Raw genomic sequence first — 72,089 nt, 5'->3', positions numbered from 1 at the left:
ACATTTACAGTAGCCATAGTGTCTGAATCCTATCTTCCCTCTGCTGTCTTTTACCAAAATCACAGAATATTCTGTGTTGGAAGGGACCCAAAAGAATTATCAAGTCCAACTCTTAAGTGAACGGCCCATACAGGGATACAACCAGGTGTTATTAGGTGTTATTAGCACCATGCTCTAACCAACTGAGCTAATCTCTAGCTAAGCTAACTCATTAAACTTTCAAAATACTTTAAAATAAGAAAAGGCTAAAAGGTGATTTAGTTAAAGATTAATCAATAATACTATTAATGTAATGGATTGTGAGTCAGCCAAGAAATCACTCATTTGGGTTGACCTTTCCTAGTAGTAGTGTGCTCTTCCACCTATCATCACTTCTTTGCTCTCTACTTAAATATGCCCTTAGAATAAAATAAGCCTCTGATTTATATTTCTAGACTTTTTTTTGGTCATGAGTTTAAGTTATTTCATAGTTTGGCTTTTTAAAGCACTTGCTAAATTTGCTTGTAATATGAAGCTACAGTAATCCACCATCCTCCCACACTGCAGTCTGTTCTAGCCTACACCACATAAAGACTCCTTTGCTGTCACGGGGTGGGAACTGTGCACTGAAGAACCTAAAATAGATTCAAGAGGAAAAGAAGAGCTACAAAGAAAAAGGGGAAGACACTCTGAGTGTTCTGTTCTGTACACAGCACAAACTGCATGTTCACATCACCATGTCTTTTGAAAAAATTGTTTCTTTTCAAGGAAATTCAGAATAATCTCATCATTTTGATTCAATTTTTGAAAGATATAACCTTATTAAAGATTAACTTCTAAACTCTGTTCAGTTCAAGAAGCATGGTATTACCACTGTGGAAAAAGGAATAACAGGTCTCAAACCAGAGATGCAGCCATTGTATTTAAAAAATCTGGCCTGTATGTATTACTTTCACAGTGGAAAGTACCAATCTCCACAACACAACTATTGCTAAAGACAGTATAATCACATAAAAAGCCCCATCTGCACACTTCCTCAGCTTCTGGTACTTCACTAAACATTTTAGCAAAATTACATTGTGACACCTGATTCACTCACACCATGATCCAAATGAAATCAATACATGACATGGTAATATAATTTTTCTTCTTTCACTTGGAAGCAATTTTTAAACTACACTAAAGACTTGCCAAAGAGATGTTTTTCTTAGATTTGCAAATAAAAGACACACCAGGAATGAACAGTAGGATTGTATCAGCGTTCTACCTTTCAGAAATATAATTTATGCAATTTTGTAAGAAGTACAGAAGCTCTCAGTTTAAGCTTTATAGGTAAATCAAGAACAAAGCCTGATCAGCTGGTCAGTTCAATGATGTATTGTAAATTAATTTCCCATTTCAAAAAGATTGCCACAAAATCAGAACACAAATCTGACCAGATGTCAAAAGAAACTTCAAACCATCCAAATTTAGAAAAAACATTAATTTAAAAAATCCCATAAGGTTATCAGTGATTATGTTTTGTTTTCAATGAAGTATTCAAATTTTAATTTGTCTAGCAATTACACAATATTTTAAAAATGGTACCAAAATTATATGAAAACCTCATTTTGAAAGGGGGGAAAAATATGGAGAACCATTTCTATTCTTTCTGTTGAACTCAATGCAGTGCAATATTGTATTTGCGGGGTTCCCAGACAAAGGAAGGAATGATGAATCTGACTCCATGTTCTTAGAAGGTGAATTTATTATTTTATGATATTATATTATATTAAAGAATACCAGACTAAACTATACTAAAGAATACAGAAAGGATACTTACAGAATGCGAGGATATAATAACAAAACTCATGACTCTTTCCAGAACCTTGACTCAGCCTGACCCTGATTGGCCATTGAGTCAAAACACTTCACATGAAACCAATGAAACAATCACCTGTTGGTAAACAACGTCCAAACACATTCCAAAGCAGCAAGACACAGAAGAAGCAAATCAGATAACATTGTTTTCCTTTTTCTCTGAGGCTTCTCATCTTCCCAGGAGAAGAATCCTAGGCGAAGGGATTTTTCCAGAAAGTATGACTGTGACAGTGAAGATACTTTCAAGAAATTATTGACTTCTGACAGAGCAGCAACCTTATTCAGAGGCATGTGATTGGTATTGGCTCTGATCTCCCTGCTCATGTCCCGTGTTTCTCACACACAGAAAATCTACTGTCAATGCACTGTTAGGGAAAGTCTTTGTGTGGACTCAGTGCAGTGATACACAAAATCCTTACCTACAAACTGCTGCCAATGGCTCCAGTGTTACATTTTTCTCAGTATTGGACTGACATAATCTCTGCAGCATGGCACTCTGCAGGATCTCTGGACACAGCAAACCCCTGCAGCTGTAGGTGCTTTTGGGCACTTGTACCATCTGGTGTTGCTGGCCCCCAGCTTAGCACATATAATTGTATTTTTGAAAGACTGAAGTATCAGGTCAGGCTTCTGAACTCCTTGGAAGGAAATTGAGGTATTCTTATGGACTATGGTCTGCAGAAGGCCATGATACGGATGTAGAAACCTCTTCTAACACCTTCTGTAAAATCGATTAATTGCATTAAGACCAGCAGTTCTCCAAGTATCCAATGTGGCAGTTTGGTGGTTTTCAGTAATAAGATGTGGAGGCAGAAGAATGTGTAACCTATGCTTTGTAACCTGTGATGTGGGAAGAGTATTGCATTTTTCCTGTGCATTTAACCATTTCCTTAACCACACTGAACCCTTGCTGCTGTTACTGGCGGTATTTATGGCTAGAAATTACACCCAGCTTGCAATTTGGTACTTGGCAAGTAGCTCAGTTCCACCTCAGAGAACGTAATGGCTCATGGCCTTGATGGTTTCACTCAGAGGACAGGGACAAACACTTGTGGTATTCTGGTTTCCCCAGCATTGGAAAGGAGGGTGATAAACTTTGTCCTGTTAAAGCTGACCTTTCTGTGTAGGTATCTGCACCAATTTTCTTCACTTGTGGAAAGCTAAGCAGACCTCTTCCCAAAAAACTCAGCTGCAGGTATCTTCCAGATACCTGCAAGGTGCTCACATGCTCTCCATCCTCACAGGAAACTTGGGGTGAAATCCTGACTCTGTGATTGGATAGAGATAGCAACCCCACCACAGGGAGAACTGAAACACCCTGGTCTACAAAAGGAGAATAGAAAAGAACTCTACAAATTTAAAATCATTTCTAGAAAAACAAAGCAAACTGCAATTTAATAAATGAAAAATTGTACACAAGAAAGCAATTGCCCAAGTACAGAGTAGGGGACAATGTTTAGCAGGTGCCCTGTAGAAAACAGTTGATCACAGCCTGAGAGCAAATTGAAAAATAATCATCATCCTAAGGAAAAAAAAAGAGGAATCTCATTCCAGAATGTAGAAAAGGGAGTATCTGTTACCTATAGTAATACATAATTCCTTTGTTTTACTCAGTACTGGTGAGACCTGACTGTAGAACCAATCCAGGTTTTGATACTTCAGGGAAGCAACTGATCAATGGAAGAATGTCAGCCAAAGAGCAACACTCAGGAATTACCAGCAGTCTAGAAAGCACAAGCTACAAAGAAAGTTGGAAGCCATGCAAGTTGTTTGTCCTAGATAGTAAAAGAAGCAGAAATGATCTGACACAAGTCATGCTCAGAGAAACGCAGTAATTTGCTCACTACACTCACTGCAGAGAAGGCAAGTAGTAAACTGTCTCAAGGAGACAAAAGATCAACATCAAAACATCAAAGGAGAATGGCAAAGCTCTGAAATTGATATGTTAATATTTCTCACTCATATCTGTGCCCTCATTTACAGGCACAGAAGGCCTCTGTTGAAATTTCTTCTGCAATATTTCTTCCCATCCATTCCACTAGCAGGTGCACTGAAAGATTGATCATGAAGCTAAAGGAAATGGTCATCTATTTCTGAAGAGTTAGTGCTGCCCTTCACTATGTTACAGAGTGAAACTTCATCACAGCAGAAAAAAACCTTACAGAAGATGTTCTTCTTACTGTGCACTGCCAGTGCAGATTTTGTTAAATGTGCATCCAAAGACCAAGCAGACACAGACACATATGGCACCTAACTGCTAATGTTGCCGCTCTTCTTAAAGGGGATTGCCAAAATCAAGTCAGTGAAGTGAATAAATTGGTTACTGAGTAAAGAAAATTTACACCTTTGGAGCCAAAGTCTGGAAAATGAGGGAACGCCTTCACTATTATACCTCTGAGGAAGAGACAGAAATCCATGTGGGCAGAAGTGTATGCTAGGTGAGAAAAGACATAGTAAGAGCATCTATTACCCTCTATTACCACTAAGAGGATTGTAATTGATAGCTACAATAAATACTTTGCTTCAGCCTCCTCCCCTTGTGACATGGCCAGTTTAAAATAAATTTTTTTTAAGAATATATAGAAATATGCATTTCAAAATGAGATTGTATACAACTGAAGCTGGTAGTTTAGTTACCCAAGGACTTGACATTAATCTGTTTTCTAGTGAAGCATTGGGATCTATCTTTTATTGTTCATGAAACAATTCATAATGGGTGAGCTGGATGTTACTATTCAGTGTAGCATACTTGATCTAAAGTACAGATTTCTTCTTGTGTTTCATCGAGTGTAAAACTCAAGCTGGTTTTTTAGAACAAAAGTCTTAAAAAATGGAAGGATTTTTCCTTTAAATGTCTATTGACATGGGTGGAAGTCTTTTGCACCTTCCATAGTATGCCCCTCAGCAGGTCTTCGCTTTCCTTTCTGCCAAACCTTCTAAGTAAGGTGTTTAATCCCAAAATATGGATCCAAAAATCCATTGTAGAACAGATTTTGAATGCAGATCTTTCATACAAACCATTAACAGACAGGGGTGATTGAATAGCAATCTTCACCCAGCAGCAGAAGCGTCAAAGCTGCAACAGAACTTGTGACCTCTGAACAAGTCATCACCGAATGATTAAACAAACATTTCCTTTCCTTCTATATTGGGAGCATTACCTCCTGATGGAATAATGATCCTAATTGTGATAGCAGCTGTGACAGTTACAGAAAATGGAGGTCACAATGCATCATTGCTAATTCTGCTGCAGTGTCTGTACTCTCAGTTGGAGGTTTCCCTTCATTTCAGAAGCTGAGCATCACCCAGTGAATAATTACAGCTTTACTACTATTCCCTGCACAGTGAAATTATTTAAACTGAAATCCCTGTGATCATTGTTTCATTTCATGGTTTTGAACAAATGCCATCTGAAAGGGCTAGGCAAAAATCCTGGTTACCAAAGGTAACATTTGAATGAAGAAAAATGTCATTGTATATACAGAGGAGTTCATTCAGACTGTCAGCTAACTACATTTTAAATAATGTCCTCAGAGCTCTTAGAGTCAAGCTGCTTTTTGAAAACTCCCTTTGCTATTCTATCAAATGAATTTTACATCTTGGAAATGAGTCAGGTTTCTACTTATCTGGAAATAATGTGGCAGAAGTCAACATACTTGAATTAACGTATAAGATTTCCACTTATTGCCTCTGACCTCTGAGGCACTTTTCAGTTCCTTTTGGTTCACCTGCCCAATCAGATTATTTTCAGTCACTGGGTTTTTGTCCAAGCATCAGCCTGGCTGGATCTGGGCTGTCCCTGCAGGTGTCTCTGTGGGCTTCTGGGAAGGGTCAGGCTGCTTGTTTTTTTCACAGCTGCACAGACTAATGCAGAACATGTTCCTTTGGCTCATGCAGTCTGTTGTAAGAGATTTTCAACCCTACTCTTCACCACCTAGATTTCTGCTGAGAAATACATGTTTCCTTTCTTCCATTCTCTGTGAGCACCACTATTTTTGGAAACACAGCTCTGGAGAAGAAGCTCAGATCTCCACGCTGTGTGCTGCAGCAGGGCAACACAGCCCACATGAAATAGTGTCGTTGTTGGGGGAAGGAAATGTCTGCCTCCAGAACACACCATTTTGATCTGTCATCTAATTGAATGCATTCTCAACCAAAGAGCATCAGACCTGAAAACGCTGGAAATCTTGAGGACTGTAGGATAATAAAATTCATTAGACACTTAGACATTAACTTGTACTTCAGTTAAATCCCTCTGGTCTTGACTCCTCTCTCTCTTACCACTGCATTTGTTTGGTTATCCAGCAATACATAAGATCTGATTATGGGGTCATTGTTCACACAACCAGCAACACAGATTTACTTGTGTCATACCTGGGGTCTTATCTCCTGAGCAGGACAAAAAATACCCCAATGAACCCTCAGTTGACTGGAGCTCAAAAGTGCAGCTCATGCTAATGTGACTCCACACATCCCTCTTCTTGCCTGTAAGATGTCTGTGAGTGACATCCTGGCTACAATGAGAGTAGCCCAAAAATCCTAACTGTACTTGAACAAGATGATGCCAGGAAATTCTTTTTTACCTAGAAAAATACAATCCAAGAGTCAGAAAAGGTTCTGTAGAATGTGAGAAGGCTCATGGTGGCTGCAGTCAGAAACAGGGACAGGAGATATTTCAGCTGATGCCAAGGGATGAAAACACGGTTTGTCTGGGCCGGGAATATAGGCTGCAGAGTGGGGAAGACTGGTGCTCTTGCTTGAAGAACCATCACATTGTGTGCCATGTAGATAGATATATCTGGTGCTGTTCTTGGATATGCCTCTAGGTTTTGGCCTTTTGGCACTGGGAAAAGAAAGTAGTCAACAACTGAGGAGGAGGGAAATGGATGGGAATGAGGAGTGTCTTTTTCACCATTTCCCCACTGCTGGTTTTGAGCTGTGCAAATGAATTAAGCTAGTGGTCTCCCACAGAAGTCCCTGGCCTTATCTATAGCAGAAATGTGTGTGCTGCAGATTTCAGGGCCTCTGGCTGAGCAAAAACTGTTTCACAGACATAAAGAGGAGAGCAGGCTGAAATACCTAAAGCTAAATGCACTGACATTTCTGTGAAGTGTGGTCTTGGAGTTATTGACCAGTCAATATAAAAAGGCTTTAAAATGTCACTAAAATTATACAGAAAAGCAAAACAGGATGTGTGTTGGGCATTTGCATTGCATAGAAGAAGTCTGGGTTCTCTTATCACAAGACTGACTGGTATCTCTAATTTAAATCAGAAAAACACTGAATCATAAAATAACTTAATTTGGAAGTAATTTATTCCTAATTTCCACTCAGAGAAAGGCTATCTTTAAAGCTAGAGCAGATATCTCAGGGTTGCAACCATCTGAGTTTCAGTACCTCTGAGGACCCACAGCCTCACTGACATCTGTCCCAGGGCCTGACCAAACTTGCAGTGAAACTTCTTTCTCCCTATGTTCAACAATAATTTTTCTTGTTGCAGCTTGTGTTGGTTGTCTCCTGTCTTTTCAGTGTGCACCTCCAAGAGGAGTATGGCTGTGAGGTTCCTAACACTGCCCATAAGGTGGCTCGGTGAATGACACAGCCCCCTCCAAAGCCATCTCTTCTCCTGGCTGAACAAGCCCAACTCTCTCAGCCTCACCTCCTATGTCACATGCTCATGTATTCCTGACCCAAACCAAAAACATACATTTTTGTTCCAAACCAAGAACCTGTATCAAGCTCACGTGTGAGAGCATCTCTCTGTGGTGTGAGCACAAAGGCAATGTCAAGAAGGTACTAACTAAACACATGGACAAAGGCAGAACAGAAAGAGAAGAATGGCTTCAGAGTGTTCATCCCTGTTAAGGACCCTGATCACTGCCACTACTCCTCTGCAGCAGTAGGGAACCCTTCAGTAGGTCAAGCCTGCTTCTTAAGTTTCTACTCACCTTATTTTGTACTATATGTGGCAATTCATATGTGAGCTTATATTTTCCTCCACATTTTGGTTAAGTAAATAATAATTTTAATTTTAATTTAATTCTGAAATACCTTTAGAAGCTTTACCAAGAGTAACACTCTATTTACCGAATATCAAATGCAACCATCTAATAAGAGTCCTTATTAAATTTACGGGTACTCCAAGCAGCTGCAGGACCTCAGTCTGCAGGATGGTTTTGTCTGTGTGCAAAAAGGAAAAAAATGCATTTGTTTCACATCAATACCTTACTAATAGCCATATCCACAGTCTACTGAAACCAAAAGCCTGAGGGTTGCTGGGTGTGGTGGTCTCTGTGGTGGATTGGGCCTCCAGCTACTGAAGTCTGAGCAATCTGTTGGAAGAGAGAACATCTGAGCCCTCTGAATGCTGCTTTAATCATGTCTTTTAATAATCAAACCATCAATACCACCACTTTCTACTTTCTACTTGACATCTGCACTTCTCATCACCATGACAACATAGCAATGTGACCTATCGTAGACCCTTCTAAAAATTTAGAGCAAAGTATTTTACCCGCTTGCTAATGATGATCTAAACCATTCTAAACAAAGGGAACAGCAAGGCTTCTGTTTGCTAAACGAAAGTGCAAATACACAGGTTTTCCAGGGATCCTGGCAACCAGAAGTCTGCAACATTTTCTGAAAAAAAAAAATATTAATCAATATTAACTACGCTGCTGTTCAGTGTAGAACATCAGAGAAGTGATGATGTTTCTTTTTCTTTCACTCTCAAAAATAATTTTAGTATTTGAGATTGGGGGGTTTGGTATAAAAAATATTATGAAACTACTACATTTTGCAAAATATCCATCATTTTAAAAGACAAGCTTGCAGTGAAATGATTAATGGATTTTAAATATGATTTAAGTAAAATTATGCAATATATAAAAACTGTTAAATAGATTTCTTCCCTGAGACCTTATATGCTATGTAGTATAATTTAAGAAAAATATTCTGTTTATTTATCTATTTATTTATATAATAAAGAGGATAAATTCCAAATAAGGAGACTGATTTTATGGATGTATTAACTGCCTGATAAAATGTATATGACCTTCAAAACCTTGATCACTGTAACCTTCCAAGCACCAGCCATTCCTGGGTTTTGACAGTCCCTCTAAAAATCTCCCTGGATTCCTGCCTCGGGAATCAAAGCCCCACAAATCCCCCTTCTCAGGCAGATCCCTTCCCTCCTTGCTCCTGCTGTGGCACCTGCTGGGGTTTGTATAATCACTCTGTCACATCTGGTGAACAAGAGCAATTGCACAGCTGGGATCCTGTCCTATTTCCTGCCTTAATCGCTTATTAGAAGTCTCACCTGAGACGGGAAGAACAAGATTATTCTCTTTGTTGTTTGCATCATGTTAGAGCCACATCTCCTCTGTAGTTGTGGATAACAGTCATGAGATACTCTGCTGTTTACAGAGAGCTCCTCAAGCCTTCTGGTTTGAACTGTACCATTTTGCATGGAGAAAGGAATTGCAAATATCACTCATTAGCTGTTTTACATCTTCCTTGCTGTATTTTCTTGAACTAGATCTTAGATATTCAATCAGCCCAGTGAATTCAATCAGGACTTTAATGGCCTAGAGAGAAACATGACTGAAAATTAGGTATTGCAATGTCTTGTTGTCCAGGAATATCGTAGATGCCAATTTCCACCTGGGTTCTTACATAGAGCTGTTCTTGAAAGCGTGATATTGCTTCTTTCCAAAAGGCCCCACGAGGGCCACGTGAACCTGAATGTTGGATCAGACATGAAAGCCTCAAAAACTTCAGGAAAGGTTAGACCTAAAACATTCCTTCAACACCCTTGAATCATCAGCCTTTGCAATACCAAGTTACGGATATTGCAGAGGGGAAGGGAAAAGTCCTTCCCTCAGAGGGAAGGGAAAAGTCTTAACATTTAATCTGGCACTAGACAGCATCACAGTAAAATTTAAGGTGGAGGTCACTTAATCCAGTCTCCTGCACTAAATTTAGCTACTTGTCATGTAACTGCAAGACTCGCACTGAGAACAAGATCCTAAGGCAAACGTATCCTATGCAGTGAAGCCTGGAGGTTTCCCAGTGCCTTCCACACTCACATGGACCAGGCATCCAGCTCAGCTGTGTGGGCCCAGAGCTGAAGCATCAAACAGATGCTTGGATGGTCTGTCATCCTAGCATCAGCAATGCTGGGCCCACCTGGGGAGTCTTCATGAAACTTATTTGCCATGTTTCTCTACTACCTTTGAAAACCAAGCCTACACAGGCCCTAAAAAGACCTCTGCCTGCACTCACTTGCAAATCTCCTTGAAATCAGTATTAAAGTATTAAACCTAGGTCAAATGTTGGACTTAATGATCTTGCATGTATTTTCCAACCTTAAATTCTATGATTCTGTAATAGTGAGTAAAAAAATGTATTTCTATTGAAGATAAATGAGGGAATAGTTGGGCTATCCAACCTTTTATTTTCAGCTGCTGTTTAGTAAAGAAATACAAAATAAAGAATGGGTTTCACAGTTGCAAGCCTCCATCTACACTTTTTTTTCTCTCATTTTTATTTTGTATTGTATCCTCAAATAATATTGTAATATCTCAGTGCTGAGATTTCAACACCTGGATTCCCATAATATGGTAGTCAATATACAGAGATTTTTTGCTTCTTAAATCTGGACCTAGTGCTGGGCTCAAATCCCACTTCTGTTCAGATAGGCCTTTCTGCAGATGTTAACCCTGTGTGCACAGGAGTGGGACACATTCCCACAGGTGGATGCAGGGTGAAAATGGCAGGCACAGCTTTTCTGTGCCTGTCTCAGTGGGTGCTGTGCTTTCCTGTAGGCAGAGCGAGGTATGCCAGCAACTAGATTAAAAGCCATGATTCCCTTAAAATAGCATTTTTGAGAGAGACAGGGTACCTGGTACAAACAGAGGAGAAAAGTGGGTAGAAATGAGTAATGTCACAGTCTGGCTACCCACAGCAAGGAACTCTGCCTGATATTAGGAAGCAGCGCAGGTCTGTAGGAGTCAAGTGCACTGTACTTCTTTAAGAGCCTATGAAGAAGAGAAGGCTCAAGGGACGTGTTCTGGCTGTCTGCCACTGCCTGGTTTGAGAACACAGAACACATGAGAAATTCCTGTTAGATATCAGTAAAACATTTTTTGGTGTGAGGGTGGTACAATACTAGAACAGGGCCCAGGGACATAAGAGAACCCCCATCCTTGGATGACCTGACTGGACACAACCCTTGGAAAAGGTAATCTGACTAGAACTCAAGAAGAAAGTCAGAGTAGAAGGGACCTTGGGAGACGCCTTTCCACCTAAATTGTTCTGTGATTTTTCTGAGTCTGTGTTTCAAGACACAGAGCCTGTCAGGGATAAACCTTCATTCTTCAGTCATGAATTGTTTTGATCCCTTTCTGAGTAACCTGGTCTAGTTGGTGTCCCTGTCCATGGCAGGGGAGTTGAAACAAGGTGATCTTCAAGGTCCTGTCCAACCCAAACCATTCCATGATTCTATGATTCCTTGATGTACTGAACACACGCCACCTTCAGTGTCCACACATACAAGTAGACGATCTAGACAAGGTCATGCTTTATTTTCTTTGAATATATTCAGTGGAATCAGTCAGAAAATATTTAATTTCTGAATTTCTGTGCAGTACTCCTGCAGATAATAGTGGAATGTTGATCCAGGCTTTTTGAAGTTTAAAAAAATAAAATTAGATTCCAAGTCCAGATTTCCAAGATGAGACTTGGAGCCTGATAGAGACCTCACTAATTCCAAAACATGAGTTTATCATAGTTTTCAATGGCTTTTTGACTGAGAAATTTGTGGAGGTAATTTCCACACAGATATACTAAATTTGTTGTTGGAACATTAGTATATTATAGATGAACTCCTCCAATGCCCATTGCCATTTACATGCAAAGGGGTAGGATTTTGCCTGTTTTGCATGTTATTTGTAGGTTCTAATTGGAAGCCTACAGAAAATAAATTATACTGAACATGATTAAACAGTCACACTTTTGAACTCTGCCCATTGTTCATACAGGCATGCTGCAAAAATCTGATACAGAAGTAGACATCCATTTACAGGAGGCTGATATTAATTTCTCCTACAGCCTGTACCATGAAGGAACCTTTGTCCCAAAAGCTTGTGGTTCCTGGTGGTCTCTCTTCAAGCTTATGAGCCATGCCTGAGCTGATGCAGACACACAAAGCTTCACATTCTCATCTGTTCCCATTCTAAATTAATAAAGCCTTAATTATACCAGCAGAGGAACAGAAACTATTTTTGAACAAATTAAAATACTCCATCATGTGCTCTGTGCTTTTTTCTAAGCAATTGGGGTTTTTTTCCCTCCTCATTAATGCTTTTCACTGACGATGCTAATGACTCACTCAGCAACAATGCCATTGCTTTTAGTTAATCAGTGAGTTAGCAGCCACTGCCGGTGTCAAAAGGAAACCAACCTCCCTGTCTCCCATTGAGAACAATTCACGCTGTGAATGTTAAGCAGTGGAAACACTCACAACAAAACGTGTGTTGTAAGGTACCTTTTACCAGATACTTTTTTGTTGCAACCGTCAAGCCAAACTCATTCTGAACTATTAATATTTATTCTCAGTAAGAATAAATTCCTCTGCATTTTCTTCTCATCTGTAGAGGTAAACATTTACACAAATAGAAAGGAGTCAACCCCTCTATAAAATGGACATAAAAAGTTTTCAGCTGAATAATTTCTCTAAAAATTATTTAATGCATGCAAGAAAACAGGCAACAGTAGAAACTTTTGAAAATTGTACATTCACATATTGGTATTGTCAAACTTTGACAGATGGAACTAAGGATAGAGAACTTCACAGAATCACAGAATCAAAGAATTAGTAGGTTGGAGGAGATCTTTAAGATCATCAAGTCCAACCCATGCCCCGGACTCTGCCCATCCATCTAACTGTTCCAGGTCTCTCTGCAGAGCCCTCCTACCTTCCAGCATATCAACACACGCAGCCAGCTTAGTGTCATCTGCAATTTTACTGATGAAAGACTCAATTCCCTCATCCATGTCATCAATAAAAATATTGAACAGAACTGGCCCCAGCACAGACCCCTGCGGGACACCACTGGTGACTGGCCCCAGCTGGCTGCAGCACCATTCACCACCACCCTCTAGGCCTGCCATGCAGCCAGTTCTGAACCCAGCACAGAGTGCTCCTGTCCAAGCCATGGGCTGCAGCTTTTCCAGGAGTGTGCTGTGGGAGACAGTGCCAAAGGCCTTGATGAAGTCCAGTTACACAGCATCAACAGCCTTTCCTGCTGTTGATCCAGCAGGCAGGTCACCTGGTCATAAAAGGAGATCAGGTTGGTCAAACACGACCTATCCCTCCTAAACCCATGCTATCTGGGTCTGATACCCTGGCCATCCTGTGAGTGCTGTGTGATGACACTCAATATAAACTGCTCCATAACCTTGCCAGGTACTGAGATCAGGCTAACTGGCCCATAATTACCAGGATCCTCCTTCCCACACTTTTTGCAAACGGGTGTCACACTGGCCAGCTTTCAGCCATCTGGAACCTCACCAGTGAGCCAGGACTGCTGCTAAATGATGGAGAGCAGCTTTGCAAGCTCATCTGCCAGCTCCCTCATCACCCTGGGGTGGATTCCACCTGGTGCCATAGCTTTATGAACATCCAAGCAGCTCAGCAGTTCTCTGACTGCCTCCTGCTGGATATCAGGATTCTGCTCCCTGGCACAATTTATTTGGTACTCTCAGTTTTTTATTATGGTATAGGTATCACTTTTTACAACAATTTATAGTTAATGAAGATGAGAAGAATACTGATTTCAGATCACAAAAATCTTGGATAACACTGGCAGATTATGGTGAGGACAATTGGCAGTACTCACTCCTTGTCTCACTATCAAGGCAGACAGAGGATATGAAGAAAAACCATGAATCATTGAGGAGTGGACTGAATTTTACCATTTGGTTCTCTTGTTATTACTTCTATAGGTAGATTGGCAAGAAATCTTTGATAGCAGGACTCCCATTCAATGCTGAAAGTACAGAGACACCCTGCATTAAGGAGAAAATGAAATTAAGTGCTAGCCATAACACTGCTCTTGTTTTCCCCAAGCTGTGTGTTGTGCCCTTCAAGGGAAAGGATTAGATGGAGGGGAAGGAAGGATGTCTGGGAGGTTCAGGGCAGGAATCATGGTCTTTGCAACCCCAGACCTCAGAGGTGTCTCAGAGGAAGAACTCCAAGTTGCTGTTCCTCTGGAAGGAGGGCATAAACACAGTCTGAGAAACACACCCATATATAGTTACACTCACAATACACAGAAAGAACTTTTGCTCTTGTAAGAAAGGCACGCACAAGAATTTCAGACAAGTGTGTTTCCAGTGTGCTCACAAAGCACACCAGGTATAAATGCTGACTGGTGATGTTTTCCTTTTCTTGCATTTTCTGAGTAATTTAAAACCGAACCCTAAAATTAGAAAAATATTTATAGCTTGAAAAGTCAACCTTGCATCTTATACCAGGCTGGATTAATTTCAGTCTCTTCTACTTTGCCCCCATGAATTTGCCATTCTGAGTACTGCTTATTAGTGGTTGCTTGTTCCAGATTTTATCTTAGATTTTACCCTATACTGCTGTAATTTGGACACTTTGTGCTGGACTTCTCACACATGTCTTCTTCCATTAAAATCCCCTTCTCTGACCCCAGGCTGAGGCAGCCAGACAGATTGCCCATGAGTAGGGACTAGACTGGAAGGTACAGAAACTTTTGAGGATGCATTTAATTCCAATAATTATCTCCTATCACGGCCAGTGAAAAGACTCCCATGAACAACAGACAACTAAAGTTCATCAGTAAAGAAGGCAATTTACAACTGATCTCAAGGGTACTGGGTAAACAAATGTATTTGTGGTTATTGTTTGTAAGACAACCCTATTTATTACTCAGTTCTGTCTGAATTTCCACAGAAAATCTTTTTCACAGCTAGCCTTTGTTCTTATTGAAACTTGCAAAACAAAAAAGGTAAAGCAACCAAGGGGATTGTTGGCAGATCATTCACTTGAACAAGCAGAGCCTTTTGAATGGTCTTTAAAAATACATATATGCTCCTTGGGACAAAGCAAGTCTTGTACATTACTGTGTACCTTTAGAATAGTCAAAAGTATCTATTTAGAAAGAAGAGCTATTATGAGGATTGTGTGGCACACATTTGTCATCAATTCCTTTTTCTTTATTGAGATGCAGTATCTATGGGAGAATTTGGGCCATGAAAGCTTTGTCTGCCTAACATGGATCATGTTTCCACACTCACACTTTCAAAGCTACCTGCCTTTACTGGACCTTATAAACAAACAGGGGGAATTCTGCCCCTCTGCAGCTTTGCATAAAATGATTTCATATTTCAAAAAGGAATTACGCCGTCAGAGCATTTGTCGTCATCTCCCAAGCAGCCATAAAATCCTCATAGCTTTCTTCCACCATCAGACTGTGGTGCAGTTGGTCAGTCAAGCAACCTGTCTCTCTCTCTCTCTCTTTCTGTCAAGGCACAAGCTGTGAGTATAAGAACAATAACATAAAAGGTTTCTTCCTGACTTTGGCTTCTTGCGATATGACTGCTGATGAATACAAACTAGAAAATTCACCACTAATTAACTCACTAGGTAGCTGCTTGTTACATAACTTGCTCTATTTGTGATCAAAATTATTTAAGAATAAAAATAAGGCTGTTCTTTTTTATATTTTTTTAAAGCTGGATTGGCAGCAGTGCTGCTGTTGTTCTACTCCATGTCAAAAGCCAAACAAAGGCCCGTACTGAAAAAATGTTTCATCGTAGAGGATGTTGTTTGGTAAAATGATCTTACCAGGCAGGTTTAGGAGGGGCTGATCCTGATGAGAGAAAATGCACAGAAACCACTGCTAAAGAATGAGTCTTTTGCAAACAAATGTGCTCAAATAAACTCTTCATGGTGCTCTCAAGCTACATAGATAGTAACCATTGATTAGGCCAAGGATACTTATGCGTTTTTGATGGTCCATTACTTAAGGAAAAACTCATGGGGAAGCATGGCAGAGTCAAAGCACAGGGAGGTATTGAGATCCAGAGGGTCAGGAGACCCAAACCAGGCTTTTTGGAATTTTTCAGAAAGGACAAGGAGTGAGGGTGAGTCAGGTGTATAAATGCAAGGGTTTAGGTCCACATGTGAACTGCAGAGACTACTGTCCTCCTCCACTCCTTGTAAAAAACATCTTTAAATACACCAAAACAAAAATTTCCCTCTCAGATGAAAACAACCTAAACAAACTGACAATTCATTCAAATAAAACGAAATAAGTTGTGCAAAATTAAACTAATTTCAATTTTGTTTTTAATTTTGCTTCCTTTCTATATTCAAAAACTGTTGTCTTGCACGAAACTGCAAACCATTGTAGTCCAACATCATTAACATTAAACACTTTGACATTTTCATACCAATATTTTCTTTCCACATCCTCCTTTTTTTATGTTGAAGGATTTTACAAGTCTATGTGTTGCGTAGAGCAAGTACAACAAGAACTGACCTATATACATACACATATATGTAAATATATACATAGTTTTCTGAGGTACTAGTATTCTATAGCACTGAAGGCTATATAAGGTCATATGTGTGTGATGTACAAATAGATTTAGCCGAATTAGACAAAAAATCATTAATCATTACTGTACAGGACCCTATAAACACCACTTTTAGCAGCAAATTCTCAAATTGCAGATTATGTTTTTATAGATTTATTATTACATGCATTGAGGTATGAAATAATGCATATTAAAGATGCAATTATTGAATTATTTATATACAAATATAAAATATTTTAACAGGTTTTCAATTCTACCAAGTTAATGATTTTTTTTCCCTAGTCTGATAGAAGCCTACATTAAAAACTCTGACTTTGGCCCATCTGTTGGTAGAGGGGAAGAAAAATCCTTCCAGAAATTACTTTTGCGAGTCTGGCACTGACCTGCTCTATTACCACATGGTCCAGAAATTTCTCTTGCCCTCCAATAGCTTTTCCATAATCTGCCTTCCACAGCTTTCCCCTCCAATAGGGAAGTATTTACAGAAATGGGAAGTGTGCAGTGGCAGTGTAGCAGAAAAGGCTGCTGGTAAAGCCACATGGCATTTGTCAGAGCAAAAGGTGAATGTTCCTTGTTTGCATGAGGAAGATGTGAGCTGTGCTGGTTAAGCTCACACAGTCTGGCCACGCTGAGCATGGCGCTGTGACCTCACTGTTGGGCAGCACTGGGCAGTGTGCCCTGTGCTCTCTGACCACCCTCAAGTGTGGCAGGTCACAGGGATGTGGCTAGACATGCCCACAGTGCTTGCTGCATTGCAGGGTTGCCCTCCCTGCTCTGCCACTTGTGACATCATGCTTAGGCTGCAAGGAACAGCAGCACGGGCCACCAGCACCAATCCTGGCTCTTTTTTGGCCTCTCATCCCAATTCTCCTGGAGCTATCTCGCCAAGCTTGTCTTACCTGGGGAGACTGCTGGGCATTGCCTGTCCCTCTGCCTGTGCCACTCAGAGACAAGATCCTGCCCACTAACAGTCCATTCAGCCTGAAAAATCTTTCAGGCAGACCAGCCAGTGTTCAGGAGACAGCAGACTGTCCCAGAGAATCTCCAGTGCTCTGTTGGGTTTACTCTACTCACCTTGCTCTCCTGACCCCCGGCCACCACAGGAAAACTCTCTGCTGGGCAAGAAAACACAACAGTACATCTTATCTTCCTTTCTGTTTTGTTTTAAACCACACTGACAAAGAACCACCTTCTGCTTTCCTTTTCATTTCCTTGCAATTCTACCTCCTAATCAAAGCACTCATTAATCCCCCACTGTGCTATCACAGTGTTTATGAGTTGGAAAAATTGTAATAGTCTTTCCCTAGCTGAGAAGTAATGAAGGAACATCTCTGATCTTTATTGCTAAAATAAACCCAAGAAAAGAAACTGATGAGTATAAAATCTTGCATGTCATATACTTCTTTGCCTTAATGTGGGATTTACATTTGTGTCACAATTTGACTGCTGTTCAACACATGTGTCTGACTTTTCTCCTTTCTGGAGGAAAACTGTGAGAACTGTGCTGTTTGAATAAACTCCGGGTTTTCATTTGCAACTTTTGCGAGTTTTTTAAAAAAAATTCTGTAATGCACAAATTTATGATTCTGCATGTTACTGAATATTTGCAACATTTCTACTTTGCAAAAAACAAATCTGGTTTTGAAGCAGTATGACATCAAGATTTTTGTCCACAGCACTAGTTGATATAAAGGCCAACACCCAAAACTGGATGAGTGATCTTTGGAATATATAAAATGAAAACATGACTAAATTGACATCTATAATTTGCTGGGAGTTTATATGACAAGGATATAACACCTTGAAAGAGCATGCTTCCTGAAATGGAGCATGTACCCAGTTTCATTCTTCAAAAATATTCTTCGTGAGGCAAAATCCATTTCCCCTGGAAATCAGGCTTTTTATTGAAGTGGCAGCATTATCATTATGATGAAGGTTGCTATGCCAGCATAAATACCTGGATTTAGTTCCCCCTCTTCTAGAAGCCATAGAAGATCCTTCTAAATTTCAATTTATTGACTAGGTTTCAAGACTCTTAGCCAAAAGCATGAACAGCAGAGGACTATTTCATAGCATTTTTAGTAAGACAAGCAAAGCTTTTGAGAGGTGCTGTGCAGACATCTCAAGGAAAGGGAAATGTCAGAATCTGCATATTTCTACATCTTTGAAGATCTTGGTTTTTCAAGCACCTAATGCTACAGTATAGCTGTGCCTAAAAGCCCTGCTGAGGGCAATTAAAGCTCTGCTTTACAAGTTACTGAGAACAGATTCAATAAGAAAGAGAATTTCTGTCCCAGGGAACTTTAGACCTCATACATGATGAGACACAATAGACAAACACACTAAATATGTAGGGAATTTGGGCAATGTAAAATGATTATTTAGTATGAGCATCAGTTGCAGTTGAAAGATATTTTAATATCTCACTTGTTAACTGAGGGGAATTGTAAAGCTGAGCATAATATTTCCGTGTGACTACTGGGACTTCTAAAGCATCAGTATGTTGTCTGTCTTCTCTCACACACTCCTGAACTTCCACAAAATATTCATGTGACACTGCTCAAAGCTTTTTCCCCTCCACTACCTGCTGATATGAGCAGTTGATATTTTGGAAGTTGCAACTTTGGCAAGGCTCTACAATACTCTGCAAATGAACTCTTCTTCTGAATGTTCAGAAGGGTGATGGAAATGTCTTTGTTATGAAAGGGAGAGGAGGAAAGAGGGAGGAGGAGAGCGGGTGGATTAGAAAGATTCTCTGAACTATAGTTTCTGACAACAAATTCTCATTGATACCTGTTTATGAACAAATGGTAACAGTGAGATGACAGAGTCTGGGGAAATCAAGTCTCAGCTCTTCATGTGATCAAGAAATGATGCTCTTAAGTCACTGTAGTCTTGCATATCTGCATGTGGAAAACCATAAACTCTACTTGTGTAAGGGGTAAGAGGAAGGAAAAGGAGAAAAAGAAGGGAAAAGGAGAAGATAAGTGTCTTAATCCCAACTTTCATTGAAGGGGTAATTAGGTTTGACTTTTTTTTTTCCAGGGCTCAGCTAGGAAATACTTGTCCAGAAAAAATGCTGGTTTGAGAAACAGGGACAGTGTAACCTGAAGCATGATCCCTGCTACCTCTTAGACTCAGGTGGAGAAATCCTCCCCTGAATTGCTTTTTCACCATGAGAAAACAAGAAGAACTATTATTATTCATGAAAAAAATCCATGTTGTGTTGAAAGAATAGTAGATATCCATACTGTGCAGTCATGACTCACTTGGCAGCAGCCAGGGCCATCACACTGTACCCAGCCTGACACCAGGCAGAGACTACAGAGAGATGTTAGTCACAGGCTGCTCATGCTCCCAGTTCATATCTGCCTGCTTGTTCATCCTGTTCACTGGACTCCTAGTAGTAACACAGAAGAGCTGTTCACAGGAAAAGCCGCTCAATGCAGAGCAGAGAAAATTATGAGAGTCCATTTTTTCCTCATTTGTAGCTGTGCTGCTGCTTAACCAGTTTGTAAACAAGGAGGTTAAAGAAGCTTTAAAGTGCCTTGGCACAGCACATGGAAGCACAAGGACAGTGGAAGGACAAGGACAGCAAGCTCGCTGCAAGGTGGAAGAGCTTAACAAGGGACATCATATATCATCCACTACATGAGCTATGGAGTTGCACCACTCCAACACAGCAGCCTGGCTGAGCAGCACAAGCTCTGCTATAAACAGGCTCTTTGTTCTGTTCTGGACAAATTCTTTCTGACAGTTTCAAATGGTGGGGCTTGACTAAGTTAATACAGGGATACATTTAATTGTTTGGTTGTAGAGAGGTTTTCAACAGTCTTCCCATTACATACTGCCATTAAATTTTTGGCTTCTCTCTGTCACCTGGCTTCAGGATGAAAAGCTCAGGAGTGAGGGAGCCATCATGCATCTCCTCTGGCTGATTGGGGTTCCTTGTCATGGCCCGAGGCTGAAGAGGGTGGGACATGTCCTGGAGGTGATAAATAGGATTGTGGACAGTGATTTCAGTCAGAAATGTCACTCACTTTGGTGAACAAGGGTTGTGTGAAAAATACATAAAAGAAATACAATCCTGTCCTTTGAATACTTACATCCCTATCTGAAACTGCTTTTTCTACCCTTCTTCCTCAGAGGAAAACAAAACCCACCTCCATGTTGATGGTCATTTTAGATTTTGACCTACCTGAATTGTGGTAGATTCAGTTTGGGGCACTTAAGGATGATTTCAGATACCACAGACAACTGAAAATTTTCTGTTTTTGACAAACAGAACCTGGGCAGCAGCTGACAGTGACAGTGGTGACAGCACAGGGGCACAAGTTTGAGAACCTCTGCAGAAGCTAAAGAGGACAGTATCAGGCTCAAGGGGAAGAATGCACCTAGCAGTTACTTTGTGATTTTTCCTGTTATTTCCCTATGGCCATCATATGGCCTGAATTACTGCTATGTACATGAATACTTTACAGCATCCACGGCCCAACCAGGATGTAGGGAAGCATCATTTGCCAAGTTTTAATAGTGAATTCCAAAACTTTGTTTAAGATCATTTGGGAAGACTGTGTCAGAGAAGGAGAACAAACCTGCAGCTCCTTCCCGTACCTCAGCCATAAGCCTTGGTTGTCAGCATTTTATACTTTAATTTCTCAAGTACTCCCACTCTGTAGTGTTTCATCCTAATACTTTTTTAATGCTGTCCTACTTTTCTGTCTTTTAGTTTGTCTAATTTCATGGAAAAATATAGACAACTGATGCCAAGGAAACCTATAAATCACTTTATATAATTCGTAACACTACTGAAAAATCTGTTTGGGATTTATGTCACTGCGAATGAAATATGCCATTTGCAAGCTGCCTTTTATAATTTATTAAGCATGCTGAAATGTTTGCTAAAACAAGCTTTGTTAGCGTGTCATCTATTGGAGTAGAAGAAATATTTTGCTGATAGATCATAGAAATTGGATTTTTATTGTCCCCCATCGACTTCAAAGGGTTTTCTTTTCTCTGACAGGGTTGACACAGGATTCTACTTCAGAAGCATTGCATGTGCTCTAGGGGACCATCTCTGTTTTTAATCATACAACAACCCATCCTGCATTTTCCTTGAGTTATCTGAATGCTGTACATTAACCTGGAAAAAAATAGGTTTATAGAAACACAGGTTAAATGTTTAAGGCTGATGTAATGCTCACTTTGAAAACTTTAAATCAATCATTTATGCCACATAACCTGCTTTGGGCTCGCACTCAATTGCAGGTAGCTGCTGAGCAACCCCAGCTGGCAAACCTGGTGACTGAGCCGTGTGTGCCAGTCTGAGAAGGGCAAATCCCAGACCCAGATCCCGGTGAAGTGATGACATGATTTCCCTGGGCTTCACCTAAGCTTGACAGAGAACCCAAAGGAACAGATATCTGATCAATCTCTTCACATCAAGACTTTCCTTCATGAGCCCAAACACAGGGGAGGTGACTAGAGCAAGGACTGTCCTAGAGGCTTTACTGGCATTTTGGGATACAACATTAAAAAAGCCTCCTGTGCAGGACAACTTGAACATCCTGAATACGTTTTCCAATGTAAGACCCTGACCAGGAATGTTCATAAATAAATGTGTTTCACGGCTTGCAGTGCTGCAGCTTCTGCTTGCACAGTGGCTGCAAATGTGCTCAAGCCAACATCTTCTCCAGTGTTAATTCCACAGACTGAGAGAAAAAGAGGGTATAATTACAGCACTCTGTTATTTTCATTTTGGTGAAGAGTGTTCATTTTGAAAAGAAGAAAGAAGTGGCCCAAACTGCCTCTGAGAGAGGTGAGAGCACCATCAATGTGCTCAATAAAACTCTTTGCAGGCTGGAGGTTGGATCACTGCCACAGCTCATGTGGTGGCACATCTCCCAGAAAGCTATGGAAAATAAGATTAAATAGTGGCATTCCTTTCCAGGTGGCAAATATCCTGCTCCTACTCACATGTTATGGTGACTGAGAGAGGAAAAAACCCAAAGAAATAAATAATTTCTATTAAAGTTCCATGCCAAATATGAGTCATTGCATTTTTCCAGAATTCTCAAGGGATTTTTGTACTTTCTCTGAAAATAATAATGAGAAATTATAGTTAATGAATCTATTATTTTCTTGATTGTTATAATTTCTCTTGTCCTCTTCTAAAGACAAAAAGTGCCAAGTCTTCATCAAAGGGTTACTACTATTTGTAATATGTGTACTCAGCTCATGGTTGATTCCCATGCTCACAAGGGTGAGCAGCTCAGAGCAAGGGGAGGTTGAATCCAGGGGAAGTTGTGGTTGCTGGCCCCTGAGGTTCTGCAGAGGAAAGCTGTGATGACAGCAATGAGAGTGGGAGCCTGGAAAAGTGAAAGAAATGGGATAATGTCAGCATGGAGGCTGTGGAAAACCACGAGACTGCATTGCAGTGGCTCATGCATGATAGGGCCACCCTCCATGGGCTGGTCTGGAATCTCTCCAGTTTCTCACTGGGTGAGAGAGGAGAAAGCTCAGGGGTGCAGGATCCAAATGCAGGGAAGCCTGGGGAGGCAGCATGGAAAGGTGTCCCTGCTCTGCAGAGCCCTTCCTAGGTGTGCGTGCCCAGCTGTTCCCCACATCTGGGGCAGAGCTTCTCGCAAACACTGAAGCACAGGAATTTTTCTTTGATATGTAGCAATGCTATGGGGAGTCATGGAAGTCCTCTGGCCTTGATTTTGTGAATCTTTTCCTACAGAAAGTTATGAGTGAAAAAATAAAGATAGGAAAATCCCCAAGGAAATCTCAAAGGGAATCTGAGAGTGTTGCTAGAGTGCAAGGGTGACAGACTTGTTATCTGTCAAGGGTTATCCATCTTATTAAAGCAAACGCCTAAATCTGCTGTAAAATGAAGCTGTTGAGGGAGAAAAAGAATAAAGGAAATGAGAGAAAAAACACTTGACCTAAATTATAAATAGCAGCATGAATCACCATCTGTGAATGCATTTTTCCTTCAAAGATACTCAAGAGGTACTGCCCAGCATTGTATGTCATGGAAACATGTATTTCTTAAAATCTGCTAAAGTGGCATTTCAGTCATATGACAGACTGCAAAAAGACAATCTAAGAAAAGAGTAGAACAATTGCTACCCGGCAAAAAAAGCTCAAGGAAAAGAAAGCAATAACAGCTGCTGCTGGGTTTGTGCTGGTTTTTCCTGTAGATGAAAAAAACCCCCACACTCCTCCTTAGAGCAACTTCACCTCTGTTGCAGGTGTCAAAATGAGTGTCAAGTTGAAGCAGTGAGCTGGAGTAATTGGGGTTCCTCTTTCCAAGGGACAGGCAAACAGCATCTCTGGCTTCTGTCACACCAGCCTAGAAACACTTTTGCTCAGAGTGTGTGAGGCTGCAAATGATTGAGTTGCCACTGCCTGTGACCTTTCTTCAAGGCTGTTCATTCCTTTTGCACACAAAACCCCCAGAGCTTCATGGAAAATACAGAAAAACTCTCAGCCACATTTTTTATAGTGGGAGGAGTAGCAGTTTTTGTAAATATTTCTTTCAGAATTGACTCTTTTTTTTTAACTTTCAGGATTGTCTTTGTTTTGAACTGAACCCAGGTTGATTGGGGAAGTGGGGGTGGGGGAATGGGGAAAATGAAAAGTTAGCTTTGCCCAGTGTTCAGGTCAATTGGGCCCTCCACAATATCTCATCTCACTCCTCTCTTTTGGCTTGTTTCTCCAAACCTCAAACCTCAAAGAAGTCAAAAGCAGCTATTAAAATATTTAAAACTGACTCTAAATATTAGAGAATGCATTTTTATTAAAAACAAAGGGGAAGTTAAAATGAAATTACTATGGTGGCTGTTCTCTGTCCTCTGTAGTGTAGGAGTTGTACTTATCCTAGTGAACAAAGAGATTACAAACATTATACACTTGAAGAATGGAGATAGCTGTGTGCCATAACATAATAAAATAATCTGATTTGAGGCTGCTTCTTCGGCTAGGTATAGCATATACAGTGCTTCTGACATATTAAATTTGAGGCCCACAGGACTCCAGACAACATCTGGGTGCTGCTCAGGCTTCCCTCAGCTGCTCCTTTAATGCTGGAGGTGGAAGGCTCAAAAGGGCTTTGTAGTGCACTGTCAAAATTCAGCTTGACCTGCAACATGTGAGCCCTCAGCACCCTCCTCTCTGCTCCTCTGAGGGACAAGCAGAGCATGGGCAAACAGCCAGGAGGAACCAGGAGAGGTGAAATCCATCCTGTCCTGTGCTTGGGAAGGCCATGATACTTCCAAGGCATCACAAATTTCAATCTGAGGTCATAGGTAGGAAAGAGGCAATAAAGACTTCGTTTTCAGCTCCTCCTAGAATTTCTCTGGAAGAAAATCTGATTCACCAGGCAAGCTCTCATAAGGAAAACAGGCACAAAGCCATCAAAGAAGAGGAGGTGACACGGCTGATGTGTGACCTGCACTTCCAAAGCGTGGGTGCATGCAGGCTGAGGGACCCATTACCAGCGTGGGCTTGGTCCTCTGCAATTCCACCAGCACCAGCCTGTGCTGTGGCTTAGTTAGATCAGCAATGCACCCACACTTCCTTTCCCCTGCTAAAGCTACTAAATAGCCCAAACATTCCTTGTCCACACTCAGGATGCAATCCTCCAGCAGCACCTTCATCGCATGTTGCACATCCTGCAGCGTGGAGGCTGGGAGATGCTCATAATGCTGCTCTTCCTCCAGGCCCTGGTGCTCATCCAGCCTCTCCCACGCCAGATCCCAGATCCCAGAATCCAGGATTTACTCCCAAAAGAGAAAAGCAATTTTGATTTTCACAGGGTAGTTCTGCAGTTAGGGAGGAGAAGAGTCACTGGGGGCACAAATTAATAGAATAGATGGGAAGGGAGAAGCAGAAGACAGTGCTGCTGCTGAACTCTTTTTATCTTGTAGTTTAACATGGTTTCACCTATAGAGCAATGCTACAATGCTAGTTTTGCAGTGGTAGAGAGGATTCATTCTCTGACTGTCCTCTTTCCATCTACAGTCAGAGCACTGCTGCTGGTTAAGGTGCTCAGTGCCTGCTGAAGGCAGATGACAATCTGCTCTGCTATCATGCATGGAGTCAATCTGCACTCCTCTAGTCATTTAATCTAACCTTTTAAAGAAAGACAGCAAAAAAAAAAAAAAAAAAAAGAGGAATTACCCCTCTCAGGGCCCTTAAAGGCTGATTCAGCTGGGGCTTGATAATATGAACACACAACAGAAAAGATATTAATGTGATAAGCTACAGCCTTTCTTCTAAATTACATCTTAGCAGAAACAGAATCAAGTAAGGAAAGAACCTATGAGGATTTTTCTCAGAGAATTTAACCTCACAGCTCTTCAGAGAACATTAACAGTTTTCCATTCCCATGTTCATCTCATCCTCACCTCTTAAGGCCTTTCTTCATTTGCCAAACACCACTATATATTTATTCAAAAGTATCACACATAGCACACATTTTGCAGGACTCACAGGAATATTTATATTCTAATAGGAAAACCCAACAAATTTTTTCTTCCTCAAGTATATGATTTTTCTCTTTCTGTACACTGTCATTTATAGGTTGAAAGTTCCCCAGGGCAGGGACTGGCTCATTCAGGACCTTGTTTAGTGCTCTTGACTTTGACATATTTACTAAATAATTACATGCCTTAGGTTATAGCTGCAGTGGGAATTGCCACTGAATTTCTCAGCTCCTCTCAAATCATGCAGATAATGCTATGCTGTCATTTCATACAGAACATGCTAATTTTATTTTATGCAACTTTCAGTAGAACTTTACTAATTTTAAATATACCTGCTGTTGATGTCATGACAGATACAGTCTTCAAATCAGAGTGGAACAGGCCACCTCAGTACAAAAATTATGCAGGACTGTCAGACTGCTCATTTTTCACTGTTTGCAGCCGCCTGTCATCTGTTTATAATGATGTGAGACATAACTCATTGACACTTGCATGTCCTCTCCTTGCTTGTTTTGCAGCATTTAACATGCCCTAGAGTTCACTAGATATTATACCCCATCAGCAGGACCATAAAAATATGAGGTGTATGAAAGTTGTTTTGTACATGTGAGGAAGGAATTGCATCTGAGAGACAGTAACTGTGACAATGGCTCTTCTGGATGTACAGGCTGATTTCACTGTAGGCTGAACTGAGCTAAATCAATAATAGAATCCTACCTTAAATCTGGATCATCAAAGTTTCAATTTCTTTTTAGAACAATATGATCAGAGCCTCACACAACATGTAAATTTTATACCTAGGAACTACTTAATAATAGTTTAATAATGTTTTTTTTTCCCTTTGCCTGCATGGCCTCTCTCAGTCTCTCCTCCTTCGTGCAGTATTTTGAAGCCTTTTGATTCAAAGGTACCTGGGTTGCTTAAGAACTTCCCATGTAGCACTGATGTGGGGGCAGTTAGATGGAGGGACTTTTCAGCTTTTTAATTAAAAATTAAACTGTAAAGCAGCCAGGGCCTGCTCAAGGCTGAAGCAGGGTTGGGACAGAACTATAGATCTTCTCCCTTTGATGGCTGACAGGAACCAACTGTGTTCCTCTCACCAGGGCACAGGATTCTTTCACATTTCAGGAGAAAAATATTAGAAAGTGCCTGCTTACCTTTGAAACAACTCACTCCTATTGAATCTGACATCAGATGCACACACCAAGTCGTAGAGCAGTCTCTGTGTGAAACACTAACGAGGTGAAAGACCAGACCTGAGCAGCAACACAGCTCACAAGAGCTTATTCAGAACAGATATATGGGGGAGGGAAAGGAAAAAAAAAGAAAAGGAAAAGAAACCAAGAAAAAAAATATCAACCTCACCTCCTCTGACAAAGACCTTTCATTAAATTGAAATGATTATAAGAATGATTACATTATAAGAATGATTATATCAATATAAGAAATTCTTCCTTTCAGGAAAGGGAATGAAATCTTGAAATCAGAGGACAGAGTTGAACAAACACTCCAGAAAGGAGACATGGTCCAACAAAAATTAAATTGAAAAATCCCAAAAATTTGAAATGGAGGGACTACAACCAATTGTACCAAGACAAAATGTGGTGCAGGGAAAATGACCAAAACTTGCCTAAATTATTCCCTTTGAAATCCCTAAAATCAGGAAAGAAAGAGAAACAAAGAGACAGGAGAGAAACAGAAAAATTGAAATTTCAAAAGGAAAAATAAACCAAAACCTGCAATGAGGTGACAACAAGAAAAGCCAATGGGATGATCTGAAGTGCAGGAATATGGCCCAAAGCTCGACCAGCTGATCCTCATTGAAGTCACAAAATCTCATTGCTTTCCTGAAAGAAAATTCTTCCTTGTTTTGTATTTTAAATTGCAGTAGCCAGTATGGAAGAGACATAATAGCACCAGACTTCCTCCATCCCATCTGACTCTCACAGAGTATTGATTAAGTAGGACTTGAAAGTCTATCAAAAGGTGACTGGCTTAAAAAAAATTAGGTCAGGAAAAATTCAAATTCCCTTTTTAGCCACCAGAGGGAGATTTCTTCAAAAAATATAATCTGGTCTTCAACTGTTTCTGAGTATAACACCGTACTCTGAACACTCAGATCTTCCTTGAATCTACCAACATTTCTATCTAAGATTTGTCAACATATAAAGCCACATTGCACTGTTGTCCTTAATGTTTGAAATATGTTTTATTTATCTTCCTCAAAAGCTTGCTGGAGGACCCCAGAGAGCTATAGGCTTTGCAAAATCTTCCAAACAAATTCAAAGATTTTTAGTCTTTCAGAATTGTCTCAGATTTTTTTTTTTAATAGAAGCCAAGCACTTGATTCATTCAATGGCTACCAGATTTCATGACAAAAAAAAACAAACGAAAAAAAAATACAACAACAACAACAACAAAAAAAACCCACCACCACACCAAAAAAACCCCAAAAAAAACCCACCAAAAAAAACCCCCAAAAAACCAAACAAAAACCAAACCAAACCAAACACACAAAAAAACCTCCCCACAACAAAAAACCCCATGTATCTGAGTTTGATTTTTAGCATGAAGGCTTTTTAGGAAATAAATGGATACCTTTGGTTTGGCAGGCTGTACTTGAAATCATGCAGCCTTTTCTGAACATGAACCAAACAGGGGTAATATCTCTGCAGCTCTAAAAGGTGTTGAATATTTTTGGCTTTCCCTGTGCCTTTGTTCCTTCAGCAAACACAAGCACAGTAGGGATTCTTTCTCTGGTTCAGGATCCAGAAAGCCAACATGGAGAGGTTCCCATCCAACCCCACTATTTATTCACTTGTGCACCTGCTGTTAGCCATAATCAGAGAGATACCACTGAGCTTCTCCATCCATTCTTACAATCATTGTAAGATTTATCATTATAATCATAGTACCATTCTTAATCATGATTTCTTAATTGATTATAAAAGTCAAACCCTGAACCTCAGACTGAGGTTAGTCCTCACTACTCTCAACCACTTTGAGCTCAGCAGACTGACAAATTTTGCCTGACATATTTTGAATTTTAAACCCCAGCCATGTGGCAGCCATAATCAATAACAAACATATGTCTGAAACTATACTAGAATTTTGTCTGGCTGTGCTAGCACTTAAGAAATTGGTTAGCTGGACTTTAAAGGGCAAGATGTTTAACTCAAATAGCAAGTGTCAATAAGAATTGATTTTTAGACCAGTACTGCTGCTGAAAATGCAAATGTAGATCATTGCAGAAGAGATACTTTATCCAACTAGTGAGGGTTAACACCTTCAGAAACTTGGTGAGTTTTGCAGAGAAATAGTGTGCATGCTGGGAAGAACAGATGGTCTTCCTTTACATTTTGCAACATATAGAACATGTAAATCCCTAATCCTACTAGGTGAGCAAGGGTCCCAGTTCACAGCACTGTTAGTGGGATGCACAACCTTTAAGCTCTGGGACAAAAGTTAAAATCCAGTCCAGTACTGATGAAACCCGGGTTTTTCATTGATTTGCCAGTGCCAGTCCAGTTGAGGCAAATCCTACCCCCATGGTGCCAGACCAGTGTTCCAAAGTCAGCTTAACATAACTGCACATGTGGCAAAGACACAGAGCACAATGAGGGAGCTTTAAAAATCTCATCAGCTTTCAGGATTTGCTGCTGATGACAGGTACCCAACTTCCTCAGTACACCCTCAGAAATCCCTGTGACGGAAAACAGGTGCTAGTTTTAATATTAAAAGGGATACTCTGGGTGCCACATAAAGCAGGAAAACTATTTCAATATGAAGTAAGACAATTCAGGAAGATGCTCAGAAGAACAGTTAGAACATAGAATAGCAACAAAACACTTTTTCTACAGGCTTTTAGATTCATGTGCTGCGAAAAGTGCTTGAGGAAGAGAAGTCTCACTGCCAACAAAAGTCTGCAAACCCAGAACCAAAATTTTGCTTCTTGGGTCTGCCTAGAGCCTTTGGGAAGGCCTGCACAGAACAGTTCACCGCATTTTTGGAGACCAACTATTTGACCAGTTTGTGTCTTGTTATCAAAATAGAGCCCGATGGCACAAGAGTGACTTGGCACTGGAATGGAATACAAGATGTTTAAAAACAAACACCGAATCATAGAATTATTAAAGGGTGAAAAGACCTTTAACACCTTCAGGTCCAACCTTTGACCAAGCATCTCTGTGCCCACCGCTAAACCACATCCTCAAGTGCCACATCCATGAGCTAATTAAAACACTTCCAGTGATGGCGATTCCACTTCAGCGATGTATCTCAGTGTACAAACAACCCTCCAGTGAAGGAATTTTTCCTAATATCAAATTTAAAACTTAAAACCTCTCCTGGCACAACTTGACACCATTTCCTCTTGTCTTGTTGCTTGTTACTTGGGAGAAGAGACCAATCCCCACTGCACTACAGCCTCCTTTCCGGCAGTTGTAGAGAGCCAAGAAGTCTCCCCTAAGCCTCCTCTTGTCCAAGTTAACAACCCCAACTCCCTCAGCTCCTCTTTGCAGGACTCCAGACACTTCACCAGCTCCACTGCCCTTCTCTGGACATGATCCAGCACTCCAATGTCTGTGTTGTAGTGAGGGGCCCAGAATCTAACACAGGATTTGAGCTGTGGCCTCCCCAGTGCTGAGTACTGCTGACACTGTAGTATCCCTCAGTATCCTGCTGAGTCCTGGGCAGGATACGCTATTCCTGATCCAGGCCAGGATGCCATTGGCCTCCTGGGCACAGCTGGCTCATGTCCAGCTGCTGTCACCAGCGCCCCCAGGTCCTTTTCTGCAGAGCAGCTTTCCACCCACTCTGCCCCCAGCCTGTAGCAGCCATTGTTGTGACCCAAGTACAGGATGTGGCACTTGGCCTTCCTGAACCTCATACAGTTGGCTTCAGACCACGGATCCAGCCTGCCCAGACCCCCCTGCAGAGCATTCCTGCCCTCCAGAAGGTCAACACTGCTCTCTAACTTGGTGTCATCTGTGACCTGACTCAGGGTGGCCTCGATCTCTTTGTCCTGATTATTGATTACACCAAGCAGGACTGGCCCCAAAAATGAGCCCTGGAGAATGCCACTTGTGGCCAGCAAGGGTCAGCATAAATGTGGTTTTCTGTCAGACTGCAAGTTCATTAAAGAGCACTCACAGTTCTGTTACTCAAATTACACTTGGCAGAATTTAGGATCCAAGTACAAGAACAGCAAAAGAGCAGACTAAACAAGTTCAACCCACTGAGTCACCAACTTCTTTCCATAACTGCTAAATTTTTAGAGAGATATAAATCAGATCAGACCTGAGTTTATTAATCTGGACTCTATTTGTAACATGTTAAAACTGTCACTAATGAAAGCTGATAGAGAACTTCAGACATGGAAGTATTCTTGCTGTGGTCAATCCTTATTTTTAAGGTAATGAGTATGGAAAATAAATAAATTTAACAGTACTAATATGGACTTTTAAATGGTGAGTTTTTTTTAATTACAAAGTTGCCCAAAAAGATGAGTATTTACAAAACATTGAGCCTTTCAATTCTGTTATCAAAACCTGCTGAGCCCAGTACAGATAAACCCTAAAGTAGAATATTATACAAATCCAAAATATAGTAAGATCAGTAAAATTGATGTCATTGACTTAATAAAAACTACACCATTTCCCAAACAGGAAAGATCAAATATGAACCAGCACAGCTTGAAGTGAATATGCAGATTTCCAACAGATTCATTGGAGACAGCCTCTGGGGTGTAACCCAACAGTCCAGCAACTGACACTACATCAAACCCATTGAGGTGTGTTTAATGAAATCTGTACACACAAAATTTACAAATATTTTCAAAGATTCTTTCTTAGTCTTAGGAAAGATGTTGTAATTAACTCAATTAAAATTGATGCAATCTCTGTCTAGGAGTGTTTCTGTATAAGGGCTTAAACTGTCTGCCCAAAATACAAAAAGTATTTAAATTCTCCTGTTGAATGAAAAAATAGAAATTTTTAATAAGGCAAAACCCAAATTTTAAAAGGCTGTTTTACACACACCGGAAGTCTTTTTATATCACAGGCAGAAAAAAGGAAAAATCCAGATGACTCAACCCAGGACAGGGAGAAGAATATGGTAAACTCTTCAGAAATCCATGTATTTGCTTGCAGAGGATCTTTACTCAGTGCTTTCAGAGAAAGGCAACATATTCCTTATCTAGTGTCTAGCATAAATAGCTAAGAAGACTGGCATGCACAGAGTTAGGCAGCTTCATGATACAAAAGTAATCAAAGCAGAAGTCTGTGTGTGGCTCTCTGTCCTTTATAAAGCATCCAGATCTCAGATCAGCTGCTGCTTCCCTGTGGTCAGTAAGAGGAGGAAGCCCCCACGCCAGGGTCAGCCCAGCAGTTCATTTCACTGGGTTACTGGCAAGGCCACGTTGACGGGCACTTGGCTGGGCTGCTGTGCTGGGGACCCATTGCTGAGAGGCTGCTGTGGAACCGCAGCTGGCTCCATTTTGCTGATGTGTGTTATGAAGCGCAGACGAAGTTTCAAAGCTGGTCTTAAATTACAAATTATCTTCTCAACCTGGTTTAGAAAAAGAAAAAAAATGTATTCAGTAAAAAACGGGGTATTTTTACATGCCACTACTGTACATAGACATCACTTTAGCACTACAGAAAATGGGAAAATATATAGTAAATAGAGGTATTTACATAAATATTTAATTAAAAATGCTAACTTTTGGACCTCTTCTGATAACCAATATTAAAAAACCCCTTTCTGTTGTAAGAGTTGTGCACCAAAGCTTTGTAAAACAAGTCACACAACTGACACCTTTAAAAGTGAATACTGTAATAAACTAGAGATAAATTGAGTGAATGATTTTTCACTGAACATGAATGAAGTTGTCCTTTTGTCACACGTCAAGTTACACTACTGAATCAGAAATTACGTAAAACTTCAGTGAAATAGATTTAAATGAACAGAAGTTATGAAATGTCCAATAGCTTTATTTCTAGCAATAGCTCTAATAACAATATTTAAAGCACCCTGAAGCTGTGTCTTAAATCAGACTACATAAATTAATCTGAGATATCCAATCTACTCCATCTGAAGTTTTTCCTGCACCAAGTTCTTACTTTGCATATGGAGACTAATCAAGTGCTGAGCAACTTGTTGTACTGCTACCCATAGGTAGTTCACAAAAAGATTAAATTATTACATGGGAAGAAAGGTAACTGAAGTATCAGTATCTACTGTTTACTTACTTGGTCTTTCACACTGTCACCTGTAAACATGTATTTCATATGATACAAGAAATCACAAATGGGATCCATGTAGTTCAGGTGGGAGCTGTACCGATCTGCATTCAGGAGCATTTCATAAAATGCCACTCCAATCTGTTTACACAGACACAAAGAGCAACCCAAGTGAAAACAGGTTTTGAAATGCATTAAATTAGCTATATAATAAATATGTACTGCTTTTTAAGTAGCTGTGATTCCTAACAATTTACTTTCTTACAGATGAATGGATAGGTCTAAGTCATCCCATTATGGTTCACTAAATGATTCTGAAGTTAAGCTCTTCTCTCAGCAGGGTCTCTGATATCTGACAATTTTCAGCTAATCTGCCTATTGATGAGCTCCATCTCTTTTTTCCTCCCCTAACCTTATCCACACTGACATGACTGTAAGAAACAGTTCATGTTCCTCCATCCTTACAATTCACCTCTTGCATACAGGCACTAAGTCTGATGTATATTTTGCAAGTAGTTTGAGAGCCAAAAAAACATTTATTGCTTGATATTTCTGGAGGTTTATTTCTTTTCTTGCTTGAAAAGAAATGCTCTAGGTGTTTTATTCAACAAGATTCCAGTTAACGGGGAACAACTCAGTAACACAGGTCCTTGCAATTACTGTTTAGTCTGTACAGAATTTAATTCTGAACATCTATTACAGATTTATATCCCATTCTGATTCACAAATTAATTGCAAAGGTAAAATAATCCATACAGTATAAAACCATGAGCCAGACTTTACCTCTATCATGCACCGTGTCCTCTCCTGCTGGAACCGCTGCAGGAAGGGGCCAACGAGGTGGTAAACGTAGAGCAACTGGAACTCTGTTTTCACAATGGGTATCAAAGCTTCTGTGAGGAACCTGCAGTATTCAAGACATGTACTACATCAGCTGTCTGGTTATTTGGGGTTATTGCTTTCACCTGTACCAAATTCGAGAGATTGAGACCTTTATTTCAGGAAAAACCAATGTGCCTCTGGAAATATGAGCTGTTTGAAATAGGGCAGCTCTAGACTTAATGAGTATTTACTGTTACAGTTACAGATTCTTTAGGAACATTCTACAGTCCATGCTTTAAGAAAAATTTAAATCAATAAAAGCATAAAAGCTAATCTAGATTCAGCTGATCTAGAAAAAGGCTTATTAAAGGCAGTCACACCACATGACAACCCTAAAGCCTACAGACAACCAGAGTTATGTCAATGGAAGAGGAAAAAACCTTGTGACCCATCTGGCAAGTCTTGAAGCTCCCCTGTACATATTTATTTGCTGGTATAAGTGCTAAGGTGGAGCTTTGTTATCTAAATTATGTGTGGAATTTAGAAGACAAATTACATTATCAAATATCATTGCACCTACTTAGGAATGAGAGAAAGCTGTCCAATGCTGGAATGATGCCAGACTGCATGTGCCAAAGCCAAAGTGTAGCTACAACTCATCTCGGAGTAAGACTGGTGACACGCTGTGAAGTCAAACAGCTGGAATGGGTAACCAACCCACTCTGTCTCTGATGTCAGGCTGGGACTGTTGATGACATTCACAATGCAATCATGGAGAACAATCCAGTATGGCTCCTGAGGGAAAAAAGCAAAACAACAGAACAAACCCAAAAATTCAGAATCGTTCATAAAAAGAACACCACCTAAGACATGCTTCCTCAGCTCTTTGTACTATTATGGCATTTCTAAAATGTGTATATATAAATATATATGTATATAGGAAACTGTTATAAATGACATATGGTATACAAATATTAACTGACAACCATGAAGATGAAACTTTAAGATGCACAGATGTTGGCTGTAAGTTTTTACAATGTACTCTAGAAAGATGATAAATGTTTCATGGAAGAGTAATTTTTTTATTTTAAAATACAACACATTGACTCACTGGTAAGGCTGTGATAATCAGTCCAATCGCATTCATCCAAGCTGTGATGTTCTCTCTTGGCACCAGAGGCTGACTAGAGACAGAGAAAAAGAAAACTAAAGCTCCAAAGTACACAACTGCAATTTGTGCTTCTCATGCATCTGCAGACCAGGTGAACTTGCACTGAGAATGTTTGTCAAGTTGAGAGAAATACAGAAACACACACAGGTATTTACAGAGCCAAAAGATGGTATAAATGCTATTGGGATGTTGTGTGCAAAAACTTTATGCAGGTGTGTTTTGCATTAGCAACAGGTTTCGTTCAAAGGCTTCAAACTTTTTTCCTTAAGCTTTAGTGCCTAAGAGTTGTTTGTCCCTTTATTGACTCCTTACCCTCATATGCCCCAAACAGAGCTAAAAATAATATATTACCAAGCCAAATGAGGCTATACCCAAACAATTCCAGTTTGTCATTGCTCAGTGATGCCAACAGAATGGCTATAAGAATACCAGGTCCTGTCTCTCACTGCAGTTTTTTCAGTGGTTGCTCAAGAAGCAGTTATGGGTCAAATTTAATGCATCATGACAAAAGGTCAGCCTTGGCACACCACTGTTTCAAAGTATCTCTGATCAGCATCAGGAAGATTCAGAGTCTCCTGTCTCTTTCTTTGCACTCAGAGATGCTGTGTTATCAACTGTCCTCCTTTCAGCATAGCTCAAAGAATAACAGACTTTCTCCAGGCTTTCCTGCTGAACCCAATGGATAAGATCTTTGCCTGCATGATATCTTCCCTCTAACTTTTATGGGCATCATGCCATGTCAACTCTTCCTGAAGCACACAATCCACAACATCACAGGAATCTAACACATGACTTTTCTTGTGTCATCCAAAAATACTTTATATATAAAATGTTACCTATATACACTTATTTTTTTAAATGAGAAATTTTGTATCAGAGACTACCTTAGCAATCTCTAATTATGTATGATATATTGCAGAAAACCATTTCAGAAAGCCAACATACCTCTTCAGCACAACATTCAGCAGAGCATTGCCCACCTCCTTTCCTGGAACAGCCAGAGCCATGAGCTCAACACAGGTAACATGCAGAGCATGGGCAGCTGGGTTAGGAAACTCATTGAATCTCCAGTCACAATTTGGAAATGGACCAGGTGATTTGCCTGCCATAGGTGCCAATGGTTAAGGAAAAAAAAAGCTGCCCCAACACAGACAGCATAAGCAGCACAGTGATTAAAAACAGATGCATATACCACATACTAAATGGAACCAAAAATTATTGAAAACAAATAGAACAATCACATTCCATTAAAAATAAAGTCATACAGAAGTATGAATAAATAAGATGCTGATAATCATTGAAGGACTGCATGAACACACAGATATAAATATATTACACACACACAAAGCCATGCAAAGGATAAATTTTCCTGATTAAGAGGTGGAAAAAACACCAACCATCTCATTCACTGTCTGCTTCCAAGAGGAGAAAATATAAATAATAGGAATTTTCTATGCTCATATTCAGAAACCATTAATTTGCCTCCCTGTAAGACCTTCTAACAGACTTCTAGGGTGACAGTGTATGCAAAAGGAGCATCTGCTTAGTCTCTGAAAATATTCCACTTTCCCAAACAAGATTTATGTATTTGAAATACATACAAGAAAGTTCTCCAGAGTTAACATATGCATAAAAGCAGGGGTTTATATAATTTTAGCTTTCTTTGGAGACACCAAATAGACTTCTTTCAAATTACACATTTAAGAAAGGGAAGTTCAGGAGAAGCAATAAAAAATTTGTAACACCCTGAAGATTAGTCAACACGTGTAAAGTTGCTCCAGAAAGAAGTCAAAGTCCCAGAAGATTCCTATTCTCTAATTTGCCAGCTATTTCCACATCTGAAATGTGGCACTGCTCTCAGTATTTTATTCTCAGTAATACTAATAAATGTCATTAGAAAACAGTAATAGTAATCTCATTTTCAAAAAAATTCTTTAAAACTCACACTTTGCATCAAGCTTATTTTTAGTGATGCTTAAACAGTGAAATATTTATACAGCTGTACTCTACTTCACTTTCTCCATATCATTTTAAGATGCCTACTAGGGCAGCACATCCCTGTTTAGAATAGTAAAGAAATGGAACTTCATATTTTGATGAAATGAGGCTGTAAGACATTGTCACAGCTTACTTGAAGCAAACTTTTAGAAGGATATTGTCTACCAGTCTTCCAATAAGCTTGCAATAGTAAGCATCATCAGGAACCCAAGGATTCTCTTCTCGGGGATTCATGGCACATTTGAGGTAAGTATCACTCAGACACCAGCCTGGTGGACGATTATCTTTGAGAGAGCCAATTATGGCATGAACAAGTTTTCTCTTGAGGTTTGTGCGCTCTCTCAGATGCCCCTCGTAATAGTGAAGAGTGTTGTACAGGTAGGTCACTGGTCGGTCTGCCAAGGAGAAAGAGAAAACAATAAAAGCCAGAAATAACTTCCAGCATCACTATCTGTGGCAAACAAAACTAAAATCAAGAGCTCTGCAAGACTAAGTTGCATTTATTTAGAAACACCATATATGGAATTGATTAATGCTCTTTATTTCCATATACTCTACAAAACTGATTTTCCTTTGTCTGGTACATACTTTAGTGTTTGTGCAGAACAAAAGAAGTGTAACAAAGAAGATCAGTATTACTAACAGTTTACAACTTAATGGTAATATAAATATATTTGTAAGTAAACTGACTAAATCATCTCTTCATATACAAGGTATTAGGTAAGAAGAATCCAGGTATGAAGTCACAGTAAAGAAGTATTATAAATTGTCTGAGAATAACACAGCAACGACACCTATAAAAGAATTAATATGAAAGTGCACTTCTAAAAGTACTCAAGTATCAGGTCAGGTTATTTGAATTTTAAGTAAGGACAGAGAGAGGAACTGCTTTTCAATTGTTTCAGTCTTGGTAACAGAAAGTTTCTTAGGACACAGGTCCAAGTATTTACTACTAGAAGGGAACGGAAGGGAAAAGCGTGAAGGAAGCATGAATGAGCAAGAGATACCTGAACAAAAACAAGTTCACTGCTAGTAAGCTGAAATTCACTAACTAGGAAATGCACTTCTCTCTGTAAATGTACACAGGGTTTAGAGAACAGGAAAGGAATAAGGCAGAGCTGTGCTAATACATGAACATTATGAATGAAAGAGGTGAAGAGGACATAATGATCACAACAGGAATATATCCAACTGTATTCATGGATAACTTACCATGGAATTTGTATAAACCTCCCAGATGATCCAGTAAAGTTTCTAGTGATTTGGACACTGGAAGCAACTCCAGAAATCTATGAATTACAATGTCAAACACTGGCAAAAAGCGCAGGCATACATTTCCAAAATAAATTGGCAAGTATTGGGGCTGGATCTGAACTGGGGGATTAACTTGCTCTGCCAAGCCTTCAAAATACAGCTTTTCAGGGTATTTCTGGAAGGAAAGAAACCCACCAAAATCAAAATCTCTTTCTTCATAAGTAATGGATTAAACATTCAGCACCTACATTGCTTTAAAAAGACACTTCAGAACCCTCTTTATCACATTTGAATTCAGTGTAGTTTACTGTAAGCTTACTGAAGAAAATTGAACTCTGACTTAAATGGATTATTAAAACAGTAGGTAACATCTTCAAAAAAAGAAAAAACAAATCAGAACAAAGTGTCACCACCACTGAAAATGGGCATAAGAGAACATTAAGAACCCCAAAGCAAAGCTGAAAGCAGCCAGTGCTGAAGTGTCCTTTGTCATGAACTTGAAGAGAAAACCTAGGGGAAATAAGCACTAATGGAACTTTCTGCATCACATGATAAATTAGAACACTAGAAATAGCATGAATGTAAGAATTCCCTTGGAAAGAACTATAGTGTACTCAAATAACAGATGGGTACTGCTGAGGACTGAACCTATGTTTTACCTGTGACTGAAATTTCTATATGCCAGGCTGGGTGAAGTGACTGTGCAGCCATGTCAGAGCACTTCCCAGGCTCATTTGCTTCCCTGCTACCCTTACACTTTTAGTTAGGCACTGTCAAAACACTGTACAGCCAAGTCAGAGGGCTAATATAGACCAAACAGCTCCTGGATCAAACTAGATGGCATGTATTGAGCTACATGACAGCTTGTTTGTATCTGTTCTATCTCACTGTTTATTTTTTGACAGAACAGCTCATTGGCACTCTTTTTCTAGTCAGCAGGAACCAGTATGGTTACAGGAGCATTAAAATCTCAGCAACTCTCTTCCCTAACATATCAGGCTATCATTTTCTTGTCACACAGAAGACAGAAGAAGTTTTAATAATTAGAAAATAGTGTAGGTTTAACTATTGGTATAGTCATAAAACACCAGAAAAAAAACCTTTTCCCTGTGCACAAAACCTCTGTTTTAAGTAAATTTCAGTATAAACAAGATTCCAAAATTATTTGATTTAGATGAGCAAGAATGAACATCCACCCAATTATTAAGCTACCCCTATTTTTTAATATTACTGCATTATATTTTCAAAGTCATTACATACGTGATTTATTATTTTCATACTAGCCCAAACAAATTATGGCTTATTAGGCAAGTCCAAAAATTGATAATACTGTCCTCTAAATAATGGCTGATATCAATTCCACAGAAATTATTACAATAAAAGAATATTATTAGCTGTGATACCTTGTGGTAACTCATATGCTTTGTATGCCAGTCATTCTGCAGCCAGTGTTCTGGAGAATTCTCCTTCACAAAATCACTCACTCTGTTTCTGAAATCATTAGGCTTCAGTAAGAGTAACTGGATTATGAAGTAACAAACTTGAGCTTCATTTCCTTCATGACTACGCATAGCCTTAAGTGAAACAGATTAGATAACATGAAATTACAGTTGACACTGCTGTCTGCTCTATAGCCCCAAAACACAGCAGCCAAATTTGCTACATCTGCACACAAATTCACACTGAATATATAGTCTTTCAACTCTGTTTTTCAAGTGAAGCCATAAAAAAGAGGCAGGTTCAATCCCTATCTCATTTTCTGTTCCATGGGCACAACTTGCAAACTTCCCAGTGATAACACTTTGTGAAGGAATTCTAGGTCACTCTAATCTGTCAGTTGTCTTACTGAAAATAACCAATTAAGTGACAATGAAGTTAAGACTGCTTTTAACCTCTTGCCACTCTGACATGATTGGACTCCAGTCTGAAAACCAAATTAGAATTCAAAGAACCAGCTTTACATTAAGATGAGATTTAAAACTAAATATAAAGGACAATTACTTAACGCAAATGTAGTTCTCTCTAGGTGAGTACTGTTTCATTTTATAGGATGACATGAAAAGCAAGAGAATGCCATTTCTGTCTTACTATGATGAAAGAGGCTGATTTCTAAGGAAAGCAAGCATACTCAAATGGATACAAGATTTTCCATAAGCTTGTGAATCAATTAATATCATGCCATATCCTATCTACCTTTTAAGGCTGCAGGAATCGCACAACCATAGAATCATTTAGGGTAGGAAAGACCTTTAAGATCATTGAATCCAACCATTAATTAAGCAGTGCCACTAAACCACATCCTGAAGTGCCACACCCACAAATCTTTTAAGTATCTCCAAGGATGGTGACTCAACCACATCCCTGGGCAGCCTGTCCCAACACTTGACAGCTTTTTCAGTGGAGGTATTTTTCTTAATATCCAGTCCAGCACAACTTGATGCTGTTTCCTCTTGTCCTATTGCCTGTCACTTCTTATGGGAGAAGAGGCCAACCCTCACCTGGTTACACCCTCCTTTCAGGCAGCTGTAGTGAGAGATAAGGTCTCCCCTGAGCCTCCTTTTCTCCAGGCTAAACACCCGCAGCTCCCTCAGCTGCTCCTCAAAGGACTTGTGCTCCAGACCCTTCACCAGCTCCACTGCCCTCCTCTGGACATGCTCAATGTCTGCCTTGTAGTGAGGGGCCCAGAGCTGCCCAGCCTGTAGCACTGCACAGGGTTGTGACTCAAGAGCAGGACCCTGGCCTTGCTGAACTTCAGACAGCTGGCCTCAGCCCATTGATCCAGCCTGCCCACATCCCTCTGCAGAGCCTGTATAGCTAAATAAATAGCATGCCTCTGATTGATTATTAACTTAGCAAATAGTCACTATTTAAGACCAATCCATTTTTAAAAGATTGCTCCTAAAAAACGAGTCAGAAAGCAGACTGCATGAACTGTCATCTTATCTTCTGAAGCGATACTTACCAAACAGAGTATCAACCTATCCAGTGTTACAATATTGTATTTCCACACCATGTCATTGAGAATCTCAATGCATTTATTGAGCTGCTGGCCTCCTGCAGATGTAGAGAATTCGTACACCAAAAAATCTGCAAATGTCCTGACATGTGCCACCAGCGCTCTGGCCCCAATTCTTTCTAACACTCTAGTAGGAAAGGGGAAAAAAAGGCAACAAGAAATTGTTACAGTTCCTTACACATTCCTAACTGGTCTATTTGATACGAATAAGCAGTTTTTTAACACAATTGTCTTAAACAAAAAAAAAAAAAGACAAAATTCCCTCCCTTTTATTAAATTACTGAAGTAAATGCCAAAGCAAACAAAAAACCCCAACTTTAGAGCAGGATAATTCCTAAGTTGAAATACTATTTAAGAGAAATGCTTCAAGTTCACCAATTTAATCTGTAGTATTCTGCTCAGAACCTATGCTTTACTTATATAATTGCAGTTATACAACTCTCAGGACAACCTTCTGCAACTCAACTTTATTTTCCTATGCTATGCACTTTAATATAGCCATAGCATTATCAACTATTTCCTCATTGCACACTAGGGTAACACATGCTATCAGAAATACTGTTTCAGCAGACCTAGGAAGGACTGAAAAGAAATACATCTCTTTTTCACAGCTGGAACTGATGCTATTTCTATCAGGAACAAATTTAAAAAAACAGATGATTACTACTTCTATAACGAATTTTCATCTTAATCCAACATTTGTTTTCTAAAGGAATATCTGTCCCTTATTCATGTATAAAGGATAAGTAAATGAATGTTTTCTATTTTCTATTTACTCTTTCAGATTGCTTGAAACACTGCTATTACAAGTAAACTGCTTAATTTAAACACCTCACTTCCTCACCAGGAAAAACATGCATTGCAGAGCAATGCATGGTGGAACCAATTCTAAACACTGCACAATTATTATGGCACACTGGCTACTACCTAGCTCCACTCTCATTTTCCACGCTATGCATTCTCCAAATTAACTAAAAGAACAAGATGTTAATTATTAATTATGTCCTCAACGCTGAGAACACTGCTGTAATAACTCTGAAATAGCACTTTTTTAGCTCACCTGTAACCAATTTGATTAATGTGATCAGTGTCTAACAACATCTTCCACAGGAGACAAAGGAAAAGCGGGGATGAACCTTGAGCAGAGAAGTGTGTGATTATTTCATTCTCACTGGTCATCGACTTCCACTTGCGGTATTCTTCTTCCACATTCTTCTTCAGATTAAAACGGCTTTCCTGAGGCACGTTGTTCTGCTTGAAGAACACCTGAAAAAAGCAAGCTTTGCTGTGACTGGGAGCCTACAGTAAAACATCTGAACAGGAAAATTTTGTCTGATTTAGCACTGTATGGGTTCCTACTTGCTTGTACTATACAGCCTACTAGGGGCTGTAAGTCATTTCACTATGATACCTCATTGACTGTTTTGTCACTAACAAAGCTACCATGACAAACTGCCAAAAGAAAAAATGTTTTTTTCCAACTTTTTATTTTATTTTTTAATGTTTAAACCATCTGATCTACCTTGCACCAGAAATATCAGCTGACCAAATCTGACCTTAGAATTCTCTAGGGGAATGTAGCTAACACATTTCTAAAGAAATAGCAATGTTATAATCATGCTGCATTCTTTAGGGACTTGAGATTAATGCAGTTTGGACAGGTGAAGAATCTCACCAACTCACAAAAGGCAAAGGATCTTGTTAAGAGAATAAATGCAATGTATTTACAATTGTAAAGTCTTCAGGTTTAAACTATTACCTGCAGAGGAGCTGGAAAACAGCTTAGTGTATGCGATGCCCAGTTATGTGGAGTGAAACTCATGATAGTCTGCAATATGTCCTTGCACCAAGTTCCCTGAATTGAATCAGAGCCTGTGAAAAAGTCTAGAAAATGGATTAATGGTATTAGAATTGCTCCTTTTGTCATCATATGCATCAAGGCTTTTCTAGTCAAACGCATTTTCCATTTTTTGTCCAACTTCTCCCAGCCCCTTTCTTTATTTGCTCTACAGAAGACAATGGATATTACCTTTCTTATGCTGTTAACAATAAGAAAATTGTAAGGTTTGAGCTAGAAATAAAGCAATCATGATTTTAACATTTTACATTTAATTTCCCGTAATGTCACTAAAACAAGCTTCTGCTGATTAACTGATTAGACTTTTAGAGAAAAATCCTGAGGAAGATAATGATGGTGAAATTGCCAGGCGCCATTTTATACTGCTTCAGAAGGCTGCTCAGAAGTACCTGCCCCAATTAAACTGCAGAAATGAAAGCCTCATTCCCCCAAACCTTGGGCTGATTTCATCAAAGGCTGAGAAATGGTTAAAAAAATAAAAAAGAAACCAACACATAGAAGTTCTTTCCCTTTCAAATCACCTCCACCTCCAGTCTTTGTGAATCAGTTGTTCTAACTCTCCAGTGTGTCTGCAGACTAGAACCATAAAAAAGGAGAGAAAAACATCTCCCTCAAATCTAACAAAAACCTGATCCATGTCACTGCACACTGTTAAAACGTCAAAAGACACAATGAAAGCTTCCTTATTTCTCTTCCCCAAAAAAGAAACTCAACATTCAGACTACTTTTTCTTAAATGCAAGCTATAGAGGGGGTGGCTCCTGCATGATCAGCACAATTGCTGTGAGTATTTCATGCTATTTAAATAGCATGTATCAGTAATCAATCCAAGCGTTTAGATTTAAAATAATGAAACTCAAAATAAGACACTAAAAAACCCTCTAAAACCTAGTCACAGTGTGCCTCTGAATAAACTTTTAAAGAATGTCTCATTGTCTCTTCAATAATAGCTTTTTGCCTAAATACAAATAGTTGGAAATTAAAATTACACTTTTTTTTCCAAAACCAGAAGTGCATGGGATATGTTTTATAACTAGGTCATTACCATGACACTCTTTTGAACACTACTTTAGAGAAATGGTTTGACTACAGCTTTTGCTGGGATGTACTGCTATTACCTGTCACATGTGTTGCCCTTGCCAGAGTTAAGATCAAAGCCCTGTTGAGTTCTTCTGATTCTGCTGAAAGGACTGTTTTGGGATCATTGAGGAACCGTGTGAACTGTGGCTGGACTTCTGAGCTGCCCAAAGCTGTGATTAGCCTTAGAGCTGTACTCTCAACACTGAAAGAAGGAAACAGTCCAGTTAGCAAGTAATATTTATGCTGATGCTTCTAAGAGTCCAAAAATACTTATTTTTTTTCCATTTACTGCTTCAAATAATACAGAAACATTTTGTTTTAAAAATTATGGTCTTAGCCTTTTGAAAAAGTTTGCTTTTTCTACTGTTTAATAAATTTATCAACTATTTCAGTATTTTATTTTCAAATAAAGCACTCAAAAGAAGATTTAGCAAAAATTCCAAGTGTAGAGACCCTGATAAAGAGCCTCAAATATGTCTAATTTAGTCCTCCCTTATTATTTTTTGCACATCTTAATCTAAAGAAGATAATATAAATAAATATATGCAAAAACAAAATTAAAAGGCATGAATAATACATAGGAAGCTTCAAAGCTCAATACCATCTTCAAGCAGACAGCACTAAATTGTCCTTATTAAAGAAATTAGGAAGCTGAGGAAGTATAACTTTTGATTAAAAGCACTTTAATTTCCAGTGCTTTAGTTGGAAGCACTTTTCACACCAGGTAGTTTGAAGTCATTGGAAATATTTTTATAACATTGTGTCTTTGAAATGCCAAAGCCATAGTTTAGTTTATTCTAGTTGCATGCAGTGCTTATTAAAACTGACTAACATCTGTATTTTACAGACTGACAAAACAAGATTGAGGTCAATAAAGACATCAAGGCCTTGAATTTAAGGAGAGACATGTCTTAACCTGTTTTCCTTGTGCTTAGTAAAGGATAAGCAACCAGGCAATTTAAATTTGGACTATGAAATGGAGAAGCCTGATCCAGTGAAAGATGTTCCTGCCCACAGCAAAAGAGCTGGAACTAGATGAACTTTAAGGTCCCTTCCAACCCAAACCATTCTATGAATCTATTAAATTACTGTATAATTAGACTTTTTCTATATGAACTGGTAATAATGAAGTTACTCTCTCTCACATACTCCCACAAGATTTATTGTACACTAAGAGTCAATGGACAGTATTTTCACCAACTTTTTGACAACAAGCCCCAGATTCTACATAGAAACTGAATCTCATGCTCTTCAACTTCATTAACGGTAAACTCTAAGCTTTTGCCTGCAATTACCTGCATAGCCTCTCTAGACCTTCTCTATCCAGCTTTGTCACCCTTCTGTATTCAAATTAGCCACTGTTTTCAGCTATCATGACACACCATAGGAGGGACTCCACTCAGGTTCACGAACAGTCACCATAGCTTTGCAGAAACTCTTTCAGATGCAGAGTGAACCAGATTAATTCTCTGACCTGACTGAAAATCAAACTTACATAAAAATTAAGTGGAGCCAACTTAACTCTTGTAATGGCACAGTCTCACTGGCAGACAAACCAAGCACTGATTACAAGTAGCAGGCATTGCTCTTTTATCTACCATGCAAGGACCACTTCTTGGACATGACTGTCCTGTGTGCTGACTCATGACACTTCTGCCATGTGTGTGCAAGACACTGCCTCATGCATCTCTGCAGAGCACTACTGCTAACATCCAGCTGTACTGCTGAAACACGCCCTGCTGAGACACCCCAGAACAAGTCAGTCACAGAAGTAAGACTGGGAAGTACCATTTAAACAGCTCTCATGAAGCTTTCAACAAGAAGGAATCCGAGTTTATGGACAATGTCACTCACCAGAGATGAAGCTGGTTCTGATTAGTTTGTGGCACAGCAGCCAAGGAATGAAGATGGCTGAGGAGCTGGACTCTGTAATGAGGCTGGATGTGATGCATCCGATAGCTAAACATTTCCAGCAGAGTATGCAAAATTCCCCATGCATGAGATTTGAACACTGTTGGCAGGAGCTGACCTTATGGAAAAATTTTGAAAGGTAAGTTTCACAACTGACCACACCTTGAAATACAACTTCAGAGTACATTGGTTTTATTGGGCTGTAAGTCTCAGACATTTGGTGTGAAAAGTGCATATGCGCAAGTGCTGTCTGAAGATGCTCTAAATGTCGGAAGAGCACACGTCTGAACTTACAACTGACCACACCTTGAAATACAACTACAGAGTACACTAGTTTTATTGGGCTGTAAGTCACAGACTTGAAAAGTGCATATGTGCAAGTGCTGTCTGAAGATGCTCTAAATGTATACAGCTTAATAATCTTTTGAATGAACACATACAGCAGACATACAAATTATTTTAACATGAGAAATTAAGCATTCTGTGTGTCTCAAAGTAACTTTGCTTATGCTTTTCCCCTAAGCATGTTTTTACACAACACAGAACAACCTGGCCATACAAGTGATGGCATAAAGCGACAGCAGCACAACTAGTCTGGAATTTACTCCAGCACTAGGACAACTTCTACAGTTTGTTTTATATTATACTAATTTATACATGCTGCATCATTATATTTTCAGTTTTACTGTGATCTCCAGTTGCCATTAAATGAAAATACTACTTAACAGAAAGAAAGGGGGGAAAAAGGTTTTCTTTCTTACTGATGAAGCCTTTGATGCCCAAGGATTCTATTTCCATATAAACCAACAGGCGACTATAGGTTTCCACAAGAGCAGGAGCCAAGGCCACACTAGATTTTGCATGAGCCAGCTTAATTACCCTTGTAGCTATGCTGTGAATCAGACTGAGGAAAGAGAGAAAGTGTTTCTGAATCAAAAACACGGACTTAAAATTTAACACATTTTTAAAGTAAATTAATAGATCTATCTATGACATGTCCAGCCACAGGAAGTCTTTCTGATGATTAATTAGCTACATACAAATTTACAGGTTAAAAAGGAAAAGGTATCTGCATATAATGTACCTCATTTTGGCATGAACTGTGAGTGAGTCCAAGAGGTTCATTGGCAATGGGGTGATAGACCCTGATGCCATGCAATTAGTCCCTGGAAGAGGTGTCCTCATGTTGCCATTTCCATAAATAGTCTCTACTAGCACACCCATTGGCAAAGTGAAGCACTCTGAATTGGTTGAGTAAGCATTGCACAACAAGGCAATTTTGTAGTCATTCATCTGTAAGCTCTTATTCCTTAAGCTCTGTTGCAAAAACCTGTGTGCCAGAAAGATTAAACATTAAGCAGAAAGAAGAATACATATGCATTCCAGGAATACAGCTACAACAATCTCAGTCATAAAACCCATTGTAAAATAGTGGAAAATAATTAAAATAGTTATTAATTGCATTACATCAAAACAACTACTTCTTATGCCACGGTTTCACTGTGTTACGATTTTTCTATATTTGAGAAACAAACAGCTCAGGGAAAAAACACAATTAAAAATCACCTTTCCAGAAAAACACTGAACCCAATGTACTGCTTATCCACACTTTCTAAACCACAGCATAACAAAACAAAATTGTTCATTTACTTTCAGATTCTCTATCAGTAATAAAAACTGATTATTCTGAGATAAAATATATAATTTCCACTAGCTGCATAAAAACATTTCACTTTTTATGAAATATTTTGATTTGGAGCTCTGTCTTTTTGAATGACTTTGAAGTCACTCTACAGATAACCTTTCTACAGCATCCCATCACACAATACATTCTGAATACAGACTTGGAACTGCCAATTTCATTATTCCTAAACATAAATCAAAACATAACAAAACTCCCACACTCACTCATGGTGAAGTTTAAGAGAATGAGGAATGGGAATCTGCAACTTGGAGTTGTCACTATGGGCCTTCCGGTTCAGATGAATCCAAATGCAGGTCATTGCAAAAGCATGAGTTGACTGGGGTTTGTTAATGTCAGGTACAGGAATATACTAAAGAAAGAACACATGAATGTGACATACCACATGGATTAATGTGCAGAAAACCAACTTAGACAGCCAGAAATTTTCAGTAATTTTAACAAATTATCTAAGACCTTGGCAGAAGGAAATTCATGCTTAAGAGTATGCAGTTTCCAGATATATATAACTATATATAGGTACAAAGCAAATGCTTTTTCTCTCAGCCTCACACTTACACATTAATCAGAAACAAGTTATCTGCTTCCCTAGTAGATACTCAGTAGTTCAACAGTATTTTCTGAAAAATCTCAATTGTTCAGTGTCACAGTTAATCCTTAAACATGAATACACTTCTCATTAAAAGGTAGAGATACAACCCAAAATTAAAAAGTTTTGGATCTAAACATAGCTACAGTACTGCCATTGGAAAAGCAACTCTAGCTCTCCCCTTTTGCCAACATCCACATTTCTTTCCCCTTGATACAGTTACTGCTGCACAAACACCACTGACAGTGCAAGTGAGACAGCACCAATACATATCAACAGGATAGCAAGGCAGATTCATTTAAGGGCAACATCCAGAGATAAATTTTAAGTGCTTGTGAAACTGAATCTTAAAAAATGCTTCCTAAGATTCAATTTCAAAAGCACTTAAAAAGCACTAGTCAAACAAAGACTTTGAATAAGTGTAACTTGGAGCCATCATTACAGCTGAAGTAAGTAGTCCTATTGCTCTTCCTATATCTGATGCTATCAAAAGCAATTGAAATCTTCTGACACAAATTTACTGAAGAATTTCTGTGGGTCAAAACTAATGTAGCAGGGGGAAAAACTGCTACATATGAGTTTGATACATCACACAACTGCAGTTCTCTATCCATTCACCCAAAGTAAAAAGCATTACGATAAGAGTAAACAATCAGGACTTCACACTGACAGTGCTGCCAGAATTAAAGTTTAAGAACTTTGTCTAAGTGCCCCTTCCTCAGAAACTTTAATTCTAGAAGAATGTACAAAGCATGGATATGACTTGATTTGCCCCTGCAGAATGAATTTAAAGTACTATTCTGTTTCAGCCGAGATGTAACAATACAAATACACATTATTCCTTTCCAGTCTCCTCAGTGCTTTAATAAACTCCTCAAAACCTTAGTCAAACCAAAGCCAAGGAAGAGAGGAGTTAACACAAGTCTTTCTTGCCCCTAAAAACAAACGTGGTTACATGGATATGAAATCCTCAAAACAACTTATGAAACATCTCCCCCCAACTACGCAGCATGCTGATCTACCAGGACTATGAAGTATTGACTATGAAGGTCCCAAGTTTAATTAAAAATAAAAATAAAACTTCTCATATCAGAGACTTACTTCTTTCTCAGGATACAGGAGGTCAAACAGCTTCATAACTGGAAGGAAGTCAGCCAGTGCATTCTTCTGGATGCTGCCAGAGATGAACTGGAGTAGCACCCACATCAGGTGGTCTCTCCCCTTAATGAGACCACGGCCTGCCAACTGTCAAGAACACTCAGTAACAGACAAATACTGCATGCAGAATTAAAATCACTGCAAAGATTCTTATAAAAGTAGAATGGCAGACTAAAGCAGTTTCAGCACAGAATTTTATAGCAGGACTTAGGCAGAATCATACATTGTTTCAGAAAGAAGGGAAATAGGCACATTACTTCTAACAGATGAACAGACTCTGTGAGGGCCACAACAATTAATGGTAAGACTCAAAATGCATTTCACTCCTGAGGATCACTGCTTTAAAAAACTAGCAACACTTCAATATTAGTCTTAAATTGTCACCTTGTAGCCCTGTAGTGAAGTACAGTATTGCCATTCCTAGCATCAGGCCACAGGCTTTATAAACTCCTACAAAGGAAGTCCCTGAGCCAGAACAACTTTGGTTTGCTTCATCTGGACTCACCTGGGTTATTCAGTTTTTTTTGTTAATTAACTTCTTCATATGTAACAGCAACTCTCTAGTAACTAATATTCTACTCTTATCTTGCTTGCTGTAGTTTTATACTAGATTTGTACAACTGTGTTGTGCAATGCCTATTGTTTCAATGGTTTATAACAGTAATTACAGAACATAGCCTTGGTAAAATTAATTTCAGGGAAAACAAAGACAGCAGAGAACTACAATCCATCACAAGTGGAACACAACATGCATAGTAAATTTTTATGTAACACGGAACTGTGGACAAATGAAGACAGAGCAATGTGTTGTGCATGTTGGAAACTGCATCTAAATAGCCACAAGCTGATCCTACAACAAGGAGAAAGAACATCCCCTACCCTACCACCAACAGCATACAGCTCTCTCAGCAAAGAGCTCTGGAGGACTGACATGACCACCTTTAGAACTATAACCTTGAGCACCAGAGAAAAGGGCAAGTACTAGTATCAGTTCAAATGGAATTATTACAAGGAAGTAATATTAACTTAGGACTGTGATTGCCAGTATCACCATAATTGGACAAATTACCTACTCTACCTGAGTAGATTGATTAGATAAACAGGAAGCTCCTACATGACATGTTTTTTTAGCCCACAGACAGAACAGGGCATTCACTCTGTTCAAAATTTGTAAACTGGATGCAACAGCACAGTACTTAGGTCTTCTGAATTATGCCAGTTTATCTCTTTATTCTAGTTATTAGCACACTTTGAATCCAAATACAATGCAACATCCTGTAACCGAATACACTAAAAACACACCTAGCTCAGAGCATCACAACTTGAGAATTTGACTTCTAGAGAGAACAGTGATTAAAATTTTAATTAATTCTTACACATGTGTAAGATCTTGCAGGGATGAGTGACACTTTTTAAAAAAAAAACCTGGTTTTGCTTTTTAAATCCCTCTTACCATATGGGAGCGATACAAACAATTTACCTTTTGATGGAGTGACAGGACCATATGAGGAAAACTTGCAAACTGAAAGAGCACAAAGAAAATGAGCTGGCTGGAGAGATGCTGCCACAGAAGCTGACTGGTTCCACCATCATCAAACTTCTCTTCAGTCTCAGACCGTTCCATGGCATACACCACAAGATCCACCAGCTGGTCCTCCAGCACAGGGCAACGTTGCTTGTGCTGTAAGGCAGAGATCAGATACAGTATTCCAAAAGCCTTGCCATTAACTCCAGAACTTGCACAGTTGCAGTTACAGTACAGTATTTTGACAGAAGGCTGGGAAGCATGAGATGAAGTCTGAACTTAAGTTAAGGATAAGCCAGTATATTAAAGCTGCACTATGTTACAGGTCACAATGATATTTTACATTTTATTATATATTCCATAATTCCCCTACTCAGGTACAAAGCACAGCTCATCAATGCACAGATAACATCTGGGGGTTTTTTTGCTGTTTCATAGAATATTCAGGCAAAATGTTATTTCTCTGATCTCACACTCACAGAAAACAAAGCCCATTCTTTAAACACAGGTGGAGGTTCTTTTATTTGGTTTGGGGTTTTTTGCTGTTTTTTTTTTTTCACTCCTTCTTTTCTCCATTAAGTCCATTTCAAACATAGGGATCACCATAAAGAAAATGTATCAATTATACCATCAAATTGAGAGAAAGCATCCCAATACATAATGAAAGTATTTGATGACTATTCTCTTTTTCACTCTCATATTGGGTTCACCCACTGCCTGCAACAAGCAGCAGAATTAACATCTGGTTAATACCCCTATAACTAGATACTGTCCTACTGACATAGCACCACAGGTTACAATATCAAAAAGGTTTGAAAATTAATCAGCACTGTGTTCTACATACTGTGAATAGGATGGAAATTACACATCAGAGTGAGGAGCCCCTCAGATGTTAGACTGCCACAGTCTTCACAGTGAGCTATGCAAACCCAGAAATAATTTAAAACACACACCAGCTCTGATGATTTTTAATAATGATCAAATAAGGAATGCATTATATATTCAGATATATGCTGTTAGTACAGACGGATATAAAATAGGTCCACTACCAGTAATTTGGAACTCAGATTACAAATCTGCAGTTCAACACTACCAAGTATAATGTCACACGTTACAAGATCCTCAGTGCAACAATTTTCTGTTATTATCCTGCATTTGTATTGTTACACTCACTCAATGTACTGTAACTAAGGAAAAAAATCCATGGAGAATTTAACTTATCTCAGAAAGTGCTAGCACTTTGGAAATAATCTAACCTGATTGTTTCAATGCAATCTGTACTCAGGAATGGTCACATTTATTCATTTTTTAATTTGGCCTGATGCCTGTAACATAATGCAGCCTTAAAGAAAAAATTATTACTTTATAATACAAAAGAAAAGGAACTGAGCTGCTCAAACACTAATCATGAAAATGCATTATCCCTTTCTAGAGGCAAAAAGGTGTATGTAAAAAAGTTTTAAAAGATCACCCCAATACTCATAAAACATTTCAGGGATGCCTTAGATGAATTCTTTGACTTACTAGCCAGGCAGCCTAACAAAAGGCTAATATAAAGATATAATAAAAGTAAAGAGAGATGCTGAAAGGAGATGCTTGTTCTACCTTCATTGATGGTACTCTTTAGCTATGAAAAAAAAAGAGATTCTCTTCAATTAAAAATAGAATGCAAGAATTGGAAAAGTTGACAAAATACAGAGAACAGCATCCCCTGTTGCATGCTCTTTGCCAGCTCAAAACTGCAGAAAGCTACAATTCCAGCTGTGCTTTCTTGAAGCATGCTTAACACAAACCTCTAGCTAAGACAGAAAGCACCGATGATACCTTTTCTCCCGGTACACAATGTGACTATCACAGACCAACCACGGGACGGGTTACAGAGAGCAGTACTGGCACCATCCGTTCAGAACACTTTGGGGCTTTTGTGGCTCCTTTTTCTCCCCCTCCCAAAGCAACTAATTATGAAGCAGAGCAGGGTGCAACAGACAACACTACAGACTAGTTTATAATCCAGCATGCAAAACTACGATGTACAGGGCTTGAAATTTAATAGTTTGCTAAGCACTGGGTTAATGTCCAAAAACCTAATTATGTTAAGCTATATTAATTTGGAATAAAGTTATTCAAAGAATACAACAGGAAAAATATTACAGTTAAAAGGAGAGCCAGAATTTCCAGTAGGATTTTTTGCTATTCTGAACAATTCTTAGACTGGGAAAAGTTTAAGAGCCAGGAAATTAAAAAAATTAATTCAAGCTTTTATTTTGAAAACCACACTTTCATTACTTTAAAAACAATTTTCCATGAGAAAAGATAGCAGTACATCACATTCTATCCTCATTCATTTAATTTTCTGGCAATTCTTTTCTGTATTTTTAGTGAATATACATTTTTGCAAAGAATTCATATCTATAGTTTCAGAACTCTTGGAAATAAAATACTGCACTGCACAGGAATTTGTAGGATTGGACCCTTATTTTATTAATCGCTCATAAGTGAAATAAAAGCTCAGTATAAACTGAGATGAATAAAATTATACGTGAGAGCTGATTACCCTCATAAATAAGTAGGAATTCAGGTTTTGGCATGGCTTAAGTAAAACAAAAAAGAACAACCAAAAACTGAACAGCACTCCAAATGCTGTTCTGGATTATGTATGAAAAAATGTAGCATTCAAAAATCACTGTGCTTTTCCCCTAAAGTAAATATGACTCTAATTTCTACAATTTGGTTGTACAAACACATTCTCCATTTTGTTCTGAGAATAATATTTAAAGATCTGAAAATACATAATTTAATTGGAAACATTATTAAACCCTGAAGAAATATGGGTGGGGGGAAGTGCTTCCATGACAACTTGACACTAAAATTTCTTGAGGCTAGCCCTCTAATGGACTAGTGGTATTTGTTTAAATGGATCAGAGCTTCATTTGGATGGTGGCTTGTTGTTCTAATTTGGGTTTGAATTTTTAACTCCTTGTTTCTTTGGGGTGTTGAGACAGGATGGGTAACAAAGGGTAGGGCAGGGGCACAGCTAGCATTAGAAGTTTCTCCTTAAAGAAAAATATTTTAAGGATGGCTATGACAGCTTTTCAGTATTTTAAACATACAGCATTTAGTAAATATCTACACTTAAGAAATGGACTCAGAAGACCAAATCACAGAGGCCAAGATTACAAGAGTAAATGGTGTTTCCAAAAGTCCAAGTCAAAATGCCAAAATAGTTAAAGCATGACAGAACTACACCAACACTTCCATTTTCAAAAACTGTATGCTATGAGGACACAAAACCTTAAAGCTTATTATTTATATTATATCAGATTCTATCATCTCTCCCAAGTTTGGCAGCCATTCTCAAGTTTCCCCCATTAAAAAAAGGAGGACGTTTCAATAAGGAACATATACTTAAGTGCTCTCAATGCACACCCTTACAATCAGAAACCTATAGAACATAATCACACCCCTCAAACTAAGTACTTTGCCACACCATTGGATAAAATTGGATAGTAAGATCCAATCAGATCCATCAACTATAATTTTAAAAATAAAAGTGAAAGTCAATTTTAAAATATTGCATCATGTCATTCCTTACACTGAACAGCTCTGCTTACAATAGCTTCCCCATGCTAATTATCCTGGTTTGTAGCTAGCAGAGAACACAACTACACATTCACCTGCACAGAGTAAGGCATAGATAAGCTGCAGATCACCACTGCTGGTTTAAAAGGTGACCAGCCAAATACACTACTTAAAGAGCAAAATCATTAATTCTATAGCTGCTAATTAAACATTTTTACATTACAGAAAGACATCTGAAAATTACCTCCTCTCTCAAATATTCCAGTTTTTGATTGAGTTTGAGATTAGAGGACTGCAACAAGATCCTAACTGCAACTATGCAAGCAAAACCAGCATTTTATTCTTCATCCAAGTCTGTACATACAGAGAAAGTAAAGATAGTAACCATTTATAAACCACTCTCTCCAAAGAGAGTTCATGTCCTTAAGACATTGCTTTAGTTCTGTTTTAAGAAACAACTATAAGATCCCTAACCCAAATCTTAATGTGGTATCAGTGTACTATGACATCCTGAATTATCAATCATTTTCCAAAAAAAACCAAATTGTTATATGGTTCAAAAAACTATTTAAAAAAAACCCTAAGAATTGAAATTGACACCCCAGCAAGCCAGAGAATATAAATTGGCATAGAATTGTTGAGTTATTTAGGTTGCAAAAAGACCCTTAGGATTTCAACTGCAAATCATGATAATATACAGGACAAGATACAATTTAAATCTCTACTTCCTATAGACCAGATACACAAGAGTATGTACTGTCCCACACAGAAGTACACAGTAGCAAAAACTCAGAGTCCCCAGACACCGCAGCAAAAGAAACATTTTGAAGTCTATTATTACATTTGGACTTAAAACCATATACTTGATAAGGTTATTGGAAAAGCTGATCCCACAAGAAAACTTAGAATCCTGAAAGGAACACATGAATCTATAAAAATATGACATTTTACCTTAATTTTTCTCCCTGAAAGGTTAACAGGACAGCTGGATTTGTGTATTTTTTACACAACTCAGAGATGGCTTGAGTGAATGGTTTTCTAACACAGACCTGCTTAGTTAAGACTGAACCACAAAATTTCGTTGTTCATCTTCAAGAACTAGGACCAATCTGGCTGAATCATACCTAGATTGTGATGCCAAAAGATTCAAATGAAGGCTCCAATCCTGCAACTGGATCTGTGTAAATAGTTGACAGGGCATACAAGCAACTCCACATAATTAATGATCATAAATAAATAATGATCATTGCGTTGAGGTGTTTCTGTATTTAATCTGAAACAAACTTGGCACTATTTGCATTTCTAAGTGTCTTCTATTATAGTGACAGTTCAAGTTCTGCAAGTTATTTCTCTAATAATAAAATACAACATTATCAGCCATTTTACTGAAAGCATTGATATAGTTACACAATTTCTGAAAAGCATGCTACTATTTTTGTCAGACGGCTACATTAACAAATTGAAATATAACACAAAGGTAATTTGTACCTAAAAACAAGGAAAATTGTAATGCTTTCCACAGTTTTATGCAGAGTATAATAACATTTAAATGGAACATATTTTCTGTTCTATACCACTGTACCACCCACCTCTATATCTGTATTTGCAACTCACATATTTTCAACTCACAAATTTTCAACATCTTTATGCTGGTGTAACTGTAGTAGCACAGCTATAGTTCATGTTCTGTCAGCATTTCCTTTATAAGCTACATTCTTCACGTTTGTTCTTTGGCCATAAAAGTTCATGCCAGGATGAAACTCTGTGTAGGAATTCCTACACTAGCAAACAAATTTTAAAAGTATAATTTAATGCATTTTATTTCTATGATCACTTTTAGAGGACAGTGAAGTAGAAGTTAAAACCCAGCATTTTTAACATAAATAGTATTTTTTTACATGAAAGGACAGACCATCCATAGTTAGAAGAATAAAATGGGTTCAACATAATTTTTGTCTGTATCTTGTATTATTTACCAGCTACAAGATGGATAGAGGAATAATTTTGTTTATCAACTCAATGCAATGCAGACACAGAAAGACACACAAATACTACTCATTTAAACAGTAAACCTAGCAGCTCAATTCAAAGGTTTAACATTTCAGCTGCTTTAAGTCTCAGGTACAAAAGATTGTCATATACAACACAGAGTACTGTCAGCCAAGATGTAGGAATCTGTGCATTCAAAAATATTATCCCAGTTCAGAAAATGGTGTATTCCATTACACTGGGAAATGTACACAAGGTTTCAGGATCATGTAAATTTTATAGTCAAGTTACAAACCTGAAAAAAGTTTCTTAAATGGAAACACTGACACAACCTTCACTATAGTATTGCAAACAGCAACGCTATTTTATAAATTTTAAACACTGCTTTTTTAAAGTAGGTGTGGCACTTATTAGTGTAATGAGGGATAAACTATAACACCATAATTTAAATTTTCAAGCAGAAGTCCACTTGGTTGACTTGCTCAGGTGTTTATTCATTTAAGCAAGTAGTCAAAATTTTAAGGAACTACTTTTTGTGTGGCATTCTGCACTACTCTTCTTTCACCTAGATTGGAGAGTATTATAATTGCCTGTTGGGAAGTTCTTTACAGAAGCTTCCTAACAATAAGAAAATTCCACTAGTAAACCTTTCTTTTTTTTAAATTATGTATTTACAGCCTTATATTTTTACAATTAAGTCCAGTGGATGTTTTTCCACCACATTAAGGAAAGAAATTTTGAACTAAAAATCTCTCCTCATCTGAAAATTCCAGCAAAGTTGAAGTTATGACTGGCAAGGGAAATGGTAGCAGTCCATTCCAACAAAAATTTTAGTATCAAAGGACCACTGACTGTCAGCTTTATGCTATATCTCTTGTATCTCTAGAGAACTGTAGTGAGAATTTGCCCTTGACTAATGGTCCTGCCAATTTCAAGCCCTGACTGTACATGTATTCTCTACCTGGAATCAGTGGCTACAAAGCGGCCAGCGTATCGTTAGTCACAATACAACAGTAAGGTTGTGAACATACCTGAGCAATGTTCAAGGTCTAGAGCATTGGAGGATGGGCAGGACAAGACAGGACAGAACAAAAATAAAGGAAGAAAAAAAGAAAAGACAAAACAGTGACTATGAGGCCAGCCTCAAGGATCCCCAAGTCAGACTAAGCCCCCCCATTCTAAGGTTTCAAAAGAGAAAATGTAACAAAAATGTAAGGTTTCAAAAGAGAAAATATAACAAACCCCAGCTTCCAACTATTCTAGTACTAGAACATTCCAATATAACAGAGTACAACAATGCTTTAAAAACCAACAAACAATAACCAGTCTCCTACTGTCTGTCAAAGGTGTACTTGAGGCTGGCCTTATAGGAAAAAAAAGCAATGCAAAAAAAAATCATATTTTAAATCTCTACTTTTCAATTTAACATTCGTAAAGCAATATACAAATGATAGGAATAACAGTGTCCAATTAACCTAATATGATCTCATAAAAAAAAAATTACTCTCTGTACCTAAACTGTTTTGCTTAGTTAGCTATAGCAAAGAAAAGAGAAAAAGAATAGTGCAGATTCTATGCAGAATTAAATCACGTGTTACAGCACAGTACAGTACCTGCTTATTCAGACCTAGCATATTGCAGACCATATCCCTTGAATACGGTTGCTCCAGCACATATCTCAACAAAGCAGTCTGTGGTTCAAACAGATCCTTGAAAAAGAAACAAGCAATCACATAAAAACAGATATTGCCTCAAGATTGTTTAATACTGAGCTTACATTTAACTGAATAAACAATGTAAGAATGAATGTTTAATTTGTGCAGTTATGTATTATCTGGGAAATCGTCTTGCTCTCTGGTAACTAAAAGAAATGAGATAATCATAGTTCTTAAGAAGTGGCAGATTTTATGAGGTCCAAGTAGAAGAACATTCTTCATCCAATAGAAGGATGGTACACTTCTTGGAACAGCCTTGAACTCAAAGGAAACAAGGTAGAGACATCTGAAGAAATGCACCAAAATGCATAAAAGTCAGGACTGATGTGAAGAAATCAGACATGAAAAAACTGCTCACTGCATCCTTCCACAGCCTGAATCACTTTAAATAAAAACGTTATCTGGAGTAGGGTTCAAAACAAACAGAAGGAGCTGTTGCTTCATGCAACATTAAGCCGAAATGTGGCATTCCTTGTCAAATGAATGTTGAGGAAACTAAAAGCTTACAGGGGCTCAAGAAGAGTCTGAACAAGTAGCTGGGAGATGAAGGTCTACTAAATACAGAGAAATCACGTCTGTGTCAGGAAACACACAAAATTATAATGGCTGTAGATTGTGAGCACTATACATGTCACTAGACATACCCATATTTCCTTTCTTAGACATCTAGGGTATGGGGAATGGGATGCAGGACAACATGGATTTTTGTCCTGATCCTTTAAATTCTTTCAGTACACCACTATTTCACATTCAGTTTTAAGTTTAAATATGCAAACTTTAAATCTAAACTGTACATTATCTTTCCTGTGGAACAATGAAGAGCACAGAAAAGAAGAAATTACTTTCCCATTCTCTTCCATCTAGCCAATTTTACAATCAATTCTCTGCTCTCACTTGTTCTCTCACATGCACACACCCACAAAGCACATTAAATTATGTCTCGTGTTCTTCAAGAATTTGGACAGCAGTAATGCCAAACACTACTTTCCAGGTCCTCTGTATATAGCTTGAAATCATTGAAATATAAAACATCTACACCTTCAAAGTTAGCCTAGCTGGAAGAGACATTCACAATTGAAAATTTTCCCCACTTTAATGACACAGAAATTTTGTTTTACTGAATATAACAGGTTTAAGAAGTTTAATAAGGCATACCTTATCATATGGTAAGAGACCTTTCAAAGGAAAACGAAGGGTTGTAGGATCCAGCTTCCATGAGTTACACATGGCACCAGAGTTATTTACCACAGGAAGGAGACTACAGCGACCTACATGCAATGAAACATAAATTCTCAACCAGTGAAACTGGCCCATTGCCCCGTTGTTGTGATGCAAAAACTGGCCTAGGCCTCTTTTGTGCTCTCCTTAAATTTCCCTGTTTAAAGGTTTTACCACAAGGATTGCTTCAAACTGATTTTATTTTTCTAATCAATTTTCAACTAATAAAATATCTACGCAGTAAAGTCCCCATTTATTCACACTGGGTACCCCAAAAATAAAAGTATTTGCAATTATCAATCTATAAGTACCCTTAGATATTACCAGACTATTATTCCTCTGCCATTGCTTGACCTAGGGATTTGATTTTGGCAGACTGACCCTTTCCACAAAGAAAATAGCCTTATAAACCTAAGTATAATCTAGTCTTTCAATTTCCCTTCCTTGACCCTGTGGGCAAGATTGTGTTCAGTAAAGCAGTCAAACAAAAATGTGTGTATTCCAATTAAAGTCAATGAAGATCAGACAAATCAGTCAGTGTAGCCCAGTGACACCAAAACACATGAAGTGTGTTTGGTAGGCTAAATTTACACTTTTTAGTCAGTGTAGATTAGACATCTAGCCCTTACTTCAGTTGCTTAAACATAAGCATCTGAACTGAGCCCCAAGCAAAGCTGTATATCAGCATGTAAATTGAGGTGCCTCAATTTTGACCTCTCTCCACTTCAAATTCCATGACTTCTATTATCCAAACTGGCCATATTATTATCAGATAAAACAAGAAGTAAATAAATATTTATTTCTTCCCTTCAATTTTATTTATACAGGCCATTTACCCATACAACACTTGGAAAAATAAAATGTGATCCCTGTCAGCTATATAAATAAAAGCTATGCCACACTTTCAATATTTCTGATGCATCTGACACAAAATGCTTTGGGAGCATTACAGATGAATTTACATTCTTAATCTCTGCACTAAAGAAGCTCCACCACAATAAACCTTGCTCAGAACTAATGCAGCTCTTATTAAATTACTCAAAGCAAACAGAAGACATTTTTATATTTTGAAGAAAAATGCAGCAGGAATCATATTAGAATAAAGCCAAATTTTGATCATCAGATTTCTAACAGTAAATGAAGATGAAAATTTCTTTCACAGAAAAGTAGAATGAGAACCCATCTGAACTAGGAAATGTTCACCCAGAAGCCAGCAACAGCGAGGAGGCTGAGCAGCTACAAAAGCTCCAATGGAAACTGAAGTCAAAACATTTCAAGACTAACATCCCAGTGGATATGTATTAACTTGGGCACACAAAACCTACAACTTCCCTACTCTACTAGTGACCCGTAGTTACAAACCATATGACCATGTAAAAACTAGCACACTTCCACTACCAGTAAGTGGCAAAGAATTATTTTGATCTCATCAGTGAATTCTCCCCATCAAAACAAAAACTGAGAGGAACCACATCTGAGAACAAACTGACAAGGGCAGAGGTACTACATGAAACATAAGATCTGAATTATTTTGCTTAGCTGATACAGGTCCCAAGAGGTTCTAAGAAAAAAAGAGTTCAAAATAAATTAATTAATTTTAAAGTTATTCGTTAAGTCATTGTCTTACCACAAATAGAATTTATTCTTGCTGTAGGTCTGAAGGTATCCACAAAATCTGATACCAAATTACCTAGTAACTGGGTGAGAAGAGGGGAAGAAAATTAGGGTTTAAGTTCCAGACATTGAAAAGAATATTTCAGACTTAAAAATATATATGTGTATGGATTTTAATAAAATATGCAGAAATTTACCAAAATAACTAAGCTTCCTATTTCAAAAAGTTGAAAAAATCATCTGGAACATAGAACCACAAAAATTAAAACATTAGAAAGGAGGTGCAGGAAGCACTCTTCCCTGTCAGCACTCAAGTAGGAGTTATATAAGAAGTGTCTCCTATGTAAACTATGTTACTTGAATGCATAACACTTAGATTATTTAAAATAAACCATAATTTCTCTTCATAACAAATCTCTGCCACTGAATAACAATTCCAAATAACCCAAAGTAGTACAATCTACTTTAAATCTTCTCTCAAAAGACAGTAACAATTTTCCTAGTACTACAGGGGAGTTGGGATTTTACCCTTTCCCAAACACTTAGTCATTTCAGCAGAATGCAAAATTAAAAACTGGATCGATATTACATTATTTTTTGGAAACAATGACAATTTTCACTCCACCAGAACCCCAAATATCTCTACGTAAAGTTTAAAGTTCTCAGATTAAACACAGAAAATCCTGGTCAGTTATTTAAAGTGATTTTTCTTATCCTGAAGCTATAGAGAAAGCACACAGTGGCAGGTAAGCATCACCTACATTTCCAAACATATTCAACAACACCAACTCAGCGCTTCAAATTTTTGAACGCCAGACTATAGGTCAAAATTATGTCATAAGTTCCATGCAAAAACACAGGAAGCTGCTGCTGCAATCACATCAAGCCTGCATCTTCATTCATGTGACTAAACACAGAGCTTACTGTTGAGCATATTTTACATTTTCACATGAACTTTGTTTTAAAATATAGGTGCTGTGTGCAACAAAATTCCAGCATACATTATTTTACACCGTATCATTACCCAGTGGGGAAGTTTTCCTTCAGGATATAGTTTTCTGATTTCTGTAACTGCAAAGTAGGCAGGCAGCAAACAAGCATTTCTTTCCAAGATGTAGGCTACCACCTATGAATAAAAAAACACATGTGTAAAAGACCCTGGATAGGGTAAATGAATGTGTAATCTGTCTAATAGTCTGAGACAGCCTAATAGAACAGATACAAGAATTAAAATGCTTTTTCTTAAGTTGTATTCTGGTAGCAATACTTCAATAATTCTCAAACCTGTTTTTAATTGTACAAGCATAAGTTAGATTTGTTTGAGCCTCAAGACCATGCCTCTATGTCTCCCATAAAGTACTGAAAAAAATTACTACTTTTATTCACTAAGACAAATCTATTAATCGTTATTATATCCTATACATCTTACCTTAGGCAAGTCAAGTATTGGGCCTGACTCTCTTATTAGGGATTTTAATACTTACTTACAATATCCCCCAGAAGTAGTTTGTTTACTGCATAAACTGCAATTGCAATAAAGACCTTGAACACAAAGAGTTAAGATTTTCCTGTTGAACTATAGCAACAATCAGAGCTATCCCAACCATCAGAAAGTCACTAATAACAAGAGAATGAGGCCTATCTTCCTCTACAGTGGTATAAAATCCATTTAGTTACCTCTCTTGCTGCTAAAAGCTGCTGTACAACAGCTGAGCTCACAGTGTTTGGAATTGTTACGATTTTCTCTAGGATGACTTTCAGCAGATCACGCACACCCTAAAAGAAAGCACATGAAATTAATGTTCCTAGATATTCTTTATTTCTGGGAGAAAGATCAATATGGTCAGACAATATTTTGACAGAAAAAATAGTTCTTGCTGCTAAGTGTCAGAAGACAAATTGCTACTGAGAATATTACCTTAAAATTTAACACTAATTACATTGAATTCCTTATGGAATGTCTCAGTCTTAGGATACTCCAGCAGAGAAAGTAACTGTTGGTATTTTGATGTGCATCCAGAGACATCCAACCTACACAGCCTATTGCAGCCTGATCAGAGCGCAGTGCTGTATTTTGTGTTTTCTGCTCTAACATCATCAACAATGCAGCAAGGTGATTCTCTGCAAGACATACGTGGTCTCTTACTCCTTCTGCTGGAGCTGTATCATGGTAAGAACTCAGCTTTCAGGAGCTTTTTTGCTGTATAGCAGCAGAGGTAAAGCAGATGACAGAATTCCAGCCTTAATGCTGGATAGTTTTTATTTTCCAGTGTTTATCACTTCTGCAACTGCATTAGGGTTATTAAGCTTGTAACTGAAAATGGAGGAAAGGGACTGTAACAGAAAAGTGTATGAAGAGTTACATTGTAAACACAAAATTATCACTTAGGGTAAAGTTCAAAAAGCATTAAAAGTGCTCACTGAATTTTCTTTTGTGAGAAAAGCAGACTTTGAAAAATTGGATGTCTCTTAGATAACATTATACAAAGGTAGCAAATAATATGTCTTTGCAAAGAGAAAGGAATGAGTGGAAGATACCTTGTAGTCTACACCTCCAATAATTTTCCGAACCAATTTGAATGTTAATGCCCACAGCTGAGTCCTTTCCCACTCAAGTGTATCGGAGTTTATCAGAGATTCACACACCATCCTAGCAGGAGAAAACAATGCAAGAATGAATGGCAGATAATAAGGAGTCATAACTGTACAATGTCATTGCAAAAATACCTCCAACAGAACATCTTCCATGTAGCTAATCAATTATTCCAACACAGCTCACCTGGGTGGCAAAAGTGCAGTTTCTACTGCCATTGCTAGGCAGTCATAAAGAAAAGAAATTCTTTTAGGACTATGTTGGCTATGTATGAATCTTACAATCCACTGGACACACTGTTCATGGGACTCCTGAAAAAAACAACAGAAGGGAGAAAGAATGTATTTACAGGTAGTGAAACAAACTAAAAATTCATATAGTACCCTACTATGAAAAATTGAAACTAACACAAGAACAGGAGTATAAATCATTAGAAGTGATCCAGCTGCCCAACCTATAGTTTTTCCTACAAGTCTTTTCATCTTATTTTGAAGAAGCTCACTTGTCCAGGAGAAGTTGAGGTCAGTTGTCCAGTAGAGGAAACATTTCCTAGCTTAACCACTGATTTCTACAGTGAACTTTGGTTTTCACAAGTTAGCACAAACTAAAGTAAAATAGAACTGTTCTACATTATTTTTGCCCTTTCACACTTATAATCAAATTCAGTGAAAATAAAGACAAATAGGCCTCCAATTATGGAGCAGTCTGGAGGTATCTAGCCTTTGAAAGGTAATTTTTTAACTTCTTAACCATCTTATTTTATTTTTTTTCTCTTTTACCTACTTATTCACTTCTACCAAAAATTCCGTAACAAACTGCCTTTTATTGTGTATTTCTTTACTGTTACACTTATATTTGCTTATTTTTATTTGCACTGTACACCACCCTCTGCTGAACAACTATTGAACCTTACAAATCTCAAAATTACCTTTTTTTTCTTGCAAAGTCTTCCTATATTCTTTACTATGCCATGTCTGAAACCAGATTCTGAATGACTGGACACAGACCTTATAGCTTAAGTGCTTGTCTACTAGAAAAAGTATCTTTATATTAAAAAAGTACATAAAGTGCAAAGACATAAGCAACAAATCAAATGTTAACCTGGGAAAGACTGCTCCAGAACTGTCTAAAAGCTCCCAGGCAGCTGATCAGTTTGGTTCTCTCATCTTCAGGGGTGTCCATAAACATCCTAATGGAAACAAGAACATTAGTTCGTAGTAGTAGTACCCCATGAAACAAGGAGAAAAATACATTTATCCATAAAACATTGCATAAATAAAGCAGTATTACACTTACCCAGGAAAAGCTTCTTCAATTACTTCTGTTTTCTGTAAGAGAAAAACCTCAAGTGAGCTACTGTGAGAAGGTTTTCTATGGCCCCAGGATGAAGCACAAAAGACAAAGTCACATTGTTATGGGACCATACCAGAGAGCTATAGGTGTCTTCTGCTAAATCACACTATTCCAAAGATGAGATTGCTTTGTTCTCATACAGACATATAAAAGGTGTGGATCCAGATTAAAGCTTTTTTTTCTTTGTTTTGGGTTGTTTTTTTGGCTACTTTTTTTTTTGTCTTCTAAACATCTAGAGATTAATTCACTTCCCAAAGCTAGAGGAGTTGTTCAATTGCATTATTACAGCTCTCTTCTCATAATTTAAAAAATTAGTATTTTTTAATTCCATTAAGTTTTTGCCCCCCTTATGTTCCACGACACTCAGTTGCACAAATCAATTAAATACAATTACTTTCTCATCCAAATTTAGATCCATTGCTTTTTAAATGTGATTGAATGATGTAATAGTCTTGTACTAGGTAAAAAACTAAACATGAATATTCAATTTATCTCCTGTAAGACCTTCCTTTACCCTCACCCCCACCTTTTCTAACTCCATTTTGCTCAAAGGCTTCTAGATTGTTATCCTAACACTTCAGCAAATAGGTTCTGGAAAATATTATCCTAAAGCCTTTCCTACCTTTTGTAAGAATTTCACATTACACTCAGATATACTGACCATTACATACTTTTATTGTTATATTACAGACAAAAAAAGCTTGTAACAAAATCAATTTGCTGGTGTTCCCTTTCCATCATTTGGCCCAGAATTGTCTGTCACTGCTACTCAAGAAGCAAAGCAGAAGCTGACACTTATGTGATCTGCACAGAAAGCAAGGTAAGGTTTGCTGCTGTCCACCAAGTCCAGCAGCAGGGAAAGCAGTAAGTTGCTATTTTATCCTTTATGGCTCCAAAAATACAAAGAAATTTTCTTAGGAACTATTTTGTTGCTGTTCCTTATAAATCTAGGCAAATAACAGTACATAAAAACAGGTGGTATGACAACACAGGCAAATAACATTAAAAATGTGAAAACAATCTGAATGGCAATGCCAAAATGAGGAATCAGTTATGTGTAGGCAATTAATATGCCACAAGCAACTTAACACCACACAAAGAAAAGCACATCATGCATTTTATAACGCTAACTTAAAACAGAAAGGTTGGGCTTTTCTTCTGTCTACTGAAATTCATCACATGGAAATAATTTTCAATTGCTCTGAAACCTACAGATTCTTCCACTTCAGAGATTTCAATCAGCTTATTTTTTGTCTGAAATGTCAGTCAGGCTCCCACTCAGGATCAGCTGCTGTCAGCCCAGTGTTTCCAACTGTGAATGTCTCATATCTACCAAGAAGCTCATTCATTTGTGCACCACCCAAGTGTGATTAATGACCCACTGACTTGGCTTCACAAAGTCCTGTTTACAAATTTATTATTTTTCTATCATAAGATCATCCAGCTAGAGAGGACAAAGAGAAGGCAGTGGAAATACTTTTTCTGGACAAGGCTTTTAACATTACCCCTCACAGCATCCTTCTGGACAAGCTGTTGAACTGTGGGACAAGCAGGGTCACAGTGTGCTGGGTGAAGAAGTGGCTGGAGGGCAGAGCTCAAAGGGGTCCAGTCAGTGGGGCTGCATCTGGCTGGTGCTGGGTCACCAGTGGTGTTCCTCTGGGCTCAGTTCTAGAGTTCAACATATGTATACAATGGTGCAGGAGGTAAATGCACCATTAGCAAATCTCCTGATGACACTAAAATGACAGGTGCTGTTGACTCCCTTGAGGGATGAGGAGCCTTACAAAAGGATGTGGATAGCCTGGAGCACTGAGCAGTCAGTGGTATGAAATTTAGCAAATCCAGATTCTGTACCTGGAACAGAGTAATGCTGGGCACAAGTATAAACTGGGAGAGGAGTGGTTGGAGACCAGCCCTGCAGAAATCGGGGAGCACTGGTCAGCAGCAGCTCAGTGTGAGCCAGCAGGGAGAGCCGGGCAGCCAGGAGGGCAAATCCCATCCTGTGATGCATCAAACCCCATGTTCAACCATTCAGACAAAAGAGGTGATTATCCTGCTGCACTCAGCTCTAGTACAGCCACACCTCGAGTACTGTGAGCAGTTCTGGGGTCTTGAATGCATCCAAGGAGAGGCAGCAAAGCTGGGTAAAGTGTTGAAAGGAATGTCGTATGGAAAATGGAGGAGGCCTTTGGGCTAACTGTGCTTCGTTTTGCAGGCATCATCGTACGTGTGTATTTCCACAACCTGATCATGCCATTATGCTGGCTCGCCTGCTCGGGACATCCATCTTCGCCTAGTCTCCTTCAAAACTCCTTAAACTGCTTATTATACAGCAAACTCAGCGCTCTGTAATTCAGCATTGACTAAGCAAACTGGTTCCTGCTCTGTCCCAGCTTTCCTACGAATCCCAGCGGGAGCAGACGGCGGCCCCGAAGGGCCCTTCCCTCACGGCTCCCCCAGCGCCGGGAACAGCGCCAAACACGGCCGGGGCTCCCCCGCACCGACAGCGCCATGAAAACTGACAGCGCCGCTCCCACCTGCCTTCCATGGCCTTCAGGACGGCCCCACCCCAGAGGGAGCACTGCGGGCCGCAGGGACGCGGACACGGCCCCGGCAGCGCTCCGCGGACGGACTCACCACCACCTCCTCGAAGATGCTCTGCAGCTGCGTCTCCATGGGCACCATGGGGATCGCCCTGGGGCCGGCCGGGCCCGCCGGGCCCTTTGTCAGGCGAGGCGGCGGCGTCCGCCCCTCCTGCTCCTCCCGCCCCGCCGGAAGCTCCGTGCCGGATCCCGCTCCCCGGGAAGCGGCTGCTCGGCCCGGCCGTTCCGGGCTGCCCACAACGCCGGGAAGGAAACAGCGCCTTTAAACTTGGGAGCCACTTGGTTTTGTTTTTCTTTTTACAAAAATATTCGCTTAGGCTTCTTTTGTTTTTGAATGATCTTTTCTTTGAATGATCTTTTCTTTGAATATTTTGGCGAAATGCTGATTCTGTTCTGACGGCAAGGACCCCTTAGGTCATTATGAGATCCCTGTCTGCAGGGCTCCAGCCACTCCTCTCCCCATTTCTGCTTGCACCCAGTTTGTGTAATTACTGTGGAGTTATTCATTCCTATACTGTTTCACAGAACAATCTGCAAGTATGTTTATCTAAAGACATCCAGCAACACAGAATGGGTCGCGTTGGAAGGAATCACAGTGGATCATCTGCTCCAGCCTCCCTGCTCAAGCAGGCTCATCCCAGAGCACACGGCACAACATTGCATCCAGACAGGTCTTGAGTATCTCCAGTGAGGGAGACTCCACAGCCTCTCTGGACAATCTGTTCTGGTGCTTGGTCACCCACACAGTAAAGAAGTTCCTCCTCATGTTCAGCTGGAGCTTCCTGTGCCTCAGTTCTGCCTGTTGCCTCTTGTCCTATTGCTTTTTTGTCCTATTCCCACCACTGAGAGGAGCCTGGCTCTGTCTTCTTGGCACCCTCCCTTCAGATACCGATAGACACTGATGAGGTCCCTTCTCAGTCATCTCTTCTTGAAGCTGAAAAGGCTCCCCCGGCCTTTCCTTGTAAGATAGGTGCTCCAGTCCCCCAGTCACCCTCTTAGGCCTCCACTGGACCCGCTCCAGGAGCTCCCTGTAGCTCTTGCCAGAACTGGACACAGTAAAACCCAATAGTGTTACATTTTTAAAAGGATACAAAAGTATTACATTAGAATCTTGGAATCATTAAGGTGGGAAAAGACCTCTAAAAACATTGAATCCCGCTGCCAAGCCCATCACCAAACCATCTCCCCAAGGGCTACTTCCAGGGATGGTGATTCCACCACTTTCCTGAGTAGTCTGTTTCAATGCCTAATACCCTTTCAGTGGCAAATTTTTTCCCAATATCCAACCTAAACCTCCCCTGGTACTACTTGAGGCCATTTCCTTTTGTCCTATAACTTACTACCTGGGAAGTGTGGCTGACCTCCACCTGTCCACAGCCTCCTATTTTTATATGTATATATATATATATATATATATGCAGAGGTTTTTATACTAGAAAAAAAATGTAAAAAGATGAATCAATACAGTTCTAAAATTTTGTGTGTGTTTGATGCTGCCATTGTATTTTCTGAGCCATTTGTGGGTGTTTGGCTGCAAACATCCAGCTCGTGCTGGTAAAGAGGTACAGACTTATGTCTTCAACAGAAAAATAAAGTTGATCAACTCCCTGTCTGATCAACTATCAAGCTGATAACTAGAGGCCTCAGAGCAGTGAAAAATTAACATTTTCAGGCTTGGAGCTGAGCAGAAAATAGCAGAGTGGGGGAAATGCTCACATGGAATTGGGTAGACAATTACTTGTTTTAAATGTAAACAGCTTTTGTTTAAAGAGACTTGGAAGAATACATAACATAAACAATGAGAAATGTTATAAGTAAATTTAAGAAGTATGACAGAAGGCAGTGATACATGGGGCATCAGTGCTTGCACAGCTAGCAGAGATGTGTGTTGTAGCCAACAGGCACAGGATGCTTTGAAGTCAGTGCTTTCATTTCAGAAACACCTGGTTAGGAAACAAATAATGCTTACATGTGTATTATTTATCTAAATATACATGTAAAAATGATCACTGAAAACAGAGAGGATGCAATGGAAGGTCTGCTTGTGCTTGCTTGTCTTGCTCTTAGAATTGGGTTGCTCTTGGTCTTAACATGAAGTTATTTATTCTGTAAGAATTGTTCTTTATGTTCTTCATTTTATGTTTGCTTAAAGGGTGTTGCACAACCATCTGACATGCCCATGCGTGTCCCATCAAGAACCATCTTGGACAGACCACCTCATATTTTACAATGGGAAATACCTGGTTAGGAAACAAATAATGCTTTCATGTGTATTATTTATCTAAATATACATGTAAAAATGATCACTGAAAACAGAGAGGATGCAATGGAAGGTCTGCTTGTGCTTGCTTGTCTTGCTCTTAGAATTGGGTTGCTCTTGGTCTTAACATGAAGTTATTTATCCTGTAAGAATTGTTCTTTATGTTCTTCATTTTATGTTTGCTTAAAGGGTGTTGCACAACCATCTGACATGCCCATGCGTGTCCCATCAAGAACCATCTTGGACAGACCACCTCATATTTTATTAAAATGACAATGCACAGAGTAATCTGACATGTCCATGCGTGTCCCATCAAGACCCAGTACTTGTCCATCTTGGACAGACCACCTCATATTTTATTAAAATGACAATGCACAGAGTACGTGTCTACTCAAATTCTGTGCCAAGCTACTAATCCATTCCCACAGTGACCCATATGAGGACTGGAAACTGAGCCAAAAAGGAGTTGTTTTACTCATCATAATGTCTTATTATTATTTTGAGGTCCAGTCTACTATTCTTTTTTTCTGCCTTACTGCTCTGTCACACTCCTGGGCTAACAGCCATTCCCATCCAATCCTAATACTTACCAACATACAATCTGTCCACTACTTTGTGCCTAATACAACTTTACCTTGATTTTGCTGAATGCTCAGAAAGTCAAAGGGAAATGAGCTGCCATGGATATTGCATTTGATAGAAAAACCATGCAAAAGTTGGGAGGAATGTGCTCACAGCAATGGAGTCCAAGCCCCACTCACTCATGAGTGCAGAAAGGGCAGGTCTCAGGGTCCCTCTTCTTATTTTTCTGCATGTGAGTGTGCATATTTTACAAGATGGAAATAAATCAACACAGCTTCTTAACTAACTGTCTGTCATCCATTAGAATTGGAAGCTTTTGAGAGACAGGTTTTCATAATTTTTTTTTCTTTGCGTCACAACCATGATTTTTATTTTAATTATTAAGTCTTTATCTAGAAATTACTTCTACTAGAAATGACTTCTTATTAAGTCATTAGCCAACATACATTCTAAACAGCACTTAGCATGCAAGCCTAAATCTAGCTGGTCATATTTAGTAGACAGACTTGGTCAATCCTAGTTATGGTCCTGGTTCACAGCTTGTCCCAAATACTATATCAAATTTTGAATTTTAAAACTGAGCCACTCAACCATGTAATGGCCTACTAAATCTAGCTAGTCATATTTAGTAGACAGACTTGGTCTAATCCTAGTTATGGTCCTGGTTCACAACTTGTCCCAAATACTATACCAAATTTTGAATTTTAAAACTGAGCCACTCAACCATGTAATGGCCTTGAACAAATGGTGATTTCTGTCCTGAATTAACAACTTGTCTAACTAGATATCATTTTAACAAAACTGAACTACCTATGATCCTACCTTTGTGTAGAAGAGAAGTAAAAAGAAGGCTCTTGGTCAGGGACAAGAAGTATGATGCATTATGTAGATTTTTATGATTAGATTTATTGCTAATACAGAATCTAAATACTGCCAAAGCAGTATACAATATAAGCATGTAATAATATATAAACATACTATTACCAGCTTGTATTATAATCAGCTAGAAATGTACAAGTTTACAGTCTTTGGCCTTACAGAATGCACAATGGCAAAGCATCAAAGCACCTGTGAAGCTGCTTTAGGATTTAATCTCTTTATCTGACTGGATTTTGGTGTTTTTACTCACCTGCCCAAAAGTGAGTGTTCCTCATCTTTGGGCTGGATGTACCCTGCAGGCATCCAGGACAGGGGGGTTCTACCTGGAAGATGCCTGCAGCCTGGGAGACCAGTTTGCTCAGTTGGCACAGTCTCCATCAGTATTTTAAACAGTTTTACAGGCTGATGTGTGCCAAATA

The 72,089-nt window shown here is 38.9% G+C and overlaps 1 protein-coding gene across 3 annotated transcripts; it reads right to left on the bottom strand.

The window, feature by feature from the left end:
* Positions 1-31,249: 31,249 nt before the first annotated feature.
* Positions 31,250-68,122, bottom strand: MED23 (mediator complex subunit 23). 3 transcript variants are annotated; one of them, XM_039707096.1, is made up of 30 exons: positions 67,984-68,122; positions 65,290-65,321; positions 65,095-65,182; positions 64,180-64,304; positions 63,939-64,050; positions 63,078-63,176; positions 62,425-62,526; positions 61,414-61,483; positions 59,724-59,836; positions 58,467-58,562; positions 57,885-57,902; positions 51,241-51,441; positions 49,704-49,847; positions 48,220-48,365; positions 47,396-47,641; positions 47,073-47,215; positions 46,255-46,429; positions 44,439-44,602; positions 43,223-43,347; positions 42,524-42,729; positions 41,410-41,590; positions 39,851-40,021; positions 38,406-38,622; positions 37,352-37,588; positions 36,141-36,306; positions 35,136-35,208; positions 34,605-34,819; positions 33,986-34,106; positions 33,212-33,343; positions 31,250-32,528 (listed from the first exon to the last, which is right to left on the bottom strand). In XM_039707096.1, the coding sequence occupies exons 1-30, from the start codon at positions 68,029-68,031 to the stop codon at positions 32,355-32,357; spliced, it is 4,140 nt and encodes a 1,379-aa protein (XP_039563030.1). In that variant the 5' UTR covers positions 68,032-68,122; the 3' UTR covers positions 31,250-32,354. The 3 variants fall into 3 exon arrangements, with proteins under 3 accessions (XP_039563030.1, XP_039563032.1, XP_039563031.1); XM_039707098.1 differs by lacking the exon at positions 36,141-36,306 and having other exon boundaries at positions 37,327-37,588; XM_039707097.1 differs by lacking the exon at positions 57,885-57,902.
* Positions 68,123-72,089: the final 3,967 nt, after the last annotated feature.

The sequence above is a fragment of the Passer montanus genome, unplaced genomic scaffold (genome assembly GCF_014805655.1).
Source record: "Passer montanus isolate IOZ18808 unplaced genomic scaffold, ASM1480565v1 scaffold2, whole genome shotgun sequence".
NCBI classification, from domain to species: domain Eukaryota; kingdom Metazoa; phylum Chordata; class Aves; order Passeriformes; family Passeridae; genus Passer; species Passer montanus.
This window is presented reverse-complemented; position numbering and strand designations above follow the sequence as displayed.

Excerpts from the sequence above, each read along its gene's own strand:
- MED23 (XM_039707096.1), bottom strand. The coding sequence starts at position 68,031 with ATGGTGCCCATGGAGACGCAGCTGCAGAGCATCTTCGAGGAGGTGGTG. Across the intron at positions 64,305-65,094 it reads TCTGGAGCAGTCTTTCCCAG|GAGTCCCATGAACAGTGTGT; the intron begins GTTAACATTTGA and ends TGTTTTTTTCAG. Across the intron at positions 64,051-64,179 it reads ACTGCACTTTTGCCACCCAG|GATGGTGTGTGAATCTCTGA; the intron begins GTGAGCTGTGTT and ends TTCTCCTGCTAG.